Source organism: Triticum aestivum, chromosome 7B, assembly GCF_018294505.1.
Source record: "Triticum aestivum cultivar Chinese Spring chromosome 7B, IWGSC CS RefSeq v2.1, whole genome shotgun sequence".
Taxonomy (NCBI): Eukaryota; Viridiplantae; Streptophyta; class Magnoliopsida; order Poales; family Poaceae; genus Triticum; species Triticum aestivum.
In genome coordinates this window covers 612,371,086-612,443,174 of record NC_057813.1, presented here as the reverse complement: position 1 = coordinate 612,443,174, position 72,089 = coordinate 612,371,086, and the positions used below count along the sequence as shown (strand labels likewise).

The window sequence follows — 72,089 nt, the reverse complement described above, 5'->3', positions numbered from 1 at the left end:
ACCATTGCTATGCTACGCGCCCGTTGTCCAAAATATCCTACCACCTAACGGTCATATCATTTAAGGGCATTTATGTCTTATCATGTCGGGCTGCTCCTTAGGCTATAAATAGCCGCCCCCTACAACCACTAGCTGGTTGGTTGCTCCAAAAGAAACTAACACTTGTCAATTGAGAACATCCCATCCTCCGAGGACTTTGAGCAAAAATCATCAAGTGAGGAAAACCCAAATCCCAAACCCAAACCTACAAATCCAAAGTGATTGAGCATCACTGAAGAGATTGTTCATGTGTGGAACCGACGCTTGTTACCTTTGAGGACTGTGTATCCTCCAGACGGTTAGGTGTCATGGTTTGAGCATCCAAGAGGAATTGTGGATTGCCGAGTGACCAAGTCTGTGAAGGTTTGGAAGTCACCTGTGAAGACTTACCACGAGTGTTGGGCGAGGTCTGTGTGATCTTAGCTCAAGGAGAATACGGTGAGGACTGTGTGTCCGGGACTGTGTGTCCTCGAGTTTAAATACTCAACCGCTCCAACCAGACATACAATTGTCACAGCAGTTGGAACTGGTCTACCAAATCATTGTCTTCACCAAGCCTACTGGTTATATTTGTTCAACCCTTTCATTTCCTCATTCATGTGTTGATGAACCTGATCATTACTATTTGAAGACTTTGACTGAAGACTTTCTATATTTTCTCAATCCAATTTCTTCAGTCACATTATCTTCAGCCTGCTTATCCTGTGTTTACGCTTTCTGTACTCTGTGTCTGTCTTTCATTTCATCATGATGACTATGCTGTTGCTCTGTTATGCTTATACATGAGTACTTATTCCGCTGCTTGTAGTTCGTGACTTAGGAATTTCCTCACCCTGAAATTCCTTACTGACGAATTTGTAAAAATGGCCTATTCAACCCCCCCCCCCCTCTAGTCGACTTAATGCACTTTCAATTGGTATTAGAGCTAAGTAATCCCTTGTTCTATGTGATTTTGGTTTAGACGCCTGGAGGTTTAGTTACGTCTACTACAGGAATGAAGAGAGTGTCTTGCCCCATCTTTGACGGTGAGTATCCCAAGTGGAAGGCCATGATGAATAAGCGACTCATGGCGATGAACAACAAACTGTGGATCGTCACTGAGATTGGTCTTACCGATCTATGCAAGATGGCGGAGGCTGATGATATTCGCAAGTACACTCTACTCAACCTCACGGCGAAGGATGTCATCTTCTCCTGTTTGTCCCAAAATCAGTTCAGAAACATCATGCATCTCAACCATGCGAAGCTTATCTGGGACCGACTCTCTGAAGTCTACAAAGGTCATCGTACTCGTCATGATCCTTGGTTTGAGGATTTCAAGGAATCACTCAAGAAGATGACTTTCGCACCTAAATCATCATCCACTGCACCATGCCTCATGGAAAAGGGTGCCAAGGTAACTAAATGCTACCCTTCTGAATCTAGTGATGATGAATCGGGTGATGAATTTGGACCCAGCTATGTCAAACTTGCTTCCCTTGCCTCTAAACAACAAAGAGCTCTTGAAAAAGTTCAAAACATGCTTGATGAAAGTGATGATATGTTGGGTGAGGAATTGAATCGAACTAAGGCTTTGACTGATTGTCTTCAAAAACTTCAGTCTAAGCTTGACAACCTTCAAAATCATCATAACACTCTCTTAGCTGATTATGAGAAGCTCTCTTATGAATTTCTTCAGAGAAAGCAAGATCTTGAGAAGTTAAAAGTGAGTTATGAAGATCTTCAGAAGGAAAACGATTCATTGCTTGCTCAACAAATTAGTTCGACTCAGGAAGAATTTATTCCACCATGTCTGAAATGCATTGAGCGTGAATTTGCAAAATTCATCACCTGAATGTTCAAATGCTTCTATTGCTACAAATTCTTCAACTGTCTCTATGGTCACAAATTCCTCATCTGAGGATAGCACAAGTATCACTGACGATAATGCAGGGCTGAAGCAATTGTATGTGACAGGCATTTACAAAAGCCTCAAAGGGCATCAGACTCTATGTGATGTGCTCAAAAAGCAGATCTTGAATAGGAACCCTAGGAAAGAGGGTATTTCCTTTGAGAGGAAACTCAATGCTGATGCGACCTACTGGAAACCTGAGCAGTATCCCAAAACCTCATGGGTTGCTACATAAGGACCTCCTGTAGATCCATGCACTCTATCTGGCTTTACTTGTGATTCTTCATATTCCTCTGATGAGTCATTTGACTCCAACTATAAACTGTTTAAGAATCAGAATGGTGAAATATTTGCTCGATATGTTGGAACTAACTGCAGGAATGGTCCCCCTATGAAGAAAATCTGGGTTCCTAAAAGGTGCCTTGAAAATCTTCGGGTGAATGTCATCATGACACTACCCATGAGGAATAGGAACCGCAGATCAAAATCTTCATATGGATCCAATTCTTCATATGGATCAAATTCCTCACGTGGATCAAAATCCTCATATGAACATCATCATGCTAACACTTCTGTTTCGCAGGGAAAGTCTAAAGGCCATGAATATGTGCATTATTCTTCAAACCATTATGTTCATAAGTCCTCGAAGAATTTCTCTGCTTTTTCATATGCTTATCCTAACCACTCTTCTGTGAAACGAAGTGCACTGGCTTCAATGCCATATTTTTCTTATGGAGCTCGCAGAATGATGAATTCTTTGCCACCCCTACAGATGTCGGTGGTGAAGAAAAAGAACTAATCTCTTATGCAGGGACAGGTCTCCAGACGAACTTGATCGTCTGAAGAAATTGCTGGAGACCTGAATGAGCTTGAATGGACGCAAGCTAATCATGAAGAAATGAATCACTCATTTCTCACGTCCTTGTATTACTATGTCTATTACTGTTGATGAAATTGATATCATATTCTTCACTGATGAAGTATATGGGTTCGTAAGTTGCACTAATTCATCTGCAAGCCAAAAGCTACTGAGTGGGTCCTCGACACTGGATGTACAAATCACATGACCGGTGACAGGAACCTGTTGATGGACACTGATTTGTCATCATCTCATCTGAAGCATATCACCTACACTGACAAAGGCAAAAGCAAGGTATTGGGTCTAGGTAAGGTTGCGATCTCAAAGGATAGACACATGGACAAAGTCATGCTTGTCGAGTCCTTAGGATTCAACCTCATGTCTGTCTTAATGCTTTGTGATCTTGATATGGTTGTCATCTTTTGAAAATATCGTTGCATTGTGTTGATTGAATCTGACAATTCCAAAGTCTTCGAAGGCTTTAGGAAAGGTGACTTGTATATTTTTGATTTCTCTGCAGGACCACAGCCTGCCACATGTCTACTTGCCAAAGCTTCAGAATGCTGGCTATGGCATCGACGACTTGGTCATGCTGGGATGAGGAACTTGCATACACTCGCGAATAAGCATGTCATTGGCATCGAGGGTGTCAAATTCCTCAAAGATCATCTTTGTGGGGCTTGTGAGGCTGGAAAGATCACCAGAGCCAAGCATCCCTCGAAGATTATCATGACCACTTCTCGTCCCTTTGAATTACTTCATATGGATCTCTTTGGCCCTACTCATTATGCCTCGTTCTCTAGTTCTGCATCATTATATGGCTTTGTCATAGTTGATGACTATTCTCGTTACACATGGGTGCATATCATCACTTACAAAAATGAAGTGCAGGAAGTCTTCAGACGATTTTCCTCAAGAGCTGCTACTAACTTATGTGTGATGATCAAGCATATCAGGAGTGATAATGGAACTGAGTTCAAGAACACTAGTCTTGTCGTGGAATTGTCACGTCATATGTCCTTAGTGTCAGGACTTAGTCGCGAGGCCAACGCATCTATGTGGTAGCTTGAGAGGGGTCGAGTGGGACGAGAGACGCAGGGCGGATCAACACACAAGACAAGGATTTAGACAGCTTCGGGCCCCGGGAAACATCATCCGGTAAAAACCCTACATGCTGTTTGAGGCTAGGTCTCATTATCATCACGAGGGAGACGCCGTAAACCGGCTCTTTGTGTCTAGCCCTAGAAATTGTTTCTTGCTTGTAGCTTCTCCCTCTTTGGGGAGCCCTGCCCCTCCTTATATATGTTGAAGGGGCGGGTTACATGTGGAGTCCCATTAGGATTAGGACTAGTCTATCTCTAATGCAAACCGGATACAAGTCCAGGTATTAACTCCTTGTAAGACAAATATTCCTTATGCCTTTCCTCTTAAACCGGCCCACCATAGTATGAACCGGCCTTCATGAACCGCCCGTTGGGCCACCAGGTGTTGTCACTCCTCGCACCCGCCTGCCGGATTACCAATGAGTCGTGAACCGCCAAGTCTCAGCGGGGTCTCAAATAAACCGCCAAGTCCGGAGGGGTTAACTTTCGGCCGGTTTACACCGCGGGGTATATCCCCGACAAGTCTCGATGAATATCTTGATATACTTGGTATTACTCATGAGTTATCTGCTCCCTATACTCCTCAGCAGAATGGCGTCGTGGAGCGCAAGAACAGAACTCTTGTTGAGATGGCTCGCACCATGCTTGATGAATATAGGACACCTCAGCGCTTTTGGCATGAAGCCATTGATGCTGCGTGCCACATCATCAATAGGGTATATCTTCACAAATTCTTCAAAAATACCTCATATGAACTCCTCACTGACAAGAAACCCAATGTAAGTTATTTCAAAGTCTTTGGTGCTAAATGTTGGATTAGAGATCCTCACCATCACTCTAAATTTGCACCGAAAGCACAAAAGGGTTTTATGTTTGGTTACAGAAAGGACTCGCACACCTACAGAATCTTCAACATCAATCATCACAAGATTGTTGAAACTGTAGATGTGCAGTTCGATGAAACTAATGGCTCGCAAAGAGAGCACCTACCTCCTGTGCTAGATGAAATGTCACCTGAGGAATCCATCAAGTTCAAAGCTACTGAGGATATCATCCCTACCGAATAATCTGCTAAATAAGTCATTCCTGATCGTGAAGAAAATCACACTGGTGCTGCTGAAGAAACTAGTCCTGAAGAAATTGCTGGGCCTAAGCAAAGTTGTCAACCCGCACATCCTCGCGTTGCAAATTAAGTGCAGATCGAGAAGATCATCGATGACATCAACGCACCAGGTCCTCTCACGCGCTCAAAAGCTTCACATTTATCTAACTTTTGTGGGCATTTTGCGTTTGTCTCTATCACAGAACCCACTAAAGTTGATGAAGCATTCATGGAATCTGAGTGGATTCAAGCCATGCAAGATGAATTGCATCAATTTGATCTCAACAATGTGTGGGAGCTTGTCAAGTGACCAGACCCACGCAAGCACGACATCATCGGTACCAAATGGATCTACCGCAACAAACAAGATGAAAATGGCCTTGTGGTGAGGAATAAGGCTCGTCTTGTAGCTCAAGGCTACACACAGGTTGAAGGAATTGATTTCGATGAAAATTTTGCACTTGTTGCTAGACTTGAGGCTATTTGCATATTGCTTGCTTACGCTAACCATCATAATATCATCTTACATCAAATGGATGTGAAAAGTGCATTCCTCAATGGTAAGCTTGAGGAAGAAGTATATGTTGCTCAACCACCAGGTTTTGAGGATCCAAAATTTCCAGATCACGTCTACAGACTCAACAAGGCCCTCTATGGCCTCAAGCAAGCACCTCGGGCGTGGTATGACACACTGAAGGAATTCCTCATGAAGAAAGGCTTCAAACTCGGTTCACTTGATCCAACTCTTTTCACCAAAGCATATGATGATGAATTATTCGTGTGCCAAATATATGTTGATGATATTATCTTTGGCCGTACTAACCAATGTTACAGTGACGAATTTGCCTATATGATGAGTGAAGAATATCAAATGTCTATGATGGGATAATTGAAATTCTTCTTAGGTCTTCAATTCGTTAACAATACAATGGCATATTCATATCTCAGGAGAAATACCTCAAGGATGTGTTGAGGAAATTCGGCATGAAAGATTGCAAAGGCGTCAAAATCCCTATGCCCACAAATGGCCACCTATGCACTGATAAAAATGGTAGAGACTTCGATCAAAAGGTATACCGCTCCATGATTGGCTCTTTATTGTACCTATGTGCATCTAGGCCGGATATTATGCTTAGTGTTTGCATGTGTGCTCGATTTCCAGCTACACCGAAGGAATCACACCATAAGGTTGTGAAGCATATTCTTTGATATCTAGTTCACACACCAACACTTGATTATGGTATCCCAAGGGCTCTTCCTTTGATCTCATTGGATATTCAGACTCTGACTATGCTGGTGATCGGGTGGACCACAAGTCAACGTCAGGCACATGTCATTTCCTCGGACGATCCTTAGTATGTTGGTCCTCGAAGAAGCAGAACTGTGTATCACTCTCTACTTCTGAAGCTGAGTACATTGCTGCTGGATCTTGCTATGCTCAATTGCTATGGATGAAGCAAACCCTCAAGGACTATGGCATCAATGTGAAGAATGTGCCACTCTACTGCGACAATGAGAGTGCTATCAAAATTGCTCACAACCCAGTTCAGCACTCGAAGACAAAGCACATCCAGATTCGTCATCATTTTCTTCGTGACCATGTGTTGAAGGGCGACATCTCCATCGACCATGCAAATACTGAAGACCAGCTGGCCGATATCTTCATAAAGCCCTTGGATGAGAAGAGATTTATCAAGTTGCGGTGTGATCTAAATATCTTAGAATCTTCGAATGTTCTTTGAAAAGGACACACATCCTAACACTTATGCAAACTTGATGACTTAGATGTGCAACACATGAAGTAACGTTTTTCTTCAATCAATGAAGACTAACCCTCTAAGTGTGAAGAAATTAATGAAGAATTTTGATTCTCAGAACCCTACGACAATTGTACGCGGTGTCTGAAATCATCATTCTTATACGGTGGGTTACGCCACCAACCAAAGTTGAAAATCCTCAATTTGAGTTTTTCTTCATTTTTGAAATTCCTCGGGTTTTCAAATTCTTCAGCTTTGCATTATCTTCACTCTTTTCGTCGTTGTTCCTCATTGACTATATATATATATACTTGAGTTTATGTCCTCTACAACATTCACTTATTGCTAATTCTTCCAGTTGATTTTTCTGTTAAGTGAATGTGATCGGACCCTTCCCTCTCTATGTTAAACTCAACCCAGTCTGTTCACAAATTCTTCATGTGCATTCTATTTCAAACCCGTTCAAAATATTTATTGTTTCCTTGTCAGCTGAAGAAATTGCGAACGAAACTTTAAAATGTTTTTATCTGAATTTTCGGCTTTTGCCGCTCAAACCGTTATACATCCCACGATAAGAGTTATCTATTCACCCACGATCTTACACGATCTCCACCTCACTGTACGTGGGTGACACATGTCGCTAGGATGAGAAGGGTCAGGGGCACGTTCGTCCATTTTCCTCGGGCGAGCGGTTTTTTCACTGCAGCTATAAATACCCCTCACCCTCCTCAGGCTGCATTTACCCTGCTCAATCTCACTCCCCTCGCTCGAGCTCTCAAGCCCTAGCGCCGCGGCTACCTTCATCGTCGCCGGTGAGGAAGAGCTTCACTGCCTCGACCTCGTCGTCGTCGTACTCGTGCCGGCCGCAGACATCTTCTCTCCGCCGCCGCCGTAGCTGTCTTCCTCTGCCAAGATAGGGCGTGGAAGATCTAGACTGACAAACTTCTAAATCTACACTCCCAGTTTGTCGTGTTCTTCGTCAAGGGTAATTAAAAGTTACTTTTACTGCCTTTGTTACTACTGATGATTTTCATCAAATCTTCAAAAGGTGTTTATTCTTCAACCTCCACACTCTAAACACCTCGCACAATCATCTGTTCTTGATCTGTTTCTCTAAGTGACATTTTTCCTCAAGATTCCTCAAATGTGTGAATCTCACAATCCACACAACTTTGGAACCTAAGTCAAAGAACGCTTAGTGAAATTCTTCAAGACACATCTGGTCAATTCCCTCAAACTTGTTCCGTTTTGCAAGAACTTCTGAGAATGCATGACCTCTCCAAATTCTTCGCACCTATACTCTGTTCACAGGTACACATGTGTGCTGCTGAATCACTAGGTTCTCATCAACTTAACTCATTTGCAGCGTTCCTCGAAGAAAAGCTGCATACTTCCTCAGAGAACTCAATAGTTCAAATTCCTCAGCTGAAGAAAATGGCAGATGGCAAAAGACCTCAGAAGGGAGGAAAGAAACTGGAAGTCAACACTGCTTTTGAGATCCCTGCTGACATTTATGCAGGGTACTACATGCCTGATGAGGCAACTCATGGGAAAGAAACAAAGAATGAGCGCAAGGTGCACATATAGAAAAGTGAACGAAGATGGGAACAGGAATGGAGGGCGTACAGATATGTTACTCCAAAATGTATGAAGAAATTCGCTCTAAACCCTCCTTGCCCAAAACCTCCGTTGGCACCTGGCCAAAAAGATGATCCCACAAGCATCAAACATGGTGAAGATTATGCTGATGAATGGGCCAAGCGGCAAGCCAAGTTGGCCAAGCAGGCCAAAGAAGCAGTGAAGAAATTCAATGAAGATTCTGCCGCTGCTGCTGTTGAGGCTACCACAAGCAAGAAGACTATGCCAAAGAAGCTTGTCCGCAAACCTCAAACCTCAGCAATGCCCTCACGACCAAGCTCATCAGTGCCCTAACGGCAAATACCTCAAGCTGCTCCAGTTCCTCAGGTTGCAAAACCCTTAGCTTCTCCAGCAAAGTCCTCGGCACATGTGCATCTCGCCACTTGCCAAAGGACCATAGGCATCTCAATTGCCTCTGGAGCTTCTGCAAGTTCTTCAGCTCCTCCTCTGTCTTCAAAAAGCCACACTTTGCTGAAGACCAAGGCCACTACAGGACGAGGCACTAGACCAAGTCCTCACAAGAAGCAAGTTGCCTTCAAAGTACCATCTGATGATGATGAGGCTGATGATGAAGAATTGGCCGGAATCATCAAAGATAGACAGCAAAGGGCCGCTAGAGCCAAGGGCAGTGTTGTGCCTCTTCTATTGTATTCGAAGAACATCCTGGATTTCATTGACCTCTGGCACAATGACCTGAACACTCCTTTGCTAGAGCTAGACCTCACTCCTGGACAAAGTCACATGTTGACGACGTTCATCACTGAAGAAAAATGGAAATATGATCAAGCCAGGACTGTTAAGAAAGCCCAGTACAAGAAACAGCGCTTTCTGAAGGACAACGTTCTGAGGCTATCACCTGAGCAACTCATCGCTATGCAATCTGAGATCAAAAAGTCCGGTGATGAATTTGACTGGAATGAAGAGCTAATTCGTCAGTTATATGGAACGTTGCACATCACAGGAAATGCTAACGATGTGAACTCTTGGGTGTTGGACTGGATGCCAAAAAACACTCACTTCAAAGCACCGGCCTCTGAATTGCTCCATGCTCTGCCTGTTAGTCCTCCCCTTGAAGGTGCTCGTCTTATCTATCATGAACCTGAGCTGGCTGATCATTTCATGCAAGTGTTGATGAAGCCACTAAAGCCTGGTCAAGCCTCAAGGACTAAATTCCTCGTGAAGGAATTGTTATATGTGCCTCGGACTGTCTATCGCATTCTGACCAAGACACCGAGTCCTATCAAAGGCCACGACTCGAATGATGAAGAAGTTGTTGGCATCATGAAGAATTTGCTATTCAACATAATGCATGGTATTCCAGTAAACTACCATGACTTCTTCATGAGGACTTTGGCAAATGTTGCATTGTCTCCCTTTGAATTGAAGCCTTACGCTCCCTAGATTATGAGATTCCTCGGATCAAGGTCTTCAACCAACTACAAGGCTGACACACTCAACCATGGCAGTTACTTGCCCCCTATTGAAGTCCTCAAGCGGACATTTTCCTCAGCTGGTGAAAAGGGCAAGGCCACTGCAATTGTTAATGAGGGCATTCGTCCATTGGATGGACAGTTCCGCAAAGCTGCCTCTTACTCCACCAATGATGACTCCAACACTCATGATTCTGTCACCAATGCCTCAAAGCGAGTCCTCAAGCCACAGCTCCACGGGTGATGACTGATCATGAGCTTCTCCCCAGTCTTCATCAGAAGGCCGATCGCAATCATAACTGGGTAAAGCGTCAGCTTGGTTCGATTCTTCACAACATGTCTGCTACATAAAATTCTGTGAAGAAGAACCACTACTACCTCCATGAAGTTTTTGATCGCACCTGGGCTATTCTGACTCATCTCTACAGTGACGAAGATCTCAAGCAGATGGGCTTCAAGCAGGACTTCCGTTGGTCTAAGCCTCCGACGAAGAACCACTACTACCTCCATGAAGTTTTTGATCGCACCTGGGCTATTCTGACTCATCTCTACAGTGACGAAGATCTCAAGCAGATGGGCTTCAAGCAGGACTTCCGTTGGTCTAAGCAGGACTTCCATTGGTCTAAGCCTCCGACGAAGAAATTCAAGAAAGTCGAAGTTCCTCCCCTGGTGCCCAGCTCATATTCTTCATCCCGCGAGATCGATGAAAATGACGACTTGGACGACACTGCGGCAGGCCCTACTCCAACAACCCCAACAACGCTCGCGCTCCTCCATCAACTTCGTGATGAAATTCTTCAGGGGCGTTAGTCCTCACTTTTCGTCCATTTTGGTCATTTGATGACAAAGGGGGAGAAATTTGAGTTAGTCTTCAAGCGGGTCTATCTATATGGGTGTTTTTTTTGTTAAGTTGCAACTCTCACTCTTTTGAAGTGTTTGTTGATTGAGTTGTAAACTTAAGTTCGACGGTGACCTGATACTTTTGCTCTGTTTTTCTGCATGCTATTTCCTCATTTATACTATGCATGCATGCTGAATTACATCAGTCACCATATTTCATCATGCATTTCAAATTCCTTATTCGATATGTTAAATGTGTGTATGAATTACAAGATATAGGGGAGATCTCCATGATTCTACTCTTCAAATGTGCATTGCTTCAAAAGTAAATTCCTCACTATGCACATCTTCAGGGGGAGTTCTTCTATATCTTGCAATCAAATTCCTCAATATTGTGTACTTTCAATTCATATGTTTATCTCCGTTGAAAACTTAACCTATATTGTCATCAATCACCAAAAAGGGGGAGATTGTAAGTGCATCTAGTGCCCCTTAGTGATTTTGGCGTATTGAAGACTTATAGGTTAAGGGACTAATATGTTTGTGAGTGTACACAGGCTCTGTAAGTCGATGAGGAGTTTGTTATTTAAAATGAAAGTCGACCCCTAAAAATGAATGTCTTCAGCTGAAGACTTTGGTTCTCCTGAAGACTTTGAAAGTGATGAATTTGGTGTGACCTTGAATGCTTGGATATTCATGCGAGGATTATGAAGCGTGAAGACTTTTGTTTTTGTAGTTTCATTTTCTCTTTCTTGAGTCATAGGAAACATCGTACTGTTAAAGGGGGTCGGGGTAATACTAAGGAAACTAATTTCCAACTGATGCTCATCTCAAATCCTACACCTACCCAATCCTTTCGAGTGAAGCCATTGGAAATCTCATATCAGTTCAGTCAATTTCTTCAGTGATAGAGACGAAGATCTTCTGGTCTCCGAGGAATTTGTTCTGACTAAGGAGTTAGGAATTCACTAGTGTAAATTGCCTACACAGTGAAGAACATGATAGCCCTGAGGAATTCGAAACTCAAATCTGACCGTTGTTGTGCTACGCGCCAGCTGTCCAAAATATCCTACCACCTAACGGTCATATCCTTTAAGGGCATTTATGTCTTATCATGTCGGGCTGCTCCCTAGGCTATAAATAGCCGCCCCCTACAACCACTAGCTGGTTGGCTGCTCCAAAAGAAACTAACACTTGTCAATTGAGAGCATCCCATCCTCCGAGGACTTTGAGCGAAAATCATCAAGTGAGGAAAACCCAAATCCCAAACCCAAACCTACAAACCCAAAGTGATTGAGCATCACTGAAGAGATTGTTCCTTTGTGGAACCGATGCTTGTTACCTTTGAAGACTGTGTATCCTCCATACGGTTAGGCGTCATGGTCTGAGCATCCAAGAGGAATTGTGGATCACCGAGTGACCAAGTCTGTGAAGGTTTGGAAGTCACCTGTGAAGACTTACCACGAGTGTTGGGCAAGGTCTGTGTGATCATAGATCAAGGAGAATACGGTGAGGACTGTGCATCCGGGACTGTGTGTCCTCAAGTTTAAATACTCAGCCGCTCCAACCAGACGTATAACTGTCACAGCAGTTGGAACTGGTCTACCAAATCATTGTCTTCACCAAGCCTACTAGTTCTATTTCTTCAACCCTTTCATTTCCTCATTCATGTGTTGATGAAACTGAACATTACTATTTGAAGACTTTGACTGAAGACTTTCTATATTTCCTCAATCCAATTTCTTCAGTCACATTGTCTTCAGCCTGCTTATCCTGTGTTTACGCTTTCTGTACTCTGTGTCTGTCTTTCATTTCATCATGATGACTATGCTATTGCTCTGTTATGCTTATACCTGAGTACTTTTTCCGCTGCTTGTAGTTCGTGACTTAGGAATTTCCTCACCCTAAAATTCCTCCGTGACAAACTTGTAAAAATCGCCTATTGACCCCCCTCTAGTCGACTTAACGCACTTTCACCTATGTCATCGAGTACAAGACGGATCCATCGATCTCATGTAAGGATCTGTTACAGAGAGAATCAGGAGAAAACAGAGATATGTACGTCTATGTTTTACTGATATTGAGTACAACACGTTATGTCTAACATCACCTCTTAATCTAAACTATCCTAAGTTTAGATAATTCTTGAACTCTTCAAATAACTTGACTGGCAAAGCTTTAGTGTACCCATTTGCAACTTGATCTTTGGAGGGAATGAATCATATCTCCAACTTCTTCTCTGCAACTCTTTCTCGTACAAAGTGAAAGTCTATCGCAATATGTTTGGTTCTGGCATGGAAAACAGGGTTAGCAGACATATAGGCAGACATGAATCGTATCTCCAACTTCTTCTCTACAACCCTGTTTCGATTAACAAAAACTTCTCCAACGTGTTTTGCTTGAAAGAATGGAACATAAGGGTGTGTTGAAGATTATTTTGTATGCTCAGAAATGCTTCAAGTCAGTTGCCTATATGTACTCTATACGGATGAGACACTTTTGCATTTCTTTAGAAGACATGACGTGGCCTTTATTTTTGTGAAAACTTCAATAAGCTTATCATGCTTGTATATTTTTTGAGGATACATTTATATGACAAGTTCTTGAAGTATCATGTAATTGCTAATTAATCAACAATTGAACAATATCGTACCATAATTATTTTTGGGGATGTATGCTATTAATGTTCTAGCCTACACAACTTGTCTTGGAGTAAAGAGTTTGTTGTTGTAATTGTTGTTGGTGGTATTGTTCTTCTAGTTTTTTTTCAAAAAGAGGGGACATACCTCGGCCTCTGCATCGAGTGATGCACACAACCTTTTATTTATCATATCAAAGTTCATCATCCGACCATAACAAAGTTCAACCAATAAATTGTCACACATGACTACCGCAAGGGAAAATTAAAAAACAGAATATCGTAGGGAAATGAGCCTCATGCATCACAAGTCCTACTAGTAGGCCGCCAACCAAAACAAATCCCAAGAGACGACCATCTCCCATTGGTTGCACCCAAAGACCGTGAGCGCCCGATCCTCCTCCTTTCATAATAATGATCACGTATGGATACAACTGGTGGCCTTGAAGATAACCTGCAAAAAGTTCGGAACTTTCATTCTGTTAAAAAATACAATCATTACGAGTGTTTCAAATGGCCAATAGTAAAGCACAAATTCCCACACAGATCTGAGACTTCAACTTGGGTTGTACCCCCACTAACCAGTTTCCAAACATATTCGTACCACTCGTGGATGGAGGTAGATTGAAAGCTATATGGACCACTCGCCATAGTATCTTGGCAAGTGGGCATTGAAGGAATCTTACATTCTTAAGAAGTTGATCCCCACTACAAAGCATTCTCTCAACATGCACATAGTCCACATCAGCATGCATGCCGTGTCATCAATTCAATTACGATTACAACCTAGAGAGCAGACTGAAAGCACGGCGTTCTGTTACCAGCCCCCATCCATTTCTAGACGTAAACCATAGATTCCTCTAGAACAAAGCAAACATTCATTTCTAGACGTTCTGTTACTAGCCCCATCCATGCGCAAACCACGGACTCCTCTATCGCCTCATAAATAAATAAAACGGTGACCCCTCACTACCTCCAACACCAATCTTTCCCCTCTATTATGGACGAAGTGGCAGATGGGTTCCGATCTCTGCATCAGGGAGCTCCCCCAGCACGAGCGTCGCTCTTTATCGAGCTATTTTCGCGCTGCTGGTGTGGTTTCTAACATCGCTGGCGGCCGCGGCACCTTGGTCGTCCCCTACAACTATGTCTTCGTTTCGGCGAAGTTATCTCCGGCTGGAGGTTTGTTCCGCTCGATTCCACCGGGGACCGAACCGGTTGACGGCGAGATTGGAGTCTGGATCTGGCTTTCTTTTAGGCATCGAAAGACAGGGCAGGGCCTCCATTGACAACAGACAGGTTGGAGGAGCGCTTCATCCACCTTCCCTGGCGAGCGTTCAACGGGGTGCTGCCCTAGCTGATTCAGGGCCGAGATTCTACTGCAGGGATGGTATTCTTTTTCAGCAAGCTCAGGTCCCGCAGCTGTGGACGGAAGCCATCCAAGGTACTCCTTTCTGTCAATGATGGTGAAGCCACGTAATTCATTGTTGTCTTGGTTTCTTCAGAGCTACTACTTATGATTTGTCCTGTCTTTTTCCTGTAGTTACTGCTGTTGTAACGCTCGATACTTCCCCACAAACCACCAATTATATGGCCTACAGCCAGATTTGACCCTTCATCTCCTCACAAGTCACAACACCAGGTGCATGTACACATAACTGATGAGGCAGACGACCAGTCGGCTACGGATATTATAACTTATTAAGGGAGCAGCGGGCCACCCTCCATAAGACCATAATACAGGTTTATCCCTCCTACACCGGCTGGAATGCTGGCTATACATTGTGAGTCACGAGGTACCAACCACTGGAGATCTCTCTCTCTCTCTCTCTCTCTCAGGAATGTCACTGACTATTATCAATCTGACTGCAATCTTTTTTTGTCGGTAAGGATTGCATCAGAGCACCTTCTACTTCTAATAGGCCATGAACTATAGATAGAGAAGAATCATTCTGAGCGAGTACATAAGAAGCGATCCACTTTTTTTCATCGGTTCCAGGGAAAGACCAAAGATCTTGCGCCCCTTCCATCTCACTCCTACTAATCTTATTCTTTTTAGGATCTGATTTGCATTCCAGGATTCACTATATTATTTTGGTTACTTTAGATTTTTACCATCTAAAGCATGATGGTTTTTCATTGTCTTTGATTTTGCATCAGTATGCCAGTCTGTTGCTGCAGTTTACGTGCAAGAGATTCGAACCGACACACATAAAGATCCATATTTGGGGCATAATATTTGTAGCCGTGTTGTATTTTTCTCCTCTCCTGTTTTATTCCACTACTTGCTTGCAAATCAATTGAAGGCAATTGCACCTCTTTCTTGACTTGAAGCAATTAGTTTATCTTCAAATATGTATCTTTCCTTCCGAGTATTTCAATTTTTTTATTCTATGTAGATTAAATTTACGGCTCCTTTTTGATGTTACATTTTGGTTAGTTCTATGCAAAGTTAATCATTAGAAAATTTAATAGGACTTCTTTGCGGAGTAAAGTTAATCTTTGTGGCAAAGCACTAAGAACTTAGCAAGAAAAACTATTTTAGCACTTTTTTACATTATATTACTCAATGTCTACTCTTACTACTCCCTCCGTTCCATAATGTAGTGCCTATAGATTTTTTTAAAGTCAAACCTCACAAACTTTGACCAAGTTTGTGGAGAAAAATATTTACATCTAGAGTGCGAAACATATATCACTAGATTCATCATAAGATGTAGTTTCACATTATATATTTTTGGTATTGTAAATATAAATATTTTTCTCTACAAACTTGGTCAAAGTTTGTAAAGTTTGACTTCTTAAAAAATCTATAGGCACTACATTATGGAACGGAGGGAGTATCATATTTGCACTTTTATAGAGATAGACCTACATGTACCCGCAGCAACGCGCGGGGTATCATCTAGTAGATGCTGAATAGACTCCTCATCGCCACAAAAGCAACACTTAGTGCATCCTTGCCAATCTTTATTTTCAGATTATCTTTTGTCAGGATGACCTTGCGATCCAAGTACCACATGAAGATTTTTATTTTCAATGGGACTTCCATTTTCCATATGTATTTGTGGTGGTATTGTTCTTCTAGTTGCTGTTATATGCACAATGTACGAATATTCAATGAAATATATACACTATATATATATAACATACAACATGTTAATCGAATTTCATGTTGTATAACACCATACATATACAATGTTTAGTACTTGAACATGTATTTTTTGCAATTTCCTGATCCAAGATATTGTTAATGCAATGGCAATTGTTGCTTTTGCAAAGAGTAGAATGCAACATATGATGTCGCATGGATGAGAAGAATTTCTTGCAAAGGTGACCTTATTTTGCAACAATCATGGCACCGAAGTTCCTTTCGTGGGAGGAAAGTTATGTCCCTCATGGAAGATCACGTCGGTATTATGAAGTACAAACAAATGATGATCGCTATAGAAGAGAAATATATCTTGGTGTCATTGATCAAACCATTCAAGAGCTTGACAATAGGTTTGATCAGGTTAATGTGGAGTTGCTTATTTGCAAGTCGGCTTTAAATCCTCTCAATTCATTTGCTTCTTATGATGCACTCAAGGTAATGAGACTTGCCGAATTCTAGACATATCAAACACGGATTTGATAAGGCTAGAATTTCAACTTGCCAATTTCATTGATGATATGAGACAAGATGATAGGTTTAGCAATGCAAGTAATATTGGTGAGCTCTCTATTATGTTTGTTGCAACAAAGAAGCATGTTCTTTATGATTTGGTCTACTTACTCATCAAATTGATATTGATTTTACCGGTGGCAACGACGACTATTGAAATAGTATTTCGGCGATGAATCTAGTGGAAAGTAATTTGAGGACTAGTATGAGTGATGATCGCTTGAATGATTGCTTAGTGACATGTATTGAACGAGACGTGTTCTTGAAAGTAAGTGAAGATGCTATAGTCGATGCTTTCATGGCAATGCGACAACGTAGACTTACCCGGTGTAGTAATTTTTTACTTGTGCTCCTTTCATGTAAGACTATTTGTATTGTAATTGAGCACATTTAATGTATATTTTCCGAATAAATTGTTGTGAGATTAGAATTGAGCTATTCATGTTATTCTTTTACCATATTTTGTATGACATTTGGATTGGGTAGAAAATAAATTAGAGTGTGCACACCCTTCATTTTATTCCTGGGTCCACCAATGGATCACACACACCATAATTGTGGAGGATGAGGGTGATGGAGTTCTCCATGGTTTTAATTTTCAAAACATGGGTGATCCCATCCAGCTTTCGTAGCAAAATCTGATGACATCTGAGGATTTTCTCCAAATGCAGGATCCGCAATCGAGAAACTCATGAGCAGCTCTAGAACAATTTGGGTGAACATTTTTGGGCGTTTCATATAGAGAATTCAATTCAAACTTGAACTATTTTATTTCAAAACTTTTTTTTATTGTAATATTTTTATTTAAATTATTGTTGCATTGGAATATTTATCTTTCTAAAGCTTAAGAATTGTGATATTTATCTTTGATTGAGTACTTCGGGCATAGAAAGAAAACAATATGACCAGACATGTCTGCACTTGGTGGCCTCCGTCCGCGGATACGTCCAGGTGCGTTTTGGGGATCCGCGTTGGAGTTGCCTTTAGCTAGGTAGATGAGAATACCGAAATCTCAAATAATCAGCCAAATAACAGTTACCAAAAGAAATGAAAAACTACTTTCAAATGAAGAGCTGTTTTATGGTGATTGGGTTAGTACTCGGAGTACTTAGCAGTACTTACATGTCTGATCACGTCTGATTTTTATTAGCCGTCCGATCTTGCGGGGAATTTTAATTGATTAAATTTAATATGTTAATTGCGATAAGGGCATAATGGTCCAGGGGGAAATATCTTTTCTTGAACCGATCACCTGAGGACCAGATCCATGTCTACTCGATTCAGTTCAGAATCCTCCTCCGATGTATTCGTCGCTGCTCGCCGCTCCTGACCTTCTCCGTCCTCGACCTGCCTAGTGAGAGGAATAAATTCATCGTCCTCGTCCTTCTCCGTCCCCAGCCCCCCACGCCGTCACCGAAGAAGAAGAAGGGCGGATCTTAGCCGGCTGAATCGGCGGCTACGGCGGCGGGCGATCCCATCTCTTCGCGCGTACCATCATTAAGGTATGAATCCGGCTTGGCGTTCTACTCGTTCTCTTGGCCGTTGCGCCCCTCCACCGTGCATGCAGTACAACCTCAACCCCACAAGATCCGGGTAATTTAGCAGTATGCGAGATTTGTACGGACTAGAACAACGAATGGAAAGCTTCATCGTGGCATAGTTTCTCTTGAGCTAATCGCATCATGTTAGTTTAACTAAGATGTTGAGGGCATTGCTTACTTCCTTTGGTACCACAGAAAAAAAGTGACATACTTGACGTTTGAGATGAGATATACTAAAGGAAGATGAGATACTGGTTCCATAGTTGACTTAATTTAGTTTATTAAAGTCATCATCACTTTAGGTTTGCATAGTGCATGAAATATAGTTTAAAGGAAGATGAGATACTACTTGTTGGACGTTGATGATTTGTTTTCCTCACATGTCAAACGAGCAAAGTCTTTTCCATGCACTTGTCTTTGCCTATGAGCTATTTTACACCTGCAACATTGATAAACAGAAAGATGTTGATGATTGATTTCCCTCACATGTCATATGCAGGAAGACATGGCGTATGCAAGTGATGAGAGTATGTTCGAGTATCTAAATGTTGTCAGCAAGATGTTTGATAGTGAGGCTGAAGGCTATGAATTCTACAACAAATATTCTCTTGAAAAAGGTTTTAGTGTGAGGAAAAGCTACGTTGAGTGGGATGGATCCAACAAATACATAATTTTAAGGAAAATTGTGTGTAGTCGTCAAGGGTTTCGCGAAGAGAAGCACATGAAAAGAAAGATGGAATATAGAAAGAGGAGGTCACGAAGTTTAACTCGTGTTGGGTGTAATGCTAAATTGGTCATTACGAGACATGAGGAAATCGGTCTGTGGTTTGTCAAGGATTTCATCGATGAGCACAGCCATCCTCTAGCCCCATGGGATCTTTTTGTCTGCTGTATTCGCACAGACGAATTAGCGATGAGCAGAAAGCGGACATTGCGGACATGGAAAAATGTGGGATCCGCAAATACCATATTATGGATATTTTGTGCTTTCAATACGGTGGATTTGATAAGGTTGGATGCATAAAGAGGGACATTTATAATTTCTGCCATGCTAATAAGCAGGAGACAATCAGCGCCGGTGATGCTAATACGGTGATCATGCACATGATGGCGAGGCGAGAGCGAGATGTGGATTTTTTTTCTTCAAGTACTTGGTAGACGAGCATGGCCATCTGAAGGGACTGTTCTGGGCTGATAGTCAATCACGACTTGACTACGAGGCTTTCAGAGACGTCATTGTTTTCGATAGCACATACATAACCAACAAATACAATCTGCCATTTGTGTCGTTTGTCGGGTTGAATCACCACCAGAGCACTGTCATTTTTGGCTGTGGTATAATTTCTCATGAAACTAGCCAGGCATACGAGTGGATGTTGCGGACCTTTTCTGATTGCATGGCATAGAAGCATCCGGTATCTGTGATCACAGATGGGGACCTTGCAATGCAGAGAGCAATTAGGGTGGTCTGGCCAGACTCATACCATAGACTATGTATATGGCACATTCAGCAGAACATTGTACGCCATTTGCATGATGACGACGTAAAGGAGGAATTCAGATCTTTCATTTATGATACTTCTTCCATTGAAGAGCATGAGATAGAATGGATAAAATTCTTACAACGGAATAAAGTAACCAGTGAGGAGTCTTGGCTGCATCAGATGTATCAGATGAGAAAGTTATGGTGTGCTCCATATCTTGAGGGGTGTTGTTTCCTAGGATTGAGCAGCAATCAGAGGAGTGAGAGCTTGAACTCTGTGCTACATACGCATCTTGAGGGTAAGATGTCGTTGTTTGAAATGCTAGAGCACTATGAGCGTTGCCTTGCATCGCGACGGATTAACGAAGCTCTCCAAGACGTCGAAGCCTTGTAGTCCGTTCCATTTACAGAGGAAAATGCTTCGCCGCTTGAGAAACACGCCGCAATAGTTTTCACACCTAGTGTCTTTAAGATGGTCTTATGGAGCATAGATGCTATCAGCAAATGTCAGATCAGAGAGATACTAGATGGATCAGAAGATTCCACTTATGTTGTGTCCAAGCAGGAAAGAATGGATAAAAAGTTTGGAGTGCGCATTGAAGAGCAAGGAGGTCTTTTGCACAGGGTGAGTTGTTCTTGCCGTAAGCTGGAATGTGCAGGCACACCATGTTCCCACATTTTTTACATATTGGGGGTTTTAAAACAAACAATTCTGCCCAGTTGTTGCGTTCCCACTAGGTGGACTATGAATGCAAAATGTGCATACGCACCTATCAGAAAAAACCAGATGTATGACTATTCGGTAAGCCTGCAGAGGTACCGCGAGTTGCGGAATTGTAGTCACGCTGCAAGTTTCAAGGCATGCCACTCTGATGAGGACTATCACCGTCTAAAGATGCTTTTGCAAGCACAACATCATGGCAAGCAATTAAGTTTTGAACAAGCTGACAGCAAGGAGTCAACTAATGCTCAGCATAACAGCATTAGGTTTGGCCCGTTGATGCCGCACTCGGAGAAAGTTGATAAGGTTCTGGATCCCGTGCATGTGCCAGGCCGAGGTGCACCGAAGAAAAGGCTGCAGGCAAAGACAAAGAAGTCAAGATCACAGAATATCTGTGGCTATTGCAAGAATCCTGGTCACAATCGACGTAAATGCGCTAAATTGCTAGAGGTACGAAATATGTTCATATTTATTTTTTGCATGTGTTTTACTCATAATTGATGTCCATGTGATTTATTCTATTCTTCTGTGTAGGATCTCGAGGCTGAACTGTGATGTCTACATACAGCATGAACTGACGATTAGCCAGAGAAAGTCGTGTGCCATTCAGCTTTGTGTGACGTGGTCTTTACATTCTATTTCATCGTGACAGTAATTTAGTGAAGTGCGGTTGTACTGCCATGTTACTGTATTAGATCGACATCTTTCGTTTTCATTTTCTGTGTGTATCATTTGAGGTCCAACTTTAAGAATGATGATGTATTTCGAACAGGAATAAGGGCTAGCATGGAGCACTTGTTATTTTCGAGTAGAATAATTTTTGTGATGTATTTCTGCACGCACGCACGGCCGCCAGACGGATCTCTCGCGCGATCCCACGGTCTGCATGGCTCATGCATGGCAGGCCGTTTTCCTACGTCGACCCAAACACCGGCCCATCCGAGGTTGCAGCTCCGGACGGCCCACGTCGCGTACGATCTCGCGCGTTGTTCTCGTGTAACTAAAAATAGTCCCACCTTGCCCCTCGACCAGCTCCTTTACGTGCTTAAATACCTTCATCGAGGTGATTTTAGCAAGCGTTGGTCCTCATTGTAGGATGAATATGATTCTTCACCCTTACTATGGTTGTCATGCATATTCATAATCATCATGCATATTCTTCATTTAGAGATCATTAATGACTGACGTATTTTTTAAATAAGCGGGGCCCAGTAGGGTGTGCTTGGAAATATTTGAGAAACCTCCATGCACGTTCATCTTCGCTGCATGCAAATCAGGCGGCAGCCGCTGTGCCAGCAGCTGTCAAGGCCTTGATGAATCACTATTCACATGCACCGACTCTTGCATGCAGGTGCCTGGTTTTTGCATGAAGGTCCTTGGGTCGCATCATTGGTTGAGGAAGTATCTCTAGAGTTTTCGAACTGGCATTGCCCACCACCTCCTCCAAATCACCTCCTCCAAATCACCACAATTTTCTTGTACATGGTGATCCACATGTGCCAAACATGTCTATGAAAGAAATGTTTGAAAAAAATTACTTTACAATGCCGCCTTGAGGCATAGACCGATGTTTTCAGCAGTCAGTCTAGAGGGCATTATAAATTCAAAAAAATACAAAACCTTGGAAACCTAGCATTGTTTGTGCAAGAGATCATGTGTGCCAAAATAGAGGTGATTTGGAGGTGGTCGACAAAAAAAGCCCGCCTACTTGCCCGCTTTCATAATTCAACGGCCTGCATACGACTAGAAACCCAATCATTTATTGGGCCAGGATGCAGAGGCCCGCCAGATTGTGAAAACAGGTTGCAAGTAGGCCCCACAAGGCAGGGACGGAGACGGTTAGGCAATGTGTTGCCCACTTTAGAAAGGAACTTGAGAGGGAAAGCTCAGCCCGCTATATAAACCGGTGCTAGCTCCCCTCGCTCGGCAAGGTGGGACTAAACTCCCTGCACCCCTGGGATGTGCCCGGTGTGATGCTCACTTGGGCCTAATTGGGTTGGGCCGTCCCACGCCAGCCTCACCCGCTGGGTCACAGGATGGACCGTTGGGCCATCTCGTTGTCTGCGCCTGAGGCCTGCATGCATGGGAAGGGCGGCGACGTGGGTTTGCATGCGCGGGTGGCGGACGTGCATGCATGCGAGCGAGGCGATTAAAACCTTGTTTTCATCAACATGGCAATTAAAACCTTGGTTTCACACTTTTTTGATCCACCCGCATCTATTCAACGTGGCAATTAAAGCCTTGGTCTCACACTTTTTTGATCCACCCGCATCTATTCAACGTGGCAATTAAAGTGGCATATGGATCATTCGACGCGGCTAGTTTGAACGTAAGCGCGGTCGGTTCCCTTCCCTTCCCATTTCCCTATTTAAACCACCAGCCCTCACCTTCTGCACACATCCATTTGCGCCACCCTTCTCTTCTTCCCCAAACCCATAGCACTCTCTGAGCGAGCCGCGAGGATGCAGTACAACGGCCCCACCTACCGGCTCCCATCGATCATGCCGGAGAGACAGTATCCGGCCGGCGTCGTCGTGGAGAGCACGCTTCGCGTGTGGGCGTTCTCACGCTGGAGGGGTGCAAGGGGCTTTGCCCAGTGGTTCCTCCATGCAGGCTTCGCCCACCTCCCGGCGGGCTCTCCAGTGATGTTCTGACTGGATGAAGTGCGTCCAAACTCCTGGTCTCCGCCGATAGGGCTCACCGTCACCTTCACCAACAGATTTGATGTGTACTACCTCCTCGGCAAGGTGTTTTGGTGTGCATGCGAATTCATCGCATTCACAACCCACAACATCTTCACAAACTTCGACTGCGTCTTCCCCACCCGCGACGGTATGCACACCCTCCCCTACTACATCGGCGAGGACGGGATGGAGAGGAGCACTAGAGAGGAGGCGCAGTGAAGATGGTGGTGAAGGTTCGGTCTCGTCAGCTTGTCTTGCCCTAGCGTGTTAGGGCAAGTTTTTTATCTTTTAAATATTTCTATTAAATCATGTCGTTGGTTCTACCGTCAACTTTATCTATCCAAACTATGTTATGATTTCTACCCATCTATTTGATATGTCGTTGGTTATCTGTGTTTTGCTTGCTATTTCTATCTTCTTCCCTTGATATTTCTATCTTATTTGACGTCAAAACCAGCAAGTTTTGGGGTTAGTCAGATTTCACGCGGCCCACGGGGGTGTGCTTGCGCGCTTGATGGAAAAAATTGGTGTCATTCAACTTAGTCGTTCGGGTAGCAGGGGATGTTCCGTCTGGGAAGACGGATTTTTTCGGCATGCTTGAAATGGACCCAAAAAAATTTCGAAACCCTTGTACCAACATGACAAGCATCCATGCCAACTCGAAATTGTTTTTCGATGTTGTATGGTTTTGTAGGCTATAATGATTACGAACACGTGTAGATGAAAGGCACGAAAAAACAGTTTGAACAAAGACAACATAAATGATTTTTTACAAGTTTTATAGATGGAAAGTTCTTTAGATGCAATGCCATCTCACAAACAACTCAGAAACAACTGTATGATTGATCATAAAACACATGCATTGTTGTTCAAAGAACTGTCTCATGAATAAATTATACCATAATTGCGAACATAGTGTGAAACAGAAAAAAAGTTGTTTGCAACAAAATAATCCTGGTTTGAAGCTTAAACTGGTTGAAAAACAATTGAGCCTACTCCATATGGTCTTCTGCACTGCCAAAATCCAGTGACCTCTTGCGTTGCGACGTTGCAGATTGCGTCGGGCTTGGCGACGACCCATGTGCTTCAATCTTTTTCTCTTTAACATCAATGTAACCATACAACAGAAGTTGTTCTTATTCTTTCTCCGCCATCTCTCTAGCAAGACCCTCCATTTCTTGGATTCTCACTTCCTGTAGAAAACCATAGGAATTGTACTAGGAAGAACTCAAAAAATACGTAGCCATAAACTAGATGCATGTAACATGTAAAATTTGAACCTCTGGATCAATGTCATACTCGGGATAACAACCTGTAGTTCTATTGTACACAATGTACAGGTGACATGTCTTGCTGCCATTCAGATCAGAAAGCATTTTTTCTACATCATCTGGTCCTGCAATCAACAACATTCCTTCTGGCAGCTTGCACGCAGACCCGGGTAAGAAGTAGTACAGTTCTGCTCCCATTTTGCAACCAAAAGAATCTCTCATTTCACTCATAATGAGATCGTAGGTCACTTTGGCGGGTTCAAAAATTCTGACTTCTGCCGGCTGTTCATCAAAGTATGCTCTCGGGACATGTGACATCTCATCATCCCTACTAACAAAAAATTCCATGACCAGCACCTAGTATGTCACATCAGAGTTAATACATTCAATGAGTAAAGGGGCAAACATAATTTTTTATGTGCATAGCAACATTGCGGCGTTGTTACCTGCTTTTGTGGAATGTATCCTTCATGTGGAGTGACTGGGGATTGTTCCATCTCAAACCTTCTCACCTTGTTATGTGGAATGTATCCTTCATGTGGTGTGACTGGGGACTCTGCCATCACACGTTTCTTATCCTGCGTATGAAACGTCGACAATGGGTTTAGACACAAGTTTTAAAAGGTCATACCATATCTTGGGTATGGCATCGTTGCGAGGTACTTACAAGGGGAGAATTGAAGATATGTTTGTTGGGGTGGAGTGATGTGGCATTGAACGGGTGACTCTATTGCAATGTCTCGAGTGAATGGCGACTGTGCCATCTCATGATGCTTAGCCTACATACAATCGCCGACATAAGGTTGCCACAAATGGAAGATGTTTGTATCATAGAATACGTGCAGAATCGGTGCGAGATGCTTACAGGGGAGAATAATTGAAGACATGTTGTCGGGGTGGCCGTGAGATTGCACGGTCTTCTAACATATGTCCTTCCAAGCGGACCTTCTCCAGCATGGCCTTATAATCCATGTCCGACCGCTCCTATAGCTGCTTACTGTCCATATCCGCATGTGCCTGCAACACATAGGCATCCATCCTGACTCGCTCGGTCTATATAATACTGTCCACAAGCTTCCGGTCCTTCTGCAACGTTTGATGCATTTCCTTGTAGCCAAGGAAAAACTTTTTTTCCATGTCATTACAGTCCCGCTTATACTTTTCTTCAATCTCAAGATGCATCTTCGCCATCTTAAGGGAAAACTCCTCACGCTCCTCCTTTATCATCCTGTCCACGTATGAACGTTCTTTTTTGAGTTTCTTATCTACCTCATCGCGATCCTTTTGCACCTTCAAGTCGATCTCCCAGCGCGCTTCATGCAAAGACTTGTCGTACTCCGCACGGTTGGTATGTGCCTCTAAGACCATGGTCCCTACAGCAACACATATACCCATAGTATGAAAATTGTATCCACAACCTCATCCAACTAATTGCTATCAATACCACCAAGAAAATATATTCATAACCAGTTAGTACAATCAACTACTACAAACTATCAATCAAAAAGCTCTTGCATGACATCATGTACTCCAATTACACCAGAACTACTCAACTATGGCAAAAGCTGGATTTTCTAATCTCTTTGGAAATGACTTCTTGGTCGAATCAATGGAAAAAATAATCAGCACTGCAATCGAAGATGGGAGGAGCCGCGGAGGAGACCTTTTTAATCCGGCGTCGGCGTGGTCGCTTGAGAAGAGATGGCGCGATCCCGGTGATGGCTATGTGAGGAGAAACAAGGTAGATGGGGGTGGTTAGGATAGGGTAGATATGCGGTAGAATGGGAAGGTATATATCCGTGATTGTAGGGTTAATTAGTTATTTTGAAGTAATGCGCTTCCATGCAAGTTTTTTTTAACGAGCGCGATCTTTTGGGGGCTTCCAAAACATGTGCACTGACCGCGGGTCCAACCACATATCACAGAAGCCCGAGCCATCGTCGTGCCCGTGCCAACCCAACGAGAGCAAACCAGAAGCGGGGTTTTGTTAAATCTATGTTCTGTTGTGTCTTTTTGCTATGAATTCTGACCCCAGAATTTGTAACTTATTGTTCTCTAAAAAAGGAAGAGCAATAAATTCCTTCCAAGAATTTCCAGAAATAATTGTCAACCCATTTTCGTTGGTAATTATGAGATATGTTTGGCGCAATTAGTGGCTACTTGGTTTCATACATGTCAAACGTTACGTTCAGATTAGTTGCATTATTTCGTTCATTTTTTACCCAAAAAATCTATACAAAGTGTTAATTGGACAATGTGAACAATGTGGCACGAAGCTTGTCGGCCGAGCCAGTGGATGGACCGGATCGATGGTACCGGATGGAATCCATTGTAAACCAACCCTAAACCCTAAACCCAAAAAACCAAAAAACCCTGATAACCCTAACCCCCCCCCCCCCACACCCACACACACACACACACGAAACCGTAAAAACATTCAAAATTTTGCCCCACATGGAAACCATTATGCATGAATTCTCTATGGGGTCATGGGATGCCATGAAGAAAGTTTGGGATCATTAGTACATGTACACGCAAGTACGATCTCTGACACGCGCATTTCCGGTCCTTGTACATGTACATGTAAACCAACCCAACATCGATCCGGTCCAGTGGATGGATGCATGCTCTATGTGGCACGAAGTTTGTCGGCCGAGCCAGTCAACAGACCGGATCGATGCTACCGGAGGGAATCCATTGTAGAGCAACGCTCCACCAATGTCCGGTGTGTGTACATGCATTCTCTATGTGGTCATGGGATGCCATTAATAAGAAAGTTTGGGATCATTAGTACATGTACACGCAAGTACGATATCTGACACGCGCATTTTCGGTCCCTGTACATGTACATGTAAACCAACCCAACATCGATCTGGTTCAGTTGATGGATGCATGATCTCTGTGGCACGAAGTATATCGGCCGAGCCAGTTGACGGACCAGATCGATGCTACCGGAGAGATTCCATTGTAGGCCAACGGTTGACCTATGTCCGGTGTGTGTGTGATAGGTCCACTATAAGACAAACATAGTTCCGTCAACCCTAAAACCCTAAACACTGATAACCCTAACCCCTCCCCTCACTAAACCATAAAAACATTCAAAATTTTGCCCCCACATGGACAACATTATGCATGCATTCTCTATGGGGTCATGGGATGCCATGAAGAAATTTTGGTATTATACACGCAAGTACGATCTCTGACACGTGTATTTCCAGCCTAGCATGTCAACACCCCGAAAGCACTAGCTAGGTTCCTCACCTGTATGAAACCAACCCAACATCGATCCGGTCTAGTGGATGGATGCATGCTCTATGTGGCACGAAGTTTGTCGACCGAGCCAGTCAACGGACCGGATCGATGCTACCGGAGGGAATCCATTGTAGACCAACGCTCCACCAATGTCCGGTGTGTGTACATGCATTCTCTATGTGGTCATGGGATGCCATTAAGAAAGTTTGGGATCATTAGTACATGTACACGCAAGTATGATCTCTGACACCCGCATTTCCGGGCTTGCATGTCAACACTCAACCCTAAACCCTGATAACCCTAACCGCCCCCCCACTAAACCCTAAACCCTGAACCCTGATAACCGTAACCCCCCCCCCCCACTAAACCCTAAACCCTGAACTCCTAAACCCCTAAACCCTAATAACCCTAAACCCCTAAACCCCTAACGAGTTGACAAGATTTTCTTATTTTTTTTATATCATTTATCCAAATCTCACATAACTCACGCGGCCCACCCCTCCCTAAATCCCGCGATTACAGCTCCGCATTCTAACCACCCGGGTCGTCCGCACCTCCCACGACCGCTGCAAGATCAGATCGGAGATGCCGGTCGCCCACGGAATACAGGAGTCGGCGGCCACCACTCGCCGCCCACCGCCAACGTGATCTGAGGGGTCGAACGTCAGTGTTCTTCTCGCCGCCTCCACCTGGCGTGAACGCGCCGTTTTTCCTTTGCGCCATCTACTGCGCTATACCGGCACTTATAGTTTGCGACGCACTAACCGCCGCCATCTACTCGGCGGCACCGTCTCCGAGATAAGGTATTACCTGATCCTAACTCTTTATAATCGTTGTCGGCCGCTCCTTTAGTAGTTGAACCCTCATAGGTTTTGCACCCAAATAGGTTCTGTGCTTAAACCCATAAGTGGATCATATGTTAAATGACCCAGTTAATTTTGTTAAAATTAATTCACTGCTAATTTTGTTATACATTTTCCAATTTTGTTCAGATTAATTGAGCCGGATTTTATCATTGCATACAAGCCAGCAATGTCAGTTTTAGATACAAACCTTCATAATGGAGAAAAGCCCATCTCCAAAATTACCGATGCGGTAAGTAATTGACTGTTTGTGTACAATCATTTCGTACACATAATTCATGTGTACTCAGTATAATTTAATGGCATGTAACAGGAACTTGCCGAAAAGCATGGTCATATGAAGTTAGTATGCTCACAGACAAGGTTCGGAAAAACCATGAAACTGTTGTCACCAGACCACAAAAACTACATCATATCAGAAACCAGTCTTGGCGGTCTAACCCAGATGCATGAAGTGACTCTACGGTGCATAATGTTGGTTAGACTAGCCAAGAGCATAGATATGGACACGCAATCCATTACCATTGGTAAAACGCCAATTCCTATAACAAAAGAGGACGTGCAGTGTATATTTGGCATTCCAATAGAAGGGGAGGATATAGAGCCACATCTGGAAATGCAAACCGACACAGAATTGTTTACCGCCTATGCAAACAATGGGCAAATTTTGATTTCTGAGCTTGAAACGGCGATCCGAGCTTCCAAAGCCCCAGACGGAGATTTCCTGAGACGGTTCATTCTGTACGCAATTGTTACTGTTCTAGCACCAACAACACAACATTATGTGGACTCGAAATTTCTCAACCTTGTTACAGATCTTGAAAACCTTCGGAAATTTAACTGGGGATGTTTCACACTTAATCACTTCTTCAAGTCCGTTCACAAGTTTAGAAATTGAGATCACGTAAATCTACAAGGAAATCTAATTCTGCTCCAGGTTAGTGCTAGATCACTACTTAATGTCCTTTAATTATTGTTCTGTTGCATATCTGTATGATGAGGAACTAATTTATTGTGTAGTATTGGTACTGGGCGCACGTGCGTACTGGCCGATTGATGTATGCTTCTAGACCCCCTCCATTGATCGCACGATGGGACGAAATGATGGCTACTTTAAGAAGCGATGCTTACGAGAAAGGAGGTCTTCATAACGGGCTGGTACCTATCTATAATTGAACTTTCTATATCCGATTTTTTATTTGGTACTAATGGTTCATTATATTTTATTAAAAAAAGGATGTCCTGGAAATTTGTGCTCCTCAACGACCATCCGAGAATTCAAATAATTTTCCAAGAAAAATTGATGAACATGTGCATCAACATGATTCGTATCGAGCACCATCACAAGGACAGCAATTTAGTAGCCAGCAAGTATGTACTCCAAAGACTATTTGTTTTTGCAATATCACAAATAGGTGTCATGGAACCTCATTCATTTACCTATTGTTATCAACGGGGTTGTATTTTGTTTACACAGATTGACATGGTAATTGAAGCCATGAATGCATGCATTGCTGATCATGAAAAGAAGGTAGGCAGGAAGTTAATGGAAATTGAGCACAGATTTGATGTCAAATACCAGACGCTAGGTGAAGAGTTGATCGACATGAAGACTAAAACTGGCACTAATCCTAGGTTGTCGAAGGCCGATGACGACATTAAAGACTTTAGGAGGGAACTCCATGTATGTCATATTGTGCATTTTGTATTTTGTATGAATATGTTCCTTCATGTTCATTATTGTTTGCATTGTTACAGGAAATAAAATACGAATTTACAAGCAACCGACAAACAGTGTCACAGAAAGGAGGCGTGCAGGTGATCAATATGGCCGAACACGTTAATATCTAAAAGTAACAAACTAATGATGAACTACCTTTGTTCATTGTAGGATCAAGTCAAGGTGTGCAATTCATCCCAGACAAGAACTCCTAGGGCTAGCCAATTCACGGCAGGGACTTCGAGTACACCAAGTGCAAGACAGGTGACGGAAAACAACGAGGAACCACAATTAACTCCGATGAAGCCTGTCTTTGGTAATGATTACAAGTTCACGGATGAGGACATAGAGACAGCCGTTTACATCCGCGGAACATACGACCCTATTGAAATAGTTAGAATCGGAGACATTAGCCTCACAGCAGAAAATCTGAAGCAAAATTTGGACGACAAATACATTTATGGTGATGTAAGCCCATTATACTCTACTCTACATCATTACTGCAACAACTGTCTTATTATTGTATGATTGAAAATTTGACAGGTTATTATGGCATATGCTCGCATTAGCCAAATTGAGAATGATACTACCTCAATCATATCCCCTCAAGAAACCGAAAAGCTGTTACAAATGAAGGGGGTGGTTCCTGTTGGACGTGCAACCTCATGGTTAGCTCGTGTAGCAGAAAAATTTGTAGGGCGCCGAAAGGTACACGTTTTCCTCACTTTCATAGTTTATGTACATACTGTACACGACAAATTTCGGTTCTCAACCCAACCCAAATTTTACTGCAGGTGCATGTCCCACTGAATGTACACCAAAACCATTGGATGGTAATAATGTTTAATTTTGACAAAAAAGAAATTCAGACTCTGAACTCCATGAATTATCATTGCGACAAGACCAAGGAAGATTCTCTTGTAAATGTTCTCTTGCTGCCTCTTTTGATCCGCATGGCACATGAGCTCCCAAAGTACTGTAACCCTATGTATAACTCGTCGTATCCTAGGTGGACTCAATTCAGTGCTGCATCGACGAAGCTGTCAAGAATGGGTTGATATCACCAGCTAAGAACATCAATTTTGCCAAATGGACCAAAAAACGCTATGAGAACATACCACAACAGACTGATGGGTACGCATGGCCTCATAAATTATTATTTGCCTACACGAATAAGATTACTGATCTTTAACTAAACATCACAGGACTTCCTGTGCGGTTTGGACACTGCAGTACATGTTGTCATGGAATGAGGATGAAATGACCGATATATTTAACCAGGTAATTGAATGCCTAATTTAAATTTATACTTTGTTTAGCTTGAAAGCTATGCTGACGTAAGTGTCGGTTATCAAATATAGGCAAGGATAGATATTTTCAGATGGAAAATATGTACAACCTTACTGCATTCAAATTGCAATGCGCTTCGTCTCGAATCATATAAGTTCCCCATAACAGTTAGCGCTACATCAAGAATATATCATTTATTTCATAAGTCTCATGATTAGAACTAATGGAGCACTCTCTCTTATACAGAAGGAGGTGTACGATGCCCAGCAAGCAGTTCTACCTGATGGTTCAGAAGACGACGTACAATTAGTCAACAATCCTGATGGTTCCAACGAACCCGACACATCCAACTCCCAGAAGGATACCGATGCACCCAACTCCCCCAAAAGTGGTGCACCCAACTCCCCGAAAAGGAAGAGAGCACGTGGACGTCCGAGAAAGCTAGTCGATCCCGAGGAAGCAGCAAAAACAAAGAGTCTTAAAGAACTGAAACTTAAATTTGACAGCAAGACCATAGCCAAGCAAGTGTCTTCGTTACCATCACGGTCACGTAGAGAGCATAAACCAACACCAGCTTTATTGAGCCCATTCAAACACAAATAGGTAGCATCAATTGATCATCAATTGATACATGCTCCTGCTCTACTTTTAGCATCATTCTGATACACGTTTAATTTGTGATTTTTTAAGATTTGAATTTTTTTTAAAAAAATGGGTGAACACTTTTGAATTATATTTTTTCATCAACTTCAAAAAAATTTCGTATTATTAAGAAATTGCGATTTTTTTTTAAATTCACGCTTTCTTCAGAAAAGCATAAACATATTTTGAATTCAGGAACAATTTTTTAAACGATGAACTGTTCTTGAAATCAGGAAAATTTTCCAAATTCAGAAATATATTTTTGAAATTGTGAACAATTTTAAAATTTCCTAATATCTTTTACGAATTCATGAACATTTTTAAAAAATTCATACATTTTTCAAAATATTTTGAACATTTACTAAAAATTCATGAACATTTTTTTAACATATGAACACTTTCTGAAATCACGAACATTTTTTGAATCTATGAGATTTATCATGTCCTGAACATTTTTTCAAGCCATGAACAACTTTGGAATGCGAACATTTTTTCGCAATTTGCAACTTTGTAGAAATCCTGAATTACTTTCAAAAGAAAAAATAGAAACAAAAAAAACAAAAAGGAAAAATGAAAGGGGCTTCCCACCCCTCACATGGGCTGGCCTTAAGGGCGCACGAGGGAGGGCGGGTGCACGCTTCCTTGGTTTCGGGCGTGTTGGTCGTCATATAGGATCGTATGCCCGGTCGTATACGTATTTGTTTGTATACGGCGGCCTTTCGTGCACGCGTGAAGCCGCCCGTGCGTGGGGCAGCACGTGTCACGGGTAGTTGCCAAAACTGTCCCATCATATAAATGTGGACGGCAACCACCTCCGGCCGCATCGCCCACCATTTCCCCCCGCCGTATCGTCTCCCTCTCTCCACTCCCCACTCCCCACTCCCTCTCCTCTCCAACCTCCTCGTCTCCCTCAACGCATCCTCTCCATCGCCATGGCGGACGCAGGAGGCGAGCGCCCCGATTGGGGCGCAGATCTGGTGGAGCAGGCGCGGCAGGTCGCTGCGGGCACCTTTGTGAGGGGGCGTGCCGGCGTCCAGCGCGGTGCTCCCTCCGCTGGAGATGTGGAGAAGGCGGGGCCGGGCCGTAGCGGCGCGGTCCAGCCAGATGCACCCGCTCTGGCGATCTCCGGCGAGGCGCAGAAGGTGGAGGCGGGATCTGGCGAGGCGCAGAAGGTGGGGGCGGGCTCTGGCGAGGCGCACGAGGTGGAGAAGGTGGAGGCCGGCTCTGGCGAGGCGCACGAGGTGGAGAAGGTGGAGGCCGGCTCCGGCGAGGAGGAGGCGGAGGAGAAGGTATCTGCTTATCACTTTTAGTTGGTAGTTTTTAGATTGTAGTGTTTGTGGCGAGAACTTTGTTTGGTTAGATTTGTTGGAGGTAGGGTTTTCTCTGCATTATGGTTTTTCTGTATTTGATTCGTGCAAGAATGGTGGACCACATATGATTATTAGATTAGGGTAGAAGTAGCCAGATTGAGGGATGGGGTTTTTTCAGATGCTTATTGGGTTAGTAGTGGAATTTTTGCAATTCTTTAGGTGTTTGGCTTGAGGATTAGACGATGGATTAGTCAAATATATACTTCTCTATTAGTTTGGGTTGGTGCCTGCTTTAGTTCTTTGGCTTGATGATTAATTAAATGGATGCTCAGTTCTAGGGATTATGCCTGTCATAGTTGCAATTCTTAGATGCTTGATTGATGCATGTTGTCATAGTTGCAGTTATTTGATGCTTGATTGATGCCTGTCAGGCAGAGGCTATGAGATGGGTTGTGCATGGCCTTGTGTTTTGGAAATTGTCTACCTGAGGTGATTGGATGGTGCATTAGTTTGGTTCTAAATATAGTGAAGGATGTGCTCATGTACTGGGTGTTGTCATGTTAATCAAAAAGAGCTTCTCAAGGGCTGGATTTTTTTGTGCTGGATTGGGGCTTCTGAAGGAGAGGGGAAGCGTGGTCGAGGGGAAGGGGCAGTTTATGCTTATTTTGTTTGGGTTAGTTGTGGAATTTTGTTGATGCTTCAGAGATATTGACAGCATTGAACATCCTCTGCAATGCCGTTGCTTCAGAGATAAAAGCATCTTGGGGTTTTTTCAGATGCTTATTAGATTGTTGAATTTTTGCTTGTTAGATTTTAATTAGTATGAGGTTGAATACCTTATTTAAGGGGGAATTTAAGGTCAGATAGATGTCATATGATTATTAGATCTGTAGTTCAATGCTGCTGACATTTATGATTATTAGATTTGATCTGTGGTTCAATGATACTGGATGGAAACATATTTGATTTGGAATGCATTAATTTTGATGTGCCAATGAATTGATTTAGATGATACAAGATTCATCTATAGTATAATTTGTTGTTGTTTAGGTAAGTAATGAAATTTTAGATGTTTGTTGGAGATGTATGCATTTATAGTTGAAGTTGTACCTAATTAACTACTGCATTATGTTAATATGTGTAGGAGCTTTGCTGCATTATCCCAAAAACAGTAATTTGTGCATATTGAAATTTGTAGTTGACTTCTATAATTAGTATATACTATATGTAAAGTGTGAAGTAAACATTCCAAGGCAGGATCCTAGCAACAAAATATACTATATGTTTCCATTAAGTAGTGTGTGTGGGGGGGGGGGGAATTCCCTCAAAAGAAAAGTGTTGGGTAAATTCAGGGAATGTCGTTTGTCTTTTGATTGATTGCTTAGATTCTTTATTTATAAGGAAAGCATTTGGTCACTTGCAACATACCAATGTGGTTCACATTCACAATTTTGTTTGTAATGACATTCTGTTAACTGCAATTCAATTCATTGTAATTGATGTGCTTTTTTGACAATATAGCAGGAGGAGGAGGATCTTGTGGGCAACAAGAGGAAGTGGGACAAGACTGGGTTCTACCCATATGACTCTGATGAAGATGAGCCGTACGAGGTAAGGCCTAGTTGAAATGTTATTTGTGCATTGAGTTAGTATTACGTGTTTATAGTTTTTTGAATGCATAATGTATTAATGTCAGTCATTAATGTGTGCAGTATGAATCTGGAGATGATGTGGATGAGGGGAACGTCGAGTCCTTTAAAGAGAAGGAGGTGCAGAAGATTAGGGCCCAAGGATCTGCCATGTACTACAACTGGAGGAAGGACAAGTATAGGTGCCCCTACTGCAGCAAGCCCAAGCCCAGGTCTAGGTTGCAGGAGCATCTGATGGAGCATTGTCGGGCTACATCCATCAGCAGTCATGACTACAAGATGGCTCAACATTCTGCCCTCCACAAGGTCCTGAATAACGCTAACCTCTAGTCGTACATCATGCTGATCATCAGAAGCTGGAAGCCGTACTCATCATCACTATATTTGATGATGTTTTACTTTTGGAAAGCTGCATTTGGGTCTGAACTGGTTGGAAACTACCTCTATTAACATAATGTAATGTAATGTATTGTGTGTGTGAACTGGATCTGTGGTGAACTTCCTGGTACATGTGGTGGTAACTTAGAATGCTATCTATATGTGTGGCCTTAACTTTATTGGTGGTGAATGCTTCCTTCATGGTTAGTTGTTGTTTCGATGGTGCAATTATCACAAATGGCGCTTCACTGTTGCTTCAGACATGCTAACTGTTCTATATGGTAGTGGCGCTTCAGTGTTGTGCCAGGTTGTAGTATGAAATGCTAACTGTTCTATATGGTGTGTACTGAAACTGCAGTACTGAAATAATTCAGTGTGCATCGGTGTGTACTGAAATTGTAGTAACGAAATATTACAGTGTCTACCACTACAATATTGTACCGAAATATTTCAGTGCCTACTGGTGTGTACCAAAATATTTCAGTGTCCACCACTACAACATTACAAATTTTGCCTAGGGCAGTACCGAAATATTTGAGTGCCTACTCATCTCCTCCTCCCGCGGTTTGCCATCAATTGCTATCGCTCTCACAAGTGGGTCCCCTTGTCATCCACACAACCGCGCCACCACATGTACCACATTTTTCTTTCTCCCCGTCTCGACCACTCCACATCTTTCTTTCTCCCCTTCTCGACCAGCGCCGCCGCCAACTCCGGCAAGTACGTGAGATCTCCCCTCTTCTTCCCTTCCCCAACCGTGTCTCCCTACGAAGGAACTACTTAATATATTAACAGCACATAGGGAAGTAGCCCTGGTCCAACGGCTTGAGAAAGGACGAACAAAAGCTGAAACAAGAAGGATCAGCCAGTAGCAGCACCATCAGCCTCCCAGCCTCACAACTTCAGCCAGCCTGGTGAACTCCAGGTTTTTTCCTGCAAAACACACATGGGATGTTGGAGGCAAGAAAATAAATTTGCCAGGGGTCTTGTCATGGCATCTAATCGCACGGAATGCTAGTACAAATGATGGAGAACAAAACATCCAACATGAGCAAATTCATAGGAGTTCTAGATCCATGGATACCATCAAGAAAAAATGCTCAGTTTTAATTCAGACACAAGACTTGGTGAAAACATGCATATTCATATCAGCAACATTGATATGGCATCTTTGCAAGCTTAGGTCAGTGACTTGTCTTGTGTTTCATGGCATGACAATAAATTTTAACAATAAATAGACATGAAATTGACCCAAACTCATGTACAAAGTTAGGCCATATGATACATGGATTAATTCACAAATAAATGACAAAATGCCAACTATGTATAGAATTTGCAGTACTGAAATATTTCAGTGCGTACCGGTGTGTACTGAAACTGCAGTACTGAAATAATTCAGTGTGCATCGGTGTGTACTGAAATTGTAGTAACGAAATATTACATTGCCTAACGGTGTGTACTGAAATATTTCAGTGTCTACCACTACAACATTGTACCAAAATATTTTAGTGCCTACCGGTGTGTACCAAAATATTTCAGTGTCCACCACTACAACATTACAAATTTTGCCTAGGACAATACCAAAATATTTCAGTGCCTACCGATGTGTACCGAAATATTTCAGTGTCTACCACTAGAACATTACTAATTAGTCCTAGGGTTCATATGATGCCTAGGGTTCACATACATCATAATCCATCCTCCAAATCCATGTAATCAAATATTCATGCAATTCACTGAGATTAAAATGCCATATAGCATTCCCTCTCTGAGCTATTACGATCAGTATCACCACGATGTAAGCACGAGTAGTAGGAAGATGAGGAGTGGTGAAGCTTACTCTAAACATAGCTACCGCCGCCGTTCAGACGAGGAGAGCGGCGAGGGAAGCGTGGAGAACGGCGGGGAAGCGAGGTCGCGACCACTGTCCTCCTCATCTTGCTCTTCGAAGTCTCCCGTGACTCGGTTGGAGGCTGCACAATCTGCAACGGCACCTCGTGCACGTTGGGTTCCTGGTCCAGTGGATGCTCTACCCTGGATCTGAACGCCCACCACCTCCGCCTGGTCCACTTGCTGGACGAATTGGCCTGCTCCATCGCCCAGAGGAGGATCTCGATCTTGTGAATCGGTTGTGCGGGCGGGGGGCAAAGCTTTGCCCTCTCCTTCTTCGTCAAATTCTTGAAAGTGGCCATTGCCGTCCAGCTCATCTGCCTTGTGTTGTCAAACCAAGAACGGATCTCCCTCAACCTGGCCAACTTGACCTGGTCGCCGCCGGCGATCTGCACGAAGTCGGTGTTCTCGCCGCCGGCCATCAGCTCGATCTGCCGATTCTTGCTTCGATGGAAGAGGGGTTGGGTGTGGGGGGTTGCCTGAGTGGAGCGAAGTTGCAGCGGCGAGAAGGAGGAGATGACTGCGGTGGACTTGGAGGAGAGGGAGGAGATGGCCGCCGATGAGTAATTGTGGAAGTTGTAGCACCATGGCGGCAGTTTTCGACGAGAGGGGCGGCGCGTGCAAATTTTCCTAGGACTAAACTGCCCCTATATTAAAACGCGTCCCCACCTTGTCAGGAGTACCTGCAAATTTTCCTAGGACTAAACTGCCCCTATATTAAAACGCGTCCCCACCTTGTCAGGAGTACCGGGCCCACTCGTTTTAGTACTTTCATGTACTTTCATCCGAGTACTACCCAGTACTTCGTATTTGTCTGCCGTTAGATCGACATGAACGAACGGTTCTAAAAAAGCCCAACCACTCTAAAAGTTGTATCAAATGAAAGCCATCAAAGCGTGCTTAAAGGAAGTTATCTCGACTGTCTCCCTTCGGAACTGTGCTAAATCTGAACGTGCCCTATAATATAATGAAACACATGCGCATGCATTAGAAATTCAACCCTGCTGCCCATGAATTGGCATACTCCATGTTACAGGACAAATGGACAATTGCTAGGTACAACGCCCATGCAAAACAGTTCCAAGAACTTGCAGGGCATGGCCGGTTACAGATCTCTAATTCCGATACATGTGTCCGGTTTCTTCTCACATTCATATGCCGGATATACACATGCAGTATTTCTGCTACACTTGCCAAAACAGAGCAGTGGTGCTGCATTTCCACATGGCCATCACCATGATAAAAAAGGGCGATCATTACGATTCATCGAAATGACAGAAATGTAAAACGAAGGCCTTCTTGTTGGACCAAGCGTTGCAAAAATGGTGACAACTTTGTAGTAGTAGTAGTAATTTACAAAAGAGGCTCTGAAGCTAGAAAAAAACTGACAGTACAAGCAGTGGCACCAGCCGAGTAAGCGTTTGGGCAGCAATAAGCGCAGCTAAGGTTGAGAGCATGCGCAGCATTTCCATACTACGATGATGACTCAGAATCTCCTTCCTTGAACACCTTCACCCAGTTGTCAACGCTGTCGATTACTTCACCGGTCTTCTTCAGGTAGCGGACCTTGGTGCCATCCTCGAGGATTTTGTGCCCAACCCTACTCGTCACGTTCTTCTCCTTTGAGTAGAGCATCATGTTCGAGCTATGAATGGGGCCTTCAATCTGACAAAAATAATTCCCCAAAGTCTCGTCAGAAGATAATAATTATGACACTGAATCGATGTTCTTGCCAGGTAAAATATGCGAGCATACAAGGCAAGAGAGGGATGGAGAGAACAAGTTTTGAGAAAAATACTACTAACCATGACAATTTCACCCGGTTCATCCTCAGTGCCTTTCTTGTGCTTTGACTTCAAGTTCAGATCCTTCACTATCACAGTGCTGTTGTGCTTATAAAGCCGTACGACTTCCCCAACTTTACCTTTCTCACGGCCTGCGATGACCTGCACCGTGTCGCCGACCCTAACATGCATCTTGTGCAGCATAGGAAGACTGTTTGGCTTACACTTCTTCCGTTCCCATCGCTTAAGCTGCAGTGGAGAAGGATTTCTGACATTTAACAACAGCTAGCTGACAAAGTATATATGAGATGATAAACCCAGATTGGCACTCACCCTCATTTCAATTGGGCTTGTCTTGGCCATGAATCTGACCTGTGTATCAAATATATGTACAGATTGTTAAAGTTTCACATGAAAATAACATATTGATTCACTTCTAAGAAAATATAAAAGGACACATTTATCAGTTGTGTTATGTTGCAAAATCACACAGACGGCCACCACAGACCAAGTAAGAAACTGTAGGGTCGTGCTATAATTTTTTGCATGAGCTTTTCTTTTCCTTTTCGCAAAAATGTGTCTCACACAAGTACCAAAAGATCTGTCTGTATCACTTAAGTAGCAGCAATTATTTTGTCTCGCTGTTTTCCGTGCACCATTTTGGGACAACTACATTCAGTATGATTTTTAGCCTCCTTTTCCTCAGTCAGGAATTAGCTATGAGTGAAATTACTATATGAAGAGGGTAAAATAGGCTATGTTCAAGAGGCAAGACAGTGATGAGGACATAGAAATGAAAGCATGTGTTCAGTATAATCAAGTGCCATTTTGGGTTGAAAAAACTGTATTCAGTGATACGCTTCTGATACACTACGAGCATGACAATCATTTGTCATAGGCTGTCTTATGAGTGAATTAAGCTGCCCGTTAGTTTCCATCATCTTTTATTGACAGAATGAATACAACATTTGTTTCTGACAAAGTCATGTTTGATATGTGCCAGACTGCCAGCAGAATAGAACAAAATAAACTTGTCCACGGTCTCATTAGTTGTGACAAGAGAATAGATCAGCAGAAATAAGCATGGAAATTTTATCGCCGATTTAATCTAAAAATGTTACTGCCACTGGATTGCAACAAACTGGAGGTACACCGTTTACACTGCCCTCGGCACATTTGGCACAACTAAAATTTGCAGCATAAACATAACTATTCTGCGGTGGTGACCCTACTCTAAAACATGGGAGACAACACAATCTGCCCAATCGACACTCACACTCAAAATCTAGGAATTCGAACATTCTCAACTCCCACTCAATCCATCCTCACAAATCAATTTGGGACAAAGGCAGCAGAAACCTCCAGCACAACAGCGAGCAAGGCGGAACGGCGGGCATTTACCGTCGCCGTCCTGCATTACCATTTCCCCCAAGCTCTAGGCTTGCAAGCCGAGAAGCATGGCAGGCAAGAGGGGATTTGAGGAAGAAAAGGGGGAGCGGAGTCCGGGGGGGAGGCGGCACGGATTAGTGATTACCCCAGACGGCGCGGCGGAGAAGGTGGCGGCGAGCGGGTTGCCCCAGAATGCGCTGGTGCTCGCGGCCGAGACGGAGAGCGCCCCCATGGCGCCCTGCAGCGCCGCCATGCCGGCCATCGTCGCCGTCCTCTTTCCTCACTCGCTCACTCGCAGAGAAGCAGCAGCAGCGGCCAGCGGATAACGAAGCGGCTCCGTGCTCCCGGACAGGATAACGGAAGGAAGCGCCTCCTGCTTGCTCGTTTATAGATGGGCTTCGATGCTTAACGGGCCGGGCCTCTGGCCGGCGCTGATGGGCCGAAAGGGCGCCGGGTAGGTATCCAGCCCGGCCCGTGGGCCGCCCGTCTTCTTCCTCGTGGCGTCACGCGTCGGCCAGCCGTCGGCGTCACGAGAGGGACGCGGGCGCCGCTCATCCTCGGAGCGGAAGCACGCCACGAGGCCACGCGGCACGCGAGGCCGTCGCTTGCGTCCCCCGGACTCCCGGAGGCCACCCTCGCCCGCCGCCGACGCGCGCAAGCCAAGCGACGGTTACCGCCGAGGCAAGCAGCAAAACCGACCCTCTCCCCGTCTCTTTCCCCCCTCCATTTTTCTACGGATTGCCGGCAAAAAGTTCCCCGCTTTATCCACGGTGATTTTTCCGCTTGGGCGGTGGCGGTGGGCGGCGACGTGGACGGATCAGCCCCGCCCCTTTTGCGATTCCAGGCCCCAATCTATCTATCTACGGGAGGAGGGTGACGTGCCACATCCGATATCCTCCTCTCCTAAATCCCAATCATGGCGTCACCGCGGCAGCTTCGAGCCTTCAACCGAAGACTCCGAATCCTATCCATGTGCCCCCAACGGCCGCGTTTCTCTGCATTATTTCGCCACGAGCCATAGGATATACACGAAATGAAATACCAAGACATGTGCTGATCTGCGCCGCATTCCGGGGCAGTTAGGCGGCCAGCGAGCGCAGCCGCTCGCTCCACCGGATCACCATCGCCGGATCGACCCCGTCCCTTTCCTGTAACTACCATGGATAGTAGTTAAATCGTTGCCCGAATTGTTCCTGCCGTGCAAGCAAGCCATTATGTCTCCCATGGGATAAGCGTGAGTGCGACTGCAGGGGGACTGTTGAGCCCCTGATCTTTATTAAGATTCTTTGCCTCTCTTCCTTATAATTCGTTGGGTCTTGAAACAGATGCTGAGCATATGGATGGGACATGTTGTGATCAAAATGTAGGCAGACACTGCTTGTTTTGGCAGCATGCGGCGTTGCCAAACGAAATGGATAACAATAGGTTGTCTATTTTATTGGATAATTGCCGTAGTCATCACTTGGCACCATGTCAATGATAAACTATTCTTAATATCTTGCGGGGATCAGAATGGCGCTTTAGTCTTTAGTAAGAAAAAGGCACCATCTTGCTAATAATGGGGCCTTCCCTCATCTCCATGCTGGTAGTTATGTAGTAAGAACTTGGCACAATTCTCAGACTGGAGTAGATTCCGAATACGCTCCGGCTTATCTGTGCAGCTTTGATCCATGAATCCTGGAGTCTGAGATTCTTGCGCACAAGCAAAGGTTTCCTTTGCTTCACTCATGCCACTTCACAACAGGACGTGTCAAGGAGTTCACTTCTCTTGCTGATCAAAGGTCCTGCTGACAGAGATATTTCAGCCTATTTGGCCTCCTCAGGAGTTACTTAGCAGAGACGCACGGTGATGGGCTTTCAAGACAAGTGAAGCTCATCCTCCAGTTGCCTCCCACACTCACCAACTCGCCGAGGTTTATATATATCTTAGCATCCTGTCTGGTACTCATCCATGGAATAAAAGACATGAGTAGTTAGAGCTTCAAACTCAAGGAAAAACCATGGGTGTCTTGACTCTGGTTCATATCCTTGTCAGCTTTGCTGCCTGTGCCGAGGCCATACGGAGAGCCGACTTCCCCCCTGGTTTTACCTTTGGGACTGCTTCCTCGGCTTACCAGGTCAAGTATTGCGAAAATACCCTTCTCTCTGATTTCAGCCGTTCTGTCTTTAGTTACTTTTCTGATAGTTGTTTCTGGTCAATATTTTACCAGTACGAGGGTGCTGTCAATGAGGGTCAGCGTGGACCTACGATATGGGATACTCTCGCAAGTCGACCCGGTGCAGTAATGATGATTTGTTGCGAAAACTACTCTGCTCTGAAGAGTATAACTGAATGTCGTGTTTTTCTTCTGCAGGGCGGGTGATAGATTTCAGCAATGCAGATGTTGCTGTTGATCACTACCATCGTTACAAGGTAAGTTAACCAATCAATCTCTTTTTCGTTTACTTGATTTAGTTCATTCATTTATTATGCTATATATGTAGCTGGAATTTTGAACTCTTCCTTAGTCATTGATGTTGGGTTCGTAGCATCCTGTTAATCCAATTTTGTTAGATAATTTCCTGTTGATTCAGTGAAGCGTTATTGATGGTAAACTTATTAGAGATTATTTTATCAACATGTAAGAATGTCCCCCGATGCCTGCATGCCTGCATTCTTGAGTCCTGACAGCTGATAAAATTTGCCTGCCCCTCATTTTATCTGCTTCTAGTAATTTAGAAAAAGGTGGATCGGCTTGTGCATTTTCAAAAGATACTTGATATCTCTAAGCATCAATGTATTAACTAATTAGCATTTTGTTGCTAGTTTCATCTTGTCCTTTCTGTTTTGACAGTTGAAACAATAACTTAATATATCAAACTAGAAATCCACTTTTCTGGCATGGTGCTTCAAAAATTAAAGACAGCAGAAAGACTATTCCTAAGGTTATTCTGAATATGAGATGCCATTTTGGTTCTGCAAGAAGGTTTTCTGAAATAGAGCCTTGTATTTCTTATATCTGTCCAATTACTATTATTCTTAGACTAGGTTTATGATAAAATGAGAAGATCAGCTACACCAATAAATTATCTATAGCTGAAAAGCCTAGCATTGACTGGCAGGAAGATGTTGACTTAATGAAGGATATTGGCGTGGATGCATACCGGTTCTCTATCTCATGGGCACGCATCTTCCCAAGTATGTCTGAGGTAAATTCTGTTCAATTATATTTATGTTCTTCACTCTTCCTGCTAACTGTATAGATGATTGTCTTTCCAGATGGAACAGGCAAGCCTAATGAAGAAGGATTGAGTTACTATAACAGCCTCATAGATGTTCTATTAGGAAAAGGTGATCTGTCTTCCACATTTCAGTGTCTGCACAATGCAAGCTGCTGCCTACTTCCATTTTTACGATTATATATCCATTTTTTTGTTTTTCTGTATCTGTGCATCAGGTATACAACCATATGTAACACTATTCCATTGGGACCTTCCACAAGCACTGGAGGATAAATATGGTGGCTGGTTAAACTCGCAAATCGTGTATGTAACACTGTTGCATGACCTTCTTCAGATGAAGCTTTCTTATACAATCTATGTCGCATAAAAGTTCTTTATTTTCACATGAAAATACTGGTTTGGTTGATCCTGACAGATAAATTACACAGGGAGGATTTTGTTCACTATGCCTCTACTTGCTTCAAGGAGTTCGGAGATAGAGTGAAGCACTGGATCACCGTTAATGAGCCCCATAACTTTGCAATTGATGGCTATGATTTTGGCATCCAAGCACCTGGGAGGTGTTCCATTATATCTCATTTGTTCTGCAAGGAGGGTACATCATCAACTGAACCCTATATTGTGGCTCACAACATACTCTTAGCTCATGCTGGTGTTTTTCATGCTTACAAGCAACATTTCAAGGTAATCCATTGCAAGCACATCCTTAAGTAATGTTTCTTAAGAAAAGAAATGAATGCTGTTGTGTACTAATTGCAGAAAGAGCAAGGAGGCCTCATAGGGATCGCACTTGACTCCAAGTGGTATGAACCATTGTCGGATGTCGATGAAGACAGAGAAGCAGCAGCACGAGCTATGGACTTTGAGCTTGGATGGTGAGACAATAAGTACCAACTTGATATGCAAGCATAAAGTTAATTGCTGTAGATAGCTTTGTTCCTGTATTAACTTGAGAATTTGTGAACCTGATTACAGGTTCTTGGATCCGTTAATTTTTGGCCGCTACCCAGCTTCTATGCAGAAACTTGTAGGCGACAGGCTGCCCCAGTTTTCAAACCAGGAATCACAGTTAGTATCTGGGTCACTAGATTTTGTAGGCATAAACCACTACACGACATTATATGCTAGGAACGACAGGATGCGGGTAAGGAAACTTGTCATGAATGATGCTTCAACCGATGCTGCTGTCATTTCAACTGGTCAGTCTTGACAGATGAAGATATTACAAACCGCCTAATACATTTTCAGTCTTACTGACTTCCTCGCTGCATGCACTATGCAGCTTACAGGCATGGAAAGAAAATAGGAGAAACGGTATACCTGCAGATTCATATTTTCTCTAAACTTTCGTCGTTGGTCATCTTATGCAATCACATGTTTGATTGGCAATACATGTTTACGTGTGGACTTTCAGGCAGCGTCGAATTGGCTGCACATAGTTCCCTGGGGCATGTTCAGCCTGATGAAACATGTGAAAGAGAAGTATGGAAATCCACCTGTGTTCATCACTGAAAATGGTATGTATCTGAAGATTGTGTTGGCAGATGATAAGATCTTTGGCCTTAGATAAATAGTCAGTGATTATTAACAAGCTGCTTATGTCTGTCAGGTATGGACGACGCAAACAGCCGGTTTTCAAGGTTGGAAAATGTCCTGCAGGACGACAAGAGGATACAGTACCACAACGACTACATGTCCAACCTCCTAGATGCTATAAGGTGAGGTTTCATTTCTCTGTTCCTATACAAGAACTGAACCACCAACGCCGCAGATGATCATCACCTGTTGAGCTTTGGTACTCAAGTGCTGGGTATGCAACCTGAATGAATGGCTGCAGGAAGGAAGGGTGCAACATCCAGGGGTACTTCGTGTGGTCGCTGCTGGACAACTGGGAGTGGAACTCGGGGTACACGGTGCGGTTCGGCCTCTACTACATCGACTACAACAACAACCTGACGAGGATACCCAAGGCGTCCGTCGAATGGTTCACCCAGGTTCTATCCCAGAACCAGAAGACCGCTGCCGTCATGTAGATAACCAACAGCAGTGATTCTTAAGTCACCATTCCAATTGTGCATAAGTTTTTTTTTTTTTTGAGAGAGAGTAAATTGTGCATAGTTATCATTTACACGTACGTACATAATACTACCTTAGGAGGCAAAAATGTAACTGGAGAATTCCCTACACGGGCGTCAGCCACTCAGTCGAACGTGGCACAATCGTGCTTGTACATTGATGTGACAGTCTTACAGAGATCATCAACAAGAGAATTATACATTCTATCCCTTTTATTCTACTGGTTTATGTTGATGCTGTTTTGTTTTCCTCTCCTCAAAGTTGAAATGGCAGACGGTGAGATGCTAGTTGCAAGTTGAGCCAGGTTCTGGCTCCGAAGATCGACGGCCGCCCTGTGGATAACAGCACACAATGATTCTTCAGTCACTGTTTCAGCTGTGCATATCACACATACTTGCATATCTCATGAGCAAAATGTAACTCACGAGACCATCGACCACGCCGTCCGTTGAACTGACGGCGAGATGTGCTCACACACACACAGTGATTCGAGCTGCTGAACTTTAAGATGTGCTTGTGCAGACGAAGACAAACCCTGAAAAGTTGAAGATGCCGTCCGTTGGGGGCCGCATGGCCCCGGCAACTTGAGGTCTTGAGTTCAGCTTCAGCAATGGTCCCTCTCCCCTGAAACTTCGAGCTATTCTCCTCCTCTCTTCCCCCATGTAATTTCCAGCTCCAAGCTTTGTGGCTGCGAGTAAAACGCCGAGCTGCCCTGCCTCGGGATGATTGGTCTGGACGCACGCAGTTTCACCTGAGCTGCTTTACCTGCCCGACTTATTCTCTTGGATGCTACCAAAACGCCTTTCGGGCGCCATGTGCCACGCCGCAGCCCACGCATTTTCCTCCGGATTCCCTCGGAAACCCAACTGTTTTCCGAGCAGAACTCCTGAGTTTCCCCCCAATGGGTCCTCGATGCATGCGCGAGCTAGCTCGCACATTATAGCTTCCTGAATTTCCCCCAAAGCTTCCAACATAATTTTTCCTGAATTTCCCCAACGTGGAGGCCTTGACGTGGGTGCTTTTTTCCCTGTTTTTGTTTGCTGGTGAGTCAGTTGCCAACACGGCAACGTGCTTCCAACACATTCTGCTGATCACTGGTGGGAGGAGGGCCGCGAAAGCGACGGCCTATGCAGAAATGATAATTGGGGAAGAAGAAGGAGAAGACGACGATGAGGAGGAAGAAATCACACATGGAAAATGCGTCCGGAGACGGGATGTGGGAAGAGGTGGGCTGCGACAACGGGGCGAGAGGGCAGGTGCGAGTGAACTCGTCGCCGGGCGCTCATGCGTGTCAGCGTGTGGGGGCAAAGACGAGGGGAAACCACAGAAAAGTGTGCGGGCCAAAGCCAAAGCTATCCGGGCCCCGGCCCCCCTGGGGAACGGACGAACGAAGTAACTAAAAAACTGACCGTACACGAGGAATAAGGAATTCGCGGCTTTGCCCGAGCTGCGCTTGCAGTGCAAAAGCCGAGCAGGGGGTCGGCCGTGCCGGGATGCTCCGTCGTCTGGGTTTCTTCGGTTTTTCTGTGTTCCGATCGAAGGTTCGGCGGAAAACTTTTGGTAAAGGCTGGTGGAATTTCTTGGCTTTTACAGCACGGTGACCAGCGTGGACAACCAGATGGGAAACTTCTTGCGGATAAGATAGCCACTGTGTGGTGAGAACGGTGTACATGGGGAGAGACCGAGATACGTACGTCATTTCCAGAGAAATACCTCATACCAAACGCAATGGAGAAACGCACCACATACACACTCGCCCGGCGGCTAAGAAATACAGTAGCATAGTCTTGAGTCTTGACGAGGTTCAAAATTGGCAAAGCTGACCTTTGACATCTCACTATCCGACGGTAAGCAGTTTAATCGCTGGAAAAAAAATCGCGAATACGCAAAAACTTGTGTACCATTGCATTGATAGAAGGAGTAGAATGAGTACATGGGGATACAACACATGACACGAATGCAGGCATGCGTGTACATGGTTCCCGGAGCAGGGGGACAAGGGATGCTCAGCCCGTACAAAGAATACAACACAGCTAAACCTACCGGACCCGAGCCAAGGGCGGCAATGCCAAGCCAACGAGAACTCCAACATCATCTGAGCCAAAACCGAGGACACCGCGAGCGATCAAGATAGTGCCTTCAAGAAGGAATACGACACCGAGACACCGTCACTATCCGGTCCGAGGGACCCGGACCTAGGGTTTCCCCTGAGCTCGAAGAGGGGCGCAGCTGAAGGCCTTGGCAGCGCCTCCAAAGAGGAAAACGACACCCGCAGGCGCCGTCACTGCCAGCACCGGCAAGCCGAACAGGGATCTCTCCCTGGCCTGAAGCTGAGCTATCCCATAGCCGCCGAGTCCGGAATCGAAGATGGGGAGGTCAACGCTGGTCTGAACCACCATGTCAGGAAGGGGTTGACGGGGCTGCACCTGCCGTCGAAGGGTGGCAACGCCTCCAAACCCGCGAGCATAGGATCTGGCAAAAGGGGGAGACTTTGAGGCGTACAGGGTAGGGCGGGCGACAAGGCGAACCAAGCGGGGATCTTGGAACGACGGCGTCCAGCAACGCTGGCAAGCAAGGACTAGAGGGACGCAGATCCGAGCTGCCGTGGCCTTAACCATCGGGGCATCGACGAGCAAGGTAATCTGGAAGGAACGCAGGTACCTAGTCGCAGAGGCCGAAGCTGCTCGGAAGGGGACGCCAGCAGCGGGGGACACCGGAGAGACGCAGGTCCGAGGCCGCCGGGACCGAAACAGCCCCGGCCCGAGACCACCACGGGAAGCCTTATGCCAGCCACAACCACATAAGCATCGCCGTCTTGACACAAGAGCAATCACCATGGCTCGGGGGGAGGGCCGCCGGAGACCATGGCAGCGGCCAGGATCGTTGGAACCGCCGCCGACCGGCTGACACGAGCAGCACCTGGCGGGAGAGCGCCCGAGGATCGCCGGGGATGGTCCCGGGGGTGCGGGCCGAGGGGGCGGAGGCGTGTGAGGAGGGGGACGCCCGCGGTGGCAGGGGATGGCGGGGGAGGAGCGGCTCGCCAGAGGTGGGGGCCAGGACGACGAGGGGACAAGCATACACAGTTGGACATCTATTGTAATATGGACATAACCCGTGGCAGAGACAAGGGGGCACTGAACACCCCTTACATCAAATATTTACTGATAATTTACTACTCCCTTCATTCCACAATGTAGTGTGTTTGCGCTTCTCGAGATTCAAGTTTGACCGTAAATTCAACCAATGAGACCAATTGCGGCGGGAACAAAAATTGTACCACCGAATTATATCGAAAATACGAATTCAGTACTATAATTTTTGCGGGAGATTTGATGATAACCCCCCCCCCCCCCCCCCCCCGGGGCACTTAAACCCCACATGTTAGAGACAGCGGCGGGGGCATATGATCAAGGATTTGCCAACAAGGGGTGTCGTCGTCAATTATCCCAATTTTTGCTCCCGCCGCAGTCGGTCTCGTTGGTTAAATTTACGATCAAACTTAGATCTCGGAAAACGTGGGTGCGCTACATTCTGAAATGAAGGGAGTAATAAACAGTGTAAAATTAGTGATTATCTATTGCCACTGTAGTTTGGTGCAACTCTCTCTATATTCATCGGGTGCATATGCATATTACAACTTTGTGACGACGACGATGAAGTGGAATAAATCACACATGGAAAATGCGGGTACGAGATGTGAAAGGAGGCGGTAGTGACAACAAGGCGGGAAGGCAGGTAGCACGAGTGAACTTGTCGCCAGGCGCTCATGGAGTATGATATTTGTCAGCGTGTGGGGGAAAGAGGAGTGGAAACCACAGAAAAGTGTGCGTACTGCAACGAACATGCCGTACACGAGAGTAGAGACGAGATTCCCCGACTCAAGTCAGGAGTTCGCGGCTTTGCTCGATGAGCTGCGCCTGTAGCGCAAAAGCCGAGCAGGGTTCCTCCGGCGGTTCAGCCGCGCCGGGACGCTCCGCGTGGGTTTCTGAGTTCTGATCGAAGGTTCCGTGGAAACTTTGGGTAGAGGCCGGTGGAATTTCTTGGCTTGCAGCACGGTGACCACCGTGGGCAACCAGATGGGAAACTTCTTGTGGATAAGATAACTGTGTAGTGAGAACGGAGTACATGGTGAGAGACCGAGATACGTCCCATGTTTGTTTCCAGAGAAATACCAAACGCAATGGAGACACTCGCTTGGCGGCTAGGAGTCTTGACGAGGTTCAAGATCGGCAAAGCTGACCTTTTACATCTCGCTGTCTAACGGTAAGCAGTTTTATTGCTGAAACATAACTTAATAACCTGGCGAGACGCCGAGGACAAGCATACACAGTTTGACTTCTACTGTAATACAACGGACATGACCCCCCCACCCCACATCAAGGCTTTGTTGATAATTTGGTAATGAACAATGTGAATTAGTGATTATCTGCTGCCCAATCTCAACAACACACAATCACCGGCCCCGGGGCTGCGTACCGAACTAGCCGACGACTCTGACACCCACGGGACGAGAGCAAACGCCCTATAAGCCAAATTCGATTTCCAGAGACGCTGATTCGGCTTCCACACTGGCCTCAAGGCGTGCACCTTCCTAGTGGATGGCAAATCATTGAACGACACGAACCACTGAAGTAGCATGAAGGAAGACGTGACATCCAAGGCGATGCCCCACAATGGGGAGGCGTCATATATGTTGTCGACACCCACTTCGTCCAAGGTCGAAATTTGGGTGTTCACCTAGAGAGCTCAAGATTCAAATGACATTGGAAGTGAAGATTCTCTTAGACGATACCTACAAAGAGGGTGATAGCGTTTGCGGATGTCGTCATCGTCAACATCCACCAAAGCCGGTGCTAAGCTTTCACCTGGTGACGGAATCGATTATGGCGAATCTCGGATAGGGCGTCCCGAGCTAGTAGCCTAGATGCAATGGTAACAAGGACACTCGGTTTTACGCAGGTTCCAGCTCTCTTAAAGAGATAATGCCCTACATCTTTCTTGTGTTTGTATTGATTTGGCATGGAGCAAAAAAGTACAGGTTTATCTACAATGAGATTATTGTCATTTGACCAGATACCAGGGGGTTAAGGTTACAGATAAGTCAGCTACGTATAAGGTAATCGCATTGTATACGACCTCTAAGTCTTGGAGTATGTGCCAAGTTTTCGGGAACATTCCTTCTACGCGTCATGGGCCTTCTGGAGATGGCCCACCAGTGAACCATCATGGGGAGTCTTTGGCTGGGCCCACTTTGCCGGGAGATGACGTGGTGAGTGACCCCTAGTCCGGGACAACATCACCTAGAGCTTATCAAATCGAACATCATTGCGTCATGCCCCCGCAATCCTCCTTGGCTCGTAGCAACAATGCATCCTAGATAACTCGCCAACACCAACACCAACTTCCATCACCATGGATATCGGACCACCGCGGCACCACAAATCCACCATGGCCGCCCCCGTTCCCCTAGTGCTCTTGCTGCCATCCTCATCCTCCATCCTCAGCACACCGCACGCCGCCAACAAGAGCCACCACCGCCCCGACTGCTCTTGCTCCTACAATGGTGCATGCCACAACAACCTGGTGTTTCCACCACCGCATAACAAGTATCCGCCTACACAGACAAAGAACAACAACAGGGGGTCGGGGAGGCTTTGTCGCCAGCCAGCCAAATATCTAACTGGGAAATGGTGAGAGAAAAGTTTGAAAATCCAGTTAGCTCATGGCTATGTTTAGAACATCTATAACCGGACTCTTGAAACGCGCCCTATACTCTGGACAAACGTCCTGGTCAGTGACCGATTGCAATATCTCGACCCAGCCGCACCCCTCATGCATATTGGCCCTATACGCCCGGGCTGACTAGGCGACTAGCATCCTTCATATTCAGCTCAGCTCTAGGGCGGATATGGGGAGGCTCGGATGCGTCGGCCGCGTCGGATCTGGCCCACACTGGCCCACCTCGACCCTATATAAATCCGTCTCTATCCGCATCACGGACAAAACCCTAGCCACTCCAGTCCACTTCGCTCCTCCCCCAAGCTTCATTCCGGTGATCCCCGGCCTTCACCGACACGATGGGCAGCGGATCTGACCTTGGACTCTCTAGATCCATCGACTGGAACCTCGTCCCATGCAGAGACGAGGAGGAGATGCTCGTCTGCATGGCTCTTAACGGCTCCCGGTAGGAGTGCGCACAACAACGGTCAGACCCGAATCCATTGTGCCCGCACAAATGGCGCTTGGACCTGCTAGTACTAGAGGCTCGAAGCACGTGACCGCGACCTTGCCAGACATGATGACCACCGCCTGGCGCCCCAACCCTAGGGTTGCGGTGCAACCCCTCCGGCGGTGCCTCGTCCCCACTGTGTCGTGCTCTGAGTTGGAGCTCGACGCAGGAATGCGTGACAGGCCATCCAGTGCCATGATGTGGTGTTTCCAAGGCCACCGCTTTGACGTACTAGCCTCAACAACACACACTCACTATCACTCGGACCGCGTACCATAATAGCCGATGACTCTGTCATCGAAGACCAGAGAGGACACCCTTCAAAGGCAAAGTTGAACTCCATAGTCGCCGCTTACTACTTCTTGAGCTTGTGTTGGTTTTTCCCTTGAAGAGGAAAGGGTGATGCAACAAAGTAGAGATCAGTATTTCCCTTAGTTAGAGAACCGAGGTATCAATCCAATAGGAGACAACGCATAAATCACCAAGACCTGCAGAAACAATCAAACAACTTGCACCCAACGCGATAAAGGGGTTGCCAATCCCTTCACGGTTACTTGCAAAAGTGAGATCTGATAGAGATAGAATAAACTAAACAAAAGGTAAAGTAAATATTTTTGGTATTTTTGGTTTATAGATCGGGAAGTAAAAGATTGCAAAATAGTAGATCAAAAACTTATATGATGGAAAATAGACCCGGGGGCCATAGGTTTCACTAGTGGATTCTCTCAAGATAGCAAATAATACGGTGGGTGAACAAATTACTGTCAAGCAATTGATAGTAAAGCGCAAAGTTATGACGATATCTAAGGCAATGATTATGAAATATAGGCATCACGTCCGTGTCAAGTAGACCGACTCCTGCCTGCATCTACTACTATTACTCCACACATCGATTGACTCCTGCCTGCATCTAGAGTATTAAGTTCATGAAGAACAGAGTAAAGCATTAAGTAAGATGACATGATGTAGAGGAATAAACTCAAGCAATATGATGTAAACCCCATCTTTCTATCCTCGGTGGCAACAATACAACACGTGCCTTGCTGCCGCTACTGTCACTGGGAAAGGACACTACAAGATTGAACCCAAAACTAAGCACTTCTCCCATTGCAATAAAAACCATTCTAGTTGGCCAAACTAAACCGATAGTTCAAAGAGAATTACAAAGATATCAAATCATGCATATAAGAATGCAGAGAAGATTCAAATAATATGCATAGATAAGCTGATCATAAATCCACAATTCATCGCATCTCGACAAACACACCACAAAAGAAGATTACATCGGATAGATCTCCAAGAACATCGGGGAGAACATGGTATTGAGAATCAAAGAGAGAGAAGAAGCCATCTATCTACTAGCTATGGACCCGTAGGTCTGAGGTAAACTACTCACGCTTCATCGGAAGGGCAATAGAGCTGATGTAGAAGCCCTCCATGATCGAATCCCCCTCCGGCAGGACGCCGGAAAAGGCCCCTAGATGGGATCTCACGGGTACAGAAGGTTGCGGCGGTGGAAAAGTGTTTTCGTGGATGCTTCTGGTGGTTTGGGGATATATGTGAATATATAGGGGCAATGGTTAGGTCAGAGCAGTCCCGAGGTGGTGGGTAGACAGGGGCGCGCCCTACCCCCTGGGCGCGCCCTCCACCCTTGCCACCGCCTCGCGGCTCTTTTGACTTCATCTCCAAGTCTCCGGGGTGTCTTATGGTCCAAGAAAAATCATCGTGAATGTTTTATTTCGTTTGGACTCCGTTTGGTATTCCATTTCCGCAAAGCTCAAAAACAAGGAAAAAACAGAAACTGGCACTGGGCTCTAGGTTAATAGGTTAGTCCCCAAAATAATATAAAATATAATATTAATGCATATAAACATCCAAAACGGATAATATAATAGCATGGAACAATAAAAAATTATAGATACGTTGGAGATGTATCAAGCATCCCCAAGCTTAATTCCTTCTCGTCCTCCAGTAGGTAATGATAAAAATAGAATTTTTGATGTGGAATGCTACCTAACATATTTACCCATGTAATTTTTCTTTATTGTGACATGAATGTTCAGATCCATAAGATTCAAAACAAAAGTTTAATATTGACATAAAAACAAAAATACTTCAAGCATACTAACAAGGAAATTATGTCTTCTCAATATAACATGGCCAAAGAAAGTTATCCCTACAAAATCATATAGTCTGGCTATGCTCCATCTTCATCACACAAAATATTCAAATCATGCACAACCCCAATGACAAGCCAAGCAATTGTTTCATACTTTTGGTGTTCTCAAACTTTTTCAACTTTCACGCAATACATGAGATTAACTCCTAGTTGAGTCAAGTGGTTATGGTACCCAGACATTCTGAGTATGTGTTCACTGACAGAACTATTCTCCTCCATTGTGTAGCTGTACAACTTGTTGAAGACTTCATATCTCTCAACTCGGGCATTTGTTTGAAATATCAATTTCAACTCTTGGAACATCTCATATGCTCCATGACGTTTAAAACATCTTTGAAGTCCCGATTCTAAGCCTAAAGCATGGCACACTAAACTATCGAGTAGTCATCAGCTTTGCTATGCCAGGCGTTCTTAACGTCATTAGTAGCATCTGCAGCAGGCCTGGCACCCAGCGGTGCTTCCATGACGTAATTCTTTGTGCAGCAATGAGGATAATCCTCAAGTTACGAACCCAGTCCATGTAGTTGGTGCCATCATCTTTCAACTTAGCTTTCTCTAGGAACGCACTAAAATAACTATGTTGGTCATATCTACTATATGATTCATGTTCGACCTTTCGGTCTCAATGTTCCAAGGCCATATCTACATATGCTAGGCTCGTCAAGTTTAATCCGAGTATTCTGCGTGTGCAAAACTGGCTTGCACCCGTTGTATGTGAACGTAGAGCTTATCACACCCGATCATCATGTGGTGTCTCGGCACGACGAACTGTAGCAACGGTGCATACTCAGGGAGAACACTTATACCTTGAAATTTAGTGAGGGATCATCTTATAATGCTACCGCCGTACTAAGCAAAATAAGATGCATAAAAGATAAACATCACATGCAATCAAAATGTGTGACATGATATGGCCATCATCATCTTGTGCTCATGATCTCCATCACCGAAGCATCGTCATGATCTCCATCGTCACCGACGAGACACCTTGATCTCCATCGTAGCATCATTGTCGTCTCGCCAACTATTGTTACTACGACTATCGCTACCGCTTAGTGATAAAGTAAAACAATTACATGGCGATTGCATTGCATACAATAAAGTGACAACCATATGGCTCCTGTTAGTTGTCGATAACTTGTTACAAAACATGATCATCTCATACAACAATTTATATCACATCATGCCTTGACCATATCACATGACAGCAAGCCCCGCAAAAACAAGTTAGACGTCCTCTATCTTGTTGTTGCAAGTTTTACGTGGCTGCTATGGGCTTCTAGCAAGAACCGTTCTTACCTACGCATCAAAACCACAACGATTTTTCGTCAAGTGTGATGTTTTAACCTTCGCAAGGACAGGCCATAGGCAAACTCGATTCAACTAAAGTTGGAGAAATAGACACCCGCCAGTCACCTTTGTACAAAAGCACGTCGGTATAAACAGTCTCATGAATGCGGTCATGTAATGTCGGTCCGGGCCGCTTCATCCAACAATACTTCTGAATCAAAGTAAGACATTGGTGGTAAGTGTCGGTGTCAAAACCGACGGATCTCGGGTAGGGGGTTCCGATCTGTGCGTCTTAGGCTGATGGTGACAGGAAGCGAGGGACACAATGTTTACCCAGGTTGGCCCTCTCGATGGAGGTAAAACCCTACTTCCTGCTTGATTAATATTGAAGATACGAGTAGTACAAGAGTAGATCTACCATGAGATCGTAGAGCCTAAACCCTAAGAGCTAGCCTATGATGGTATGATTGTAATTGTGTTCGTCCTTCTAAGGACCAACCTCTCCGGTTTATATAGACACTGGAGAGGGCTAGGGTTTACACGGAGTCGGTTACAAGGAAGGAAACACAATATCCGGATTGCCAAGCTTGCCTTCCACGCAAAGGAGAGTCCCATCCGGACACGGGCCGAAGTCTTGAGCCTTGTATCTTCACGCTTCAATAGTCCGGACGATGTATACAGTCCGGCTGTCCGGATACCCCCTAATCCAGGACTCCCTCAGTAGCCCCTGAACCAGGCTTCAATGACGATGAGTCCGGCGCGCAGTCTTGTCTTCAACATTGCAAGGCGGGTTCCTTTTCCGAATACTCCAAGGTAATTATCGAACACTTCAACCGTGTCCGGATCCGCAAAATGATCCTCACATATCACCGTAGAGAGAATGATATTTCACAAATGCAATCTGCTAGCAACTTTCTAGACAGCGTGACATGTCATCAAGGTCGGGTCATTATCCGAACCGTTTTCCCACATCCTGCCACAGCGCATATTGCGAGGCGGTTTCCTTGACACGTCTTGTCAAAGCAGAGATCGTGTCCCCTTATCATGGGATTCTCATCAATACGGGTATGGGTAATCCCATCATACCATCAATCGTGGCGCTTGGGAGGTGAGCGATTCCCAACGGGCAAGTGGGGAGGCGCACCGCTTCCGTTTCCTCTATAAAGGGATAAGAGTTCCCCATTTTTACCCACACCTTCTTCCTCCTTTGCCCACTCTTGCCCCCTCGAGCTCCAGCGCCCTGGCCCAAGTCTTCTCCGCACAGCTAAACATGTACAAAGCAAGAGGCAAGTGGGTGGCTTCTACCGTGAAGGAGAAGGATATCGTGAATCTTCGGGCGGCCGGATACTTGGCTGCAGACATAGTGCACTGGCTACCAGACGATGGGCAGGTCATTCCAACCCCAGGACCCCACGAGAGGGTCGTGTTTCTCGCCCACTTCATCCGTGGACTGGGGTTTCCACTTCACCCCTTCGTCCGCGGGCTCATGTTCTACTACGGGCTAGATTTCCATGATCTAGCCCCGAACTTCGTCCTCAACATCTCAGCGTTCATCATCGTATGCGAGGCCTTCCTCTGCATCAAGCCTCATTTCGACTTGTGGCTGCAAATCTTCTGCGTGAAGCCGAAGATTGTGAGCGGCCAGCAAGCGGAGTGCGGAGGAGCCATGGTGGGCAAGATGCCTAACGTCACCTGGCTTGACGGCTCCTTTGCGGAAACCGTGAAGGGGTGGAAGTCGGGGTGGTTCTACATCACCGAGCCACGTGACGCCAACTGGGCGGCGGCCCCCTAGTTCTGATCCGGAACCCCATGCGGCTCACCTCCTGGGAAAAGAGGGGCCTGTCCTGGGGCGAATCTACAGAGCTGACCGAACTCCAAAACTGCATCAAGAGCATGAAGGACAAGAACATCAAGCTTGTCAACGTGATCCAGGTCATGCTCGTTCGCCGGATTCTGCCGTGCGAAAGGGGGGCATTCAATCTTTGGGAGTTCGTCCCGGCCGAACACCAGACGCTTCAGAGGCTTTATGGCATGAAGCACAAAAACGCGTGGAAGGCGTTGTTCAAGGCCTCCAAAGTACCTCCTCCCACATCCGAGGACCGTGGGCTCCACGCCGCGCGGCCTCCTAGTCAGGTGAGTTCTCAGGCTACCACCGGATTCGGTTCTTCCCAATATATTCATGGGGGAGCCTTAAGTAATTGTGCATATTTGTTCAAGATTATGTGGAGATAGCGGAGCAGATTGACTGTCCGGCTCCGCTGCCAGAAAGCCCAGCTAATGCTCTCCTGACGGAGATGCTGGTCCCGGCGCCCTACCAGGTGCCGGAGAAGAAGGCCGATAAGAAGGCCCCGAGGATCCGAAAGGGTCTCCGACATAAGGTTGCGCCAGAAGCCTCGTCCGAAGACGACGAGGCACACTCCTCCCCCGAAGGGGAGGAAGAAGAAGAAGGGACTGCCCCACCCGGAGAGGGTGAGGGGCCCGAGAAGGCGGACCAGGGGGCCGGAAAAGGCCCTCGACGCAAGGCCGTCATACCCATGTCGTATGATGACGACGAGACAGATCCCTCCCGCGGAGGCGGGGGGAAGCAAGAAGAAACTCTACCTCCCCGCACTGGGGAGGAGAAAAAGAGGAAAGCCGCCCCGGAGGGGGAGGCTGGGTCGTCCAAGAAGGGAAAGGTGTCCCTTCCGGACTACTCCGCCACGGCCGCCCATAGCGAGGAGGGGTGGCTGCTCAGGGGGAAGCCCCTAGCGCGATTGTAAGTATCTGCACCCTGTAATGACTTTACTTCACAGTCTTTTTATAACGCTGAACGTATATGCAGTCCGTCCAGGGTTCATCCCGAGGTATCTTCTTCGGATGGATACCTGAGCGATTCGGAGATGAACTCGCTCCCGACGGCCACCACTCCTCATCCCGCAGATGACACGGAAGTGTTGTCCCGAAGGCTCCCAGAGCGGGGGGAGGTGATTCTGGAGACGCCCCAAGGTGGAATTCCAGATGTCGGACACGCAGGGTTCAAGATCCCCGCGGATCGTGTCGGTGAGAGCCAGTAGGCCGGGCTCTCAGCCGAACACTGTTCCGGAGCCTTTAGTGGTTCCGGACTCAGGCGGGCAACCCCTCGTTAGGGAGGGTGAGCCGTCTGTGTCGAGGACTTCTGTTGCGCCCGAGGCGCCGTATTGTCTGTTGGAAGCGCTTCACGGCGCTTCCATGGATGAAGAGCACCGTACTCTTATGAGTGCGGTGATTCAGAAGGTTTCGCCCGCCAAGAGCGGGCTAACCGAAGCTTGCACCAGCCTCCTGACAGGCTTTGAGGTAAGTAAAAAATATGTGAAATTACCACCCGATAGGTAGTAGCCCCTGATACTCTGTTTGGTGTTCGGAAAGAAAAAACCAAACAGAGGGTCAATTATAATCCACAGGAGTCTAATAATAAGTGTTAATGTGAATAAGCAGGTTGTTTTGCTTGCCGCTACTGTCCGCACAGCCGAGATCGCCGGACTAAAACGGGATCTGGATCAGGCGCAAGGAGAGCTCGACCTCACGAAGAGGCAGCTCGAAGAGAGCAAAGGTGAGTAATTCCCCGCTCTCACATAATGAAGGGTATATAAAATTAGTTATTCTAACGACGAAGCGTCGTGATTTTGTAACAGGGGCCACCACCGAAGTGGCCTCTCCGAAGAAAGCGTTGTCCAAGGCCGAAGACAAGGCGGCCTTGGAACACACAGAGCGCGAGAAGCAAGATGCCAGAGTGGGCGAGGTACAACAAGAGCTCCAGGAGCTCGGCAAAAAGTTCGAGTCCGTGGAGCATGAGCTTATGGCGAAAGAGGCCGAGCTTGCGAAGGCCCTTGCTAGTATAAAAGACGCCAAGGCCGAAGCCGAGAAGGCACAGCAGGAAGTCCAGGAGGCCAAAAAGATAGCGGCGGGTAAGAAATTCTTTATGCAAAGCAAACATGTGGAGGAGGCGTTTCTTTTACTTACCCGAGTTCGGAGGTCTCCAGGGGCATTCACAGATCTGCCACGCAGCGTATCAGATGCCGCGGAGTTCTACCGTGCCCAGGAGGGGAGCTCAACGGAGAAGCTGTTCTGGTCCCAGTATGCTAGGGCCGAACATCCAATGCCTCTGAGTGACCAACTGAAGCAGTTGGTCAAACTCCACAGGGCGGCCGAAACGGCTATGAAAGATTTCATAGTCCGGATGTGGCCTGGTGAGCCCCTGCCGGCTAGCTACTTCGGCCTAATCAAGCGGATGGTGAATGCCTGTCCGCGGCTCGAAGTCATCAAGCGATCCGTTTGCATTGAGGGTGCCCGCCGAGCCTTTGCCCGCGCGAAGGTGCATTGGGGCAAGCTGGATGCGGAGAAGCTGGTGAAGGGAGGGCCACCGGAGGGCAAGGCGCATCGCTATCCGGAGAAGTATTGCGATGGCGTTATGAAGGGCGCTCGTCGTGGCCGATGAATGTACCAAGGACACAATTTTAGAATGAATTCACTTCTATCATGTTTGTAATTTAAGGACGAAGTTACTTGCGCTATGTAGCGCTTTTGTTATTTAAAATATTACCTTCTGTGCGGCTGTTTATAAAATTCTGAAAGTAGGCCAGTCGTTGGCTTCCGCCCCCACGTAACTAGTACTAGGGTGTTCGTGGAAACCCGGACACTCTTTATCCAAATGTTTGGTCCCTTAAGGAGGTGTCCAGCGCAGCGAACAAGGCAGTCGGACTATGCAGCTTTATAACTTTCACTTAGTCATAGAAATCTACAATTTTAAATTTCGGCGAAGCCCCTAGAATCCGGAAGGCCGAATTGGGGCGCTATATACGCCTAGATCGGACGAAGCCGATTTATCGCCTAAAGCGGAAAAATCTTTAAGGATTTTAAGACCTCTCGAATAGCGACCAGCTCTCGCCACATCATGCCGGTCAGTTTTCGGCTTTCTCTACTGAGGTGCTCGTCCGGAAGAACCGAGACACAATCGCAGTAGTTCTCCCTGCGCTACCTTAGCCGATATAACGGAACGTAAGGTACCAAAGCAAGGGAGCCGGGCTAACCCAACTGTAGACCCAAGACATGATTCGGAGCTGATGCATATAGTGCTATAAGTTCGGGGTGCCGCATTGTTGAAAGTGTTCGGACTTGACTTTCCATATTATGGGGCGCCATCAGAAGCCCCTGGCAAGATGAACGTACCAAGGTGTACGGATGCAATATCAAATAAACATTTTGCGAGAAAAAATGCTCAAATAAGACTGATAAGCTCACGCTATATGTGATCTCCCATTGATGAATAATACGTTTAAGCATATGTTTACAATGAATGCATTAAGTGGAGATAAATAGGACTATTTGACATGTCCTATCCAGGGGCAGGTCACGTACAGATAGATAAAACATGTATAACGATCGTAAATAGATTCCACCTGGGTGTTTCCTTCTGTGTGCAAAGCCTGTTGCCTCCTTGGTTTTCTCTCCTATGTAAGTACGGAAATCCGGCTCTTCTGAAGAGGCTGCACTAAAGCAATGTCCTGAAAGGTAAAAGGGAAAGATTATGAAGGTATGTTGCGGTGATACCGCACTGTTGACGGAGTCACTGCTACGCCTCTGCCTGTGCCCATGGTATTTTGAGTGTGTAATTGTGTATGCGTGGCACGAATGCTGCTTTAATGGGGTGTGAGCGGAGGCCGGACTGCTAATTGCGCTCTTGGCATGCCTGATGATCCTGTTGCGGGGTGCTCCAGACTCGCTTGACGGTGCTTGAGGTTGTCGTCGCCGGATTGGTGGTTTGTCGGAGGAGGCCGCATTGTACCTCTGCCGCAAGGGCTGTAGTATGCTCTTCTGTACGGAGAGAGCAGTCCATGTTTCCGTTGACTGTTATGACCCCGCGCGGGCCTGACATCTTGAGCTTGAGGTATGCATAGTGTGGTACCCCGTTGAATGTAGCGAATGCGGTTCGTCCGAGCAGTGCGTGGTAACCACAACGGAAAGGGACAATATCGAAGATTAACTCTTTGCTTCGGAAGTTGTCCGGAGATCCGAAGACCACTTCCAATGTTATAGAGCCCGTACAGCAGGCCTCTACTCCAGGAATTACACCTTTAAAGGTGGTTTTGGTGGGCTTGATCCTTGAGGGGTCGATGCCCATTTTGCGCACTGTGTCCTGATAAAGCAGGTTCAGGCTGCCGCCGCCGTCCATAAGGACTCGCGTGAGGTGGAATCCGTCGATGATTGGGTCTAAGACCAATGCGGCTGAGCCGCCGTGATGGATGTTGGTAGGATGATCCCTACGATCAAAGGTGATCGGACAAGCTGACCATGGGTTGAACTTGGGGGCGACTGGCTCCATCGCGTAGGCGTCCCGTGGTGCTCGCTTCCATTCCCGCTTGGGGATGTGAGTGGCGTAGATCAGGTTGACCGTTTTCACCTAGAGGGAGGGGGATTTCTTCTATCCCCCCGTGTTCGGACGCCGGGGCTCCTCGTCATCGTCGTTGTGCAGCCCCTTGTCCTTGTTTTCGGCATTTATTTTGCCGACCTGTTTGAATACCCAGCAGTCTCTGTTGGTGTGGTTAGCTGGCTTGTCCGGGGTGCCATGAATTTGGCACGAGCACTCCAGTATACGGTCCAGACTAGACGGTCCCTGATTGTTTCTTTTGAACGACTTCTTCCGTTGACCGGACTTGGATCCGCTGAATCCGGCGTTTACTGTCGTGTCTTCAGTGTTGTCGCCGTTGTTCTGTCGCTTATGTCTGTTGTGTCATGGCTTGCCGTTACTGTCGTGTCTTCAGTGTGTCGCCGTTGTTCTCTCGCTTATGTCTGTTGCGTCGTGGCTTGCCGTTACTGTCGCGGACATCCGAAGTGCCGGAATGTGGTGTGGTGCCGCTACGAGCCAACCAGCTGTCCTCGCCCGTGCAAAAGTGAATCATTAATGTTGCGAGGGCTGCCATGGACTTGGGTTTTTCCTGGCTGAGGTGTCGAGCGAGCCACTCGTCATGGATATTATGCTTAAAAGCCGCCAGGGCTTCGACGTCTGGACAATCGACTATTTGGTTCTTTTTAGTTAGGAACCGAGTCCAGAATTTCCTGGCTGACTCTCCGGGCTGTTGGGTAATGTGGCTCAAGTCATCGGCGTCCGGTGGTCGCACATATGTGCCTTGGAAGTTGTCGAGGAATGCATCTTCCAGGTTTTCCCAACTGCCAATGGAATTTGCTGGCAGGCTGTTTAGCCAGTGTCGGGCTAGTCCTTTGAGCTTAAGGGGAAGATACTTGATGGCGTGTAGATCGTCCCCGCGGGCCATGTGAATGTGGAGAAGGAAATCTTCGATCCACACTGCGGGGTCTGTTGTGCCATCGTATGATTCGATGTTTACGGGTTTGAACCCTTCTGCGAATTCATGATCCATCACTTCGTCAGTCAAGCAGAGGGTGTGTGCGGTGCCTCTGTGCCGGGCTATGTGGCTACGCAGTTCGAATTGGTCTGGGTTTCTGTGTTCGGCCTGGCCAGACTTGTTGATAGTGTATCCGGTGTGACGGTCATCATCGCGTGCTGGGGCGCGCCCCCGCGATCCGTAGATCGATCTTGGCTGTCCTGCTTTGTTTTGCAGTATATCTTGCAGGTCTTTCCTGTTGCCCCGGGCCGTAGTGTATTGGCGTGGGGGTGCAGGCTGGTATTCGGGTTGATATCCCGTTTTATCCCGGCCACGGGATGGCCGGTCAGCCGTTTGGCGCTCGAGTCCGTATTCCTCGGCTGCCAGGACTTCAGTCCATCTATCCGTGAGCAGGTCTTGATCATCCTGGAGTTGCTGCTTCTTCTTCTTCAGGCTCCTTGCAGTGGCAATAAGCCGGTGCTTGAAGCGCTCCTGCTCCATGGGATCCTCGGGCACGCCGAACTCGTCATCGCTGAGGCTAATCTCATCTTCGGAGGGGGGCATATAGTTGTCCTCCTCCGGATATCCGTTAGTCGCCTGTTCGTCTGGGCTGACCTGCTCATCTTCCGGTTTGGCATTCTCCAAGGCGGGCTGGTCAGGGTTGTATTCCTCTTCGGCACCCTCCGGATTGCTTTCATCTTCGGGGCCGATAATTCTGTGGCGGGGCTTAGAGCGACGCTGACGACGCCCATGCTTTGCTTTTATCCCTGAGGGGTTATCCTCCATTGCCTCGTCGCCATTGGTTTCCTTCGGAGTGTCCACCATGTATATATCGTATGAGGAGGTGGCCGTCCACCGCCCTGTGAGCGATGGCTCCTGTACTTCTACTGCATTGTCGTCCATACCGTCGATGTCTTCAGAGTCGAAGTCAAGCACGTCGGTTAAATCGTCGACCGTGGCAATGAAATGGGTGGTGGGTGGGCAGCGAATTCCTTCGTCGCCTGCTTCCCACTCAAGCCGGACATAGTTCGGCCCAGAGCCTCCTGACAACGAGAGAGACATTAATGAGTTCAGCATGTTGCCAAAGGGCAGGTGCTGGAAGATATCCGCAGCGGTAAACTCCATTATCAGAGTCCAACCTGGCTCAGCTGGCTCGAGGGTGTGCGGACCGGGACCAACAACCGGATACGAGTCCGGGGGCCCGAGGTTATAGGCTTCCACAGAGGTGATACCTGTATTCGGCTCCACCACCGATGAGTGTGCAGCCTGTGGGGCGGGGTCCACCCCTCCGTCGTTAGGCAACGCAACCTGCTCCGGATTTAGATCCGAGGCTTTTACTGAAGGGGTGATATCCCGAGCATCGTCCGACGACAGGTCTAAGCCGTGCTCATTGTGACTATTCGGTGCTCCTGGCGCAGGCCAAAATCCGTCGAAGATCAAGTCTCCGCGAATATCCACCGTGTAGTTCAAGTTTCCGGACCTGACCTGGTGGCCAGGGGCGTAGCTGTCGATCTGCTCCAGATGGCCAAGCGAAATGGCCCGCAGTGCGAAGCCGCTGAACACGAAGATCTGTCCGGGGAGAAAAGTCTCCTCCTGGACCGTGTTGTTGACGATTGAAGGCGCCATCAAGCCATGCAGCAACGACAGAGAGGAACTCTCAATGAAAGCACCAATGCCAGTGTCAAAACCAGCGGAACTCGGGTAGGGGGTCCCGATCTGTGCGTCTTAGGTTGATGGTGACAGGAAGCGAGGGACGCAATGTTTACCCAGGTTCGGGCCCTCTCGATGGAGTAAAACCCTACTTCCTACTTGATTAATATTGAAGATATGAGTAGTACAAGAGTAGATCTACCACGAGATCGTAGAGGCTAAATCCTAAGAGCTAGCCTATGATGGTATGATTGTAATTGTGTTCGTCCTTCTAAGGACCAACCTCTTCGGTTTATATAGACACCGGAGAGGGCTAGGTTTTACACGGAGTCGGTTACAAGGAAGGAAACACAATATCCGGATCGCCAAGCTTGCCTTCCACGCAAAGGAGAGTCCCATCCGGACACGGGCCAAAGTCTTGAGTCTTGTATCTTCACGCTTCAATAGTCCGGACGATGTATACAGTACGGCTGTCCGGATACCCCCTAATCTAGGACTCCCTCAGTAAGCAGTGTGACTATTATCGCCCACAACTCACTTGTGTTCTACTCGGGCATATAATATCTACGCATAGACCTGGCTCGGATGCCACTGTTGGGGAACACAGTAATTTCAAAAAAATTCCAACGATCACGCAAGATCTATCTAGGAGATGCATAGCAATGAGAGGGGAGAGTGTGTCCATGTACCCTTGTAGACCGAAAGTGGAAGCGTTTAGTAACGCGGTTGATGTAGTCGAACTTCTTCGCGATCCAACCGATCAAGTACCGAACGTACGACACCTCTGCATTCAGCACATGTTCAGCTCGATGATGTCCCTCATACTCTTGATCCAGTTGAGACCGAGGGTGAGTTCCCTCAGCACGACGACGTGGTGACGGTGATGATGATGCTACCGACGTAGGGCTTCGCCTAAGCTCCGCAATAGTATGATCGAGGTATGTAACAGTGGAGGGAGGCACCGCACATGGCTAAAAGATCAACTTGTGTGTTCTAGGGTGCCCCCCTGCCCCCGTATATAAAGGAGGGAGGGGAGGCTGGCCAGCCGACCCTCCTAGGCGTGCCCCCAAAAGGAGAATCCTACTAGGAATCCAAGTCCTAGTAGGTTTCCACCAAGAGGGAGAGAGGGGGGAGGAAGGAGGGGGAGAGGGAGAAGGAAAGGGGGGGGGCGCCGCCCCCCTCCTACTCCAATTCGGACTTAAGGGGGAGTGCTACCTCTTGAGCATGCGTTGTTTTTTTCCCTTGAACAGGAAAGGGTGATGCAGCAAAGTAGCGTAAGTATTTCCCTTAGTTTTGAGAACCAAGGTATCAATCCAGTAGGAGGCTCCTCACAAGTCCCACGCGCCTACACAAACAAACAAGAACCTCGCAATCAACGCGATAAAAGGGGTTGCCAATCCCTTCACGGAAACTTGCAAAAGTGAGATCTGATAGAGATAATATGATAAGATAAATATTTTTGGTATTTTTATGATATAGATTGGAAAATAAAAGATGCAAATAAAAGTAAATGGAAAACTTATATGATAAAAGATAGACCCGGGGGCCATAGGTTTCACTAGTGGCTTCTCTCAAGATAGCATAATTATTACGGTGGGTGAACAAATTACTGTCGATCAATAGATAGACACGGGGGCCATAGGTTTCACGAGTTATGAGAATATCTTGGCATGATCATGTATATAGGCATCATGTCCGTAACAAGTAGACCGAAATGATTCTGCATCTACTACTATTACTCCACACATCGACCGACTCATGTCTGCATCTGAGTATTAAGTTCATAAGAACAGACTAACGCATTAAGCAAGATGACATGATGTAGAGGGATAAACTCATGCAATATGATATAAACCCCATCTTTTTATCCTCGATGGCAACAATACATTACGTGCCTTGCTGCCCCTGCTGTCACTGGGAAAGGACACTGCAAGATTGAACCCAAAGCTAAGCACTTCTCCCATTGCAAGAAAGATCAATCTAGTAGGCCAAACCAAACTGATAATTCAAAGAGACTTGCAAAGATAACCAATCATACATAAAAGAATTCAGAGGAGATTCAAATATTTCTCATAGATAAACTTGATCATAAACCCACAATTCATTGGATCTCGACAAACACACCGCAAAAAGAGTTACATCGAATAGAACTCCAAGAAGAGGAAGGAGAACTTTGTATTGAAAATCAAAGAGAGAGAAGAAGCCATCTAGCTAATATCTATGGACCCGAAGGTCTGTGGTAAACTACTCACAACTCATCGGAGAGGCCTTGGAGATGATGTAGAGGACCTCCATGGTCGACTCCCCCTCCGGCGGAGCGCCGACGAAGGCTCCAAGATGGGATCTCGCGGATACAGAAGGTTGCAGCGGTCGAATTAGGTTTACGTGGTGCCCCTGGATGGTTTCGGGGTACGTAGATTTATATAGGAGGAAGAAGTAGGTCGGTGGACACTCGAGGGGCCCACGAGGGTGGGGGGCGCGCCCACCCTTACAGGGCACGTCGGGCACCCTCATGACCGCCTCGCTATTTGCTTGACGTCCACTCCAAGTCTCCTGGTTTGCATTTGTTCCAAAAAGATCGCTCTCGAAGGTTTCCTCCTGTTTGGACTCCGTTTGATATTCCTTTTCTTCGAAACACTGAAATAGGCACAAAAAACAGCAATTCGGGTTGGGCCTCCGGTTAATAGGTTAGTCCCAAAAATGATATAAAAGTGTAAATTAAAGCCCATAAACATCCAAAACAGGTAATATAATAGCATGGAATAATAAAAAATTATAGATACATTGGAGACGTATCAAGCATCCCCAAGCTTAATTCCTGCTCGTCCTCGAGTAGGTAAATTATAAAAACAGGATTTTTGATGTGGAATGCTACCTAGCATAATTCTCAATGTAATTTTCTTTATTGTGGCATGAATGTTCAGATCCAAATGATTCAAAATAAAAGTTCATATTGACATGATAAACAATAATACTTCAAGCATACTAACAAAGTAATCATGTCTTCTCAAAATATCATGGCTAAAGAAAGCTATCCCTACAATATCATATAGTCTGGCTATGCTCTATCTTCATCGCACAAAGTATTTAATCATGCACAACCCCGATGACAAGCCAAGCAATTGTTTCATACTTTAGTATTCTCAAACTTTTTCAACTTTCACGCAATACATGAGCGTGAGTCATGGACATAACACTATATGTGGAATAGACTGGTGGTTGTGGAGAATATAAAAAAGAGGAAGATAGTCTCACATCAACTAGGTGTATCAACGGGCTATGGAGATGCCCATTAATAGATATCAATGTGAGTGAGTAGGGATTGCCATGCAATGGATGCACTAGAGCTATAAATGTATGAAAGCTCAACCAAAGAAACTAAGTGGGTGTGCATCCAACTTGCTTGCTCACGAAGACCTAGGGCATTTTGAGGAAGCCCATCATTGGAATATACAAGCCAAGTTCTATAATGAAAAATTCCCACTAGTATATGAAAGTGACAACATAGGAGACTCTCTATTATGAAGATCATGGTGCTACTTTGAGGCACAAGTGTGGTAAAAGGATAGTAGCATTGTCCCTTCTCTCTTTTTCTCTCACTTTTTATCTGGCCTTTTTTTATATGGCCTTTCTCTTTTTTTTGGAAAGTCCGAAGTCTTATCCCGACTTGTGGGGGGATCATAGTCTCCATCATTCTTTCCTCACTTGGGACAATGCTCTAATAATGAATATCATCACATTTTTATTTACTTACAACTCAAGATTACAACTCGATACTTAGAACAAGATATGACTCTATATGAATGTCTCCGGCGGTGTACCGGGATATGCAATGAACCAAGAGTGACATGTATGAAAATCATGAGGGTGCCTTGCTGCTGGGGAACGTAGCAATAATTCAAAATTTTCTACGCATCACCAAGATCGATCTAGGAGATTCTAGCAACGAGAGAGAGAGGGAGTGCAACTTCATACCCTTGAAGATCGCGCAAACGGAAGCATGATACGTCTCCAACGTATCTACTTTTCCAAACACTTTTACCCTTGTTTTGGACTCTAACTTACATGATTTGAATGAAACTAACCCGGACTGACGTTGTTTTCAGCAGAATTACCATGATGTTGTTTCATGTGTAGAAAACAAAAGTTCTTGGAATGACCTGAAAATTCTCGGAGACAAGTTTCAGAAAATATAAAAAAATACTGGTGAAAGAATCAAGACCAGGGGGCCCACACCCTGTCCACGAGGGTGGGGGGCGCGCCCACCCCCTCTGGGTGCGCCTCCCTGTCTCGTGGGCCCCCTACAGCTCCGCCGACCTCAACTCCAACTCCATATATTCCGTCTCGCAGAGAAAAAAAATCAGAGAGGAAGTTTCATCGCGTTTTACGACACGGAGCCGCCCCCAAGCCCTAATCTCTCTCAGGAGGGCTGATCTGGAGTCCGTTCAGGGCTCCGGAGAGGGGGATTCGTCGCCGTCGTCATCATCATCCTCCATCACCAATTTCATGATGCTCACCGCCATGTGTGAGTAATTCCATCGTAGGCTTGCTGGACGGTGATGGGTTGGATGATATTTACCATGTAATCAAGTTAGTTTTGTTAGGGTTTGATCCCTAGTATCCACTATGTTCTGAGATTGATGTTGCTATGACTTTGCTATGCTTAATGCTTGTCACTAGGGCCCGAGTGCCATGATTTCAGATCTGAACCTATTATGGTTTCATGAATATATGTGTGTTCTTGATCCTATCTTGCAAGTCTATAGTCACCTATTATGTGTTATGATCCGACAACAAGTGACAATAATCGGGATACTTCTCAGTAATGACCGTAGTTTGAGGAGTTCATGTATTCACTATGTGTTAATGCTTTGGTCCGGTTCTCTACTAAAAGGAGACCTTAATATCCCTTAGTTTCCACTAGGACCCCGCTGCCACGGGAGGGTAGGACAAAAGATGTCATGCAAGTTCTTTTCCATAAGCACATATGACTATATTCGGAATACATGCCTACATTACATTGATGAATTGGAGCTAGTTGTGGGTCACCCTATGTTATAACTATTACATGATGAATCACATCCGACATAATTATCCATCACTGATCCATTGCCTACAAGCTTTTCACATCTTGTGCTTCGCTTATTTACTTTTCTGTTGTTACTGTTACAATTACTACAAAACCCAAAAATGTTACTTCTGATATCTTTATCTTTACCATTGTTACCATTACTATCATACTACTTTGCTACTAAATACCTTGCTGCAGATACTAAGTTATCCAGGTGTGGTTGAATTGACAACTCAACTCCTAATACTCAAGAATATTCTTTGGCTCCCCTTGTGTCGAATCAATAAATTTGGGTTGAATACTCTACCCTTGAAAGCTGTTGTGATCCCCTACACTTGTGGGTCATCAAGACTAATTTCTGGCGCCGTTGCCGGGGATCATATCTCTATTCTCTGAGTCACTTGGGATTTATATCTGCTGATCACTATGAAGAACTTGAAAGATCAAAGAACTAAAATTTATCCCTCAACTACGAGGGGAGGTAAGGAACTGCCATCTAGCTCTGCACTAGATTCTCCTTCTGTTATGAATAAGCTTGCGACACCTAAACCTGCTACTGCTATGAATTCTATTATGTCGCATGTTATTGATGATGCCACTTCTGCTATGCATGATACTTATGATGAAACTACTTCTATGCTTGATACTACTGTGCGATTAGGTGAATTTGTTGATGAACAACTTGCTAAGGCTAGAGAGAATGAAATTATTGAAGATGCTATTATTGATGATAGTGATGATGAAATATCTCCGAATGATTATGAATTGCCTGTTGTTCCTGAGGGTTATGTTATGGATGAAGAAACTGCTAGAGATTTTCTTGCTTGCAATGATAGATCAGATCTTAAGAAATTGTTAGCTAAGCTGAAACAAAAGACTTTAAATGCTAAAATGAAACATGACCCTCCTTTTGCTACTTCACCTTTCTTTGTTAATGATAATGAATATGAATTCTCTGTTGATCCTGAGATTATTACTTTAGTTGAATCCGATCCCTTTTATGGCACTGAATCTGAAACTGTTGTGGCACATCTTACCAAGTTAAATGATATAGCTACCCTGTTTACTAATGATGAGACGTCTCGCTATTATTACATACTTAAGATATTTCCGTTCTCATTAAAGGGTGATGCTAAGACTTGGTTTAATTCTCTTGATCCTGGTTGTGTGCGTAGTCCCCAGGATATGATTTATTACTTCTCTGCCAAGTATTTTCCTGCTCATAAGAAACAAGCTGCCTTGCATGAAATATATAACTTTGTGCAAATCAAAGAAGAGAGTCTCCCACAAGCTTGGGGGAGGCTTCTCCGATTACTAAATGCTTTGCCTGATCATCCTCTTAAGAAAAATGAAATACTTGATATCTTTTATAATGGACTAACTGATGCTTCCAAGGACTACTTGGCTAGTTGTGTTGGTTGTGTTTTTAGGGAAAGAACATTCGACGAAGCTGAATTACTATTGAATAATATGTTGGCTAATGAAAATAATTGGACTCTTCCTGCGCCAATTCCTGAGGCAATTCCTAAACCAATTGAGCCAACTCCTGAGCCTATTCCTAAACCCACTCCGAAGAAGAGAGGTGTTCTATTTCTCAGTCCTGAAGATATGCAAGAGGCAAATAAATCAATGAAAGAAAAAGGTATTAAAGCTGAAGGTGTTAAGAATTTACCACATATTGAAGAAATACATGGTCTTAATATACCGCCTGTTGAAGAAACACATTGTCTTGATAACCTGACACATGTAGTAAAGGTAAATTATCTCTATAGATATGATAAAGATGAAATCCCATCTACTAAATTTCAAAGTCTATGCTTAGATGAATTTGATGATTTCATGAATAGACAAGCAAATTTCAATGATTATGTTGGTAGACAATTGAAGAATAATGCTTATATGATAGGACGCTTCAATGATTATATAGCTAGAGTTAAAGGTGAACTTAAACTCACTAGTAAACATGCTTCTATGGTTGCTACTCAAGCTGAACAAGTACTTAAAGCTCAGAATGAATTGCTAGTTGAACTAAATAATAAACATGACTTTGCTGTTAGAGTGGCTACTAGAACTGGTAAAATGACTCAGGAACCTTTGTATCCTGAAGGCCACCCTAAGAGAATTGAACAAGATTCTCAGAATAATAATCTAGATGCTCCTAATTCTTCTAAGAAGAAGAAAAATAAAAA

At 45.3% G+C, this 72,089-nt stretch overlaps 2 protein-coding genes across 3 annotated transcripts; one reads left to right on the top strand and one right to left on the bottom strand.

The window, feature by feature from the left end:
- Positions 1–38,936: 38,936 nt before the first annotated feature.
- Positions 38,937–41,234, bottom strand: LOC123156051 (50S ribosomal protein L24, chloroplastic). Its single transcript, XM_044574219.1, has 4 exons — positions 40,974–41,234; positions 39,773–39,811; positions 39,461–39,688; positions 38,937–39,320 (listed from the first exon to the last, which is right to left on the bottom strand). The coding sequence occupies exons 1-4, from the start codon at positions 41,088–41,090 to the stop codon at positions 39,129–39,131; spliced, it is 576 nt and encodes a 191-aa protein (XP_044430154.1). The 5' UTR covers positions 41,091–41,234; the 3' UTR covers positions 38,937–39,128.
- Positions 41,235–41,517: 283 nt separating this feature from the next.
- LOC123156050 (beta-glucosidase 25) lies at positions 41,518–46,330 on the top strand. 2 transcript variants are annotated; one of them, XM_044574218.1, is made up of 14 exons: positions 41,518–42,741; positions 42,864–42,945; positions 43,039–43,105; positions 43,183–43,241; positions 43,931–44,006; positions 44,088–44,159; positions 44,266–44,353; positions 44,479–44,734; positions 44,810–44,925; positions 45,026–45,249; positions 45,333–45,364; positions 45,465–45,567; positions 45,660–45,768; positions 45,888–46,330. In XM_044574218.1, exons 5-14 carry the CDS (start codon positions 43,946–43,948, stop codon positions 46,081–46,083), a joined length of 1,257 nt encoding a protein of 418 aa, XP_044430153.1. In that variant the 5' UTR covers positions 41,518–42,741; positions 42,864–42,945; positions 43,039–43,105; positions 43,183–43,241; positions 43,931–43,945; the 3' UTR covers positions 46,084–46,330. The 2 variants fall into 2 exon arrangements, with proteins under 2 accessions (XP_044430153.1, XP_044430152.1); XM_044574217.1 differs by having other exon boundaries at positions 41,518–42,945.
- The last annotated feature ends 25,759 nt before the right edge of the window (positions 46,331–72,089 follow it).

What these genes read in the sequence shown, in the direction of transcription:
- LOC123156051 (XM_044574219.1), bottom strand. Translation starts at nt 41,090, where the DNA reads ATGGCCGGCATGGCGGCGCTGCAGGGCGCCATGGGGGCGCTCTCCGTC. An exon ending in CAAGCCCAATTGAAATGAGG is followed by an intron (nt 39,689 to 39,772) that starts GTGAGTGCCAAT and finishes TCTCCACTGCAG; the next exon opens with CTTAAGCGATGGGAACGGAA. An exon ending in AACCGGGTGAAATTGTCATG is followed by an intron (nt 39,321 to 39,460) that starts GTTAGTAGTATT and finishes TATTTTTGTCAG; the next exon opens with ATTGAAGGCCCCATTCATAG.
- LOC123156050 (XM_044574217.1), top strand. Translation starts at nt 42,829, where the DNA reads ATGGGTGTCTTGACTCTGGTTCATATCCTTGTCAGCTTTGCTGCCTGT. An exon ending in ATGGGCACGCATCTTCCCAA is followed by an intron (nt 44,007 to 44,087) that starts GTATGTCTGAGG and finishes TTGTCTTTCCAG; the next exon opens with ATGGAACAGGCAAGCCTAAT. An exon ending in ATGGACTTTGAGCTTGGATG is followed by an intron (nt 44,926 to 45,025) that starts GTGAGACAATAA and finishes ACCTGATTACAG; the next exon opens with GTTCTTGGATCCGTTAATTT.